The following is a 69,274-nucleotide window of genomic DNA, read 5'->3' on the forward strand; positions in this document are numbered from 1 at the left end:
TTCATTTTGACAACAACTGGTTTCTGGTACCAGTTTGTTGTACCGATTCTCTTGTGCTTTCCTCGTATCAGTACTGAACCATACCGTACCAGTACCAGTCATTACAATGTCTTCGGGAGGAGAAATCCAAGAGAACAGGCGGGAGATTATAGCGTGTTTGGACAGGAGGCGGGAGGTTTTGGCTCTGCCAAAACTCAACAAATTAAAGAGAGAGAGAGGAAGAAGGGTACAATGGTCATTACAATATTAATTAATATTGTAAAATATATTTTAATGATTAAAAAATATTATTTAATTATATTTGGAGATATTTGATATATAATAGAGTTAGATTGGACAAATATGTGAGTTTGTATAATTTTTAAGGATAAATACGTAATTATAGATTTTAGAGGGATAAATACGTAATATTGAAACTTTTGAGGGATATACATGAAATTCCAAAATGAGAAAGTTATGGATATTTGTCCCTAGCATGTGTTCGGCACCTCTATTTTTTTCTAATTAAATTTCCAAATAATTCTCAAGCAGTTCCTTTTTTTCCTTCTAATAGCACTGTTTTTATAGAAAAAAACAAATGAGGTCAGAGATCCGTTTTTTCTTCCCAATTGATGCAGCTGCTGTGAAAATCAATAAATTTGGTTTCTCCTTTGCATAATTAAGTTATTTCATCATAAATATTAATATCAAATTGAATTTAGTTAATAGTTTAAAATTTTAAATGCTTCTTGACTTGTCTGTAGCACTTTAAAAAATAAAATATATATTATTTAAAAATTATTAATATCTTTTTTTACTTGCTTATAAATAATTTCTTATTTTATTTGTACCCATTTTCTTATTTTATTTAATTATAAAATATTTATATATTTAAAAATAATAATTAATAAGTAATGTTACGTTATGTTATGTTATTATTTAATTACATTATTAATTAATTATTTAATACAAATAATTGTATTATATCAATCATTTTATAAAGAAAAATAAGATCTCTACAACTAATTATACAGTACAACCAAACACCTATTTCAGCATATTTCAATAATCAACACCGTGCATATTAATACTACTAGATTTCTACTTTTTTAAAAAATAGATTTTCAACCCCGTCAAATTTCATCTCGTGTAATTTTATGACAAACGAACACTCTGATTAATGCACATGAGAAAAAAACGAACACACTCTGATTAATGCACATGGGAAAAAAATGGAATCATTGGTACCAACTGGGTATTTTTTTTTTTTTTGGCAACTTTTGGTACCAGCTGGATTGCAGAGATTGATTGACTGATTGGTACTATTCAATTCACATGGACGAATTAAAAACGTTAAAACAAATAGTCCTTAATCACATGAGTCCGAATCTGCTGTAATCTCGAAAGGAATTACAGGGCCCTGAAATTCCAATATCAACCGTTTAAATATTTTCTGCACAGATTTCGAAAAAAAGTAAATTTTCATGCACAAATCTCGAAAAAGACCAACGGTTCGGATTGGAATTACAAGGTCCTGTAATTCCCCAAGAATTACAGCAGATTTATTTTCTAATCACATGGGTTACCAGTAAGGATGAAAACGGTATAGATAATATTCGATTTATATTCGAAAAATTAAATGTGGATATTCAATATATTAATATCCCGTGTGGATATAAATACTGATATAATGTTATATTTTAATTATCTATATTTGAATATTAAATATATATTATGAAAACAAATTTATAGTGAAAGAGAAAAATTATATATTTTTTTTAAAAAATACTAAAAATATTACATTCAGCAAATTTTAGAACACAAATAAATCTCTTTAGCAAAACGTTGAAAATCTATATAATGAAAATAGCATTACAAGCCGGAGTAGAACTAGAGTGTTCTTAAGCTTACAAATTAAGTCTTTTGATAAGCTTAACTCTAAATCTATTAAATTAATTTCAAATGATGAATTCAAACCGTTAAAATCCATTTACTCACGAATGATGTGTTTATAATTTTATATGTGAAATTTATAAATTTTGAAATTAATTTAATATAAAATCAAGCAGTAAAAATACAATGAAAAATGTACATATTAAAATTAACTAATTATACACCTAATTTTTTTTGTTTTTTGTTGTTGTTTGGCTTTATACTAAATTAATTCGAAATTTTATAAATTTGTGTAAACACATCACTGTGAAGTAGATCAGTTTCAACGATTTGAATTTATTATTTAAAGTTAATTCGAATAAATTTTAACTTAAACAATTTTAGAGTTATGTTCAGCAAACCTTTTGATAAGCTTAAAGAACACCCTAGTTCTACTCTGAGGGGTTCTATATATGTAGAGGACCACAAAAGCGTTGTATTGTTTTAGAAACTTCTTTGTCTTAATCACAACAAACATGTTTTATTTGAATGATGAAAGAAGCATGAAAAGTAAAATAAATGAGTGAAACATCAAATCGGGTTTAATTAGGGTTTATGTTTTTTAAGACATTAATCATCTAATTTTATATAACAACAACTTGTAACTTTTTAAATAAATAAAATCGCCAACAAACATTACATATGAAAAAAGGGATTCAGTTGTCGACGGGAGGTTCAAACTTCACACTAGGCTACAATATATCTGACTTTCCAATATAAAAATGGATGCACAAATCACATGACATTTTAAATTTCAACGTTAACCCATACCCATATTAGATTATTAGTAGACACATCTGTCGACGCTGTTCACATGTGTCAAATTTATTTATGTCAAGTGTGAATAATTAATGTATAAAAGTATATCATTTTAGCTGTAAGTGTTAATATTAAACTTATTTGAATCAATTTTACATGTGACGTAGGGTAGGAGTGTTTCTTTTCCGGTTCGGTTCGAACTAAATAAAAAAATTTAGTTATAAATTTTTAGTTATATATATTTGCATGCATAGATATAAATCAAACGGAGAGTCGGAGACCGAACTTTTGTTCAGTTTGGTTCTCTAAAGAGATGGTTTATGCAATTCAACCGAGTAAAACCGGTTAAGAATCGGTTTTTTCATAAAAAAACCGCTAAAACATTCAGTTAAAAAACTCGGATTTTATCTACTTTTATTCATTTGGTGTTTGATTAGTTTGATTCAGAAGGGCTTCACTTAATTAGATCCCCACGCTCGTTTGATTTCTTCAACCTCTACGCCATGGTTTGATTCAGAATGGCTTCTTTGCCGTGTTATTAAAATCGGACTGAATTGAAAAATTGGTCCAAAATAAATCGGATCGGGACCTCTTTTTGGTTTGGTGCGTTTAGAAGATCGTTTGTGCTATTGAACTAATAAAAACCGGTTTATTGGACCGGTTTATGAAAAAGATGGTTACCAGGTTCTCCAAAAAATATCGATTTTTTATGCTTTTTCCTGCATTAAATGAGAGATAAAGATAGAGAATGGTTATTTGCTACTACCTAGGCTCTAGATCCTGAACTTGTGAAGGGAAAATTTTCATTTGTAGAAATTAAGAAAAAGGAAGAGAGAAAAACAAATAGAGTAGATTGTATTTTACATTGGTAGAAAGATCGGTAGGAATTCTACCGATTCAAACTTAGTTTTTTTTTAATTTGATACATAGATAGAGATAATTCCTATATTAGCTTTCTGGTAAAATGTAAAAAGTTTTTTAAAAAAATAGATGAAATATTTCTATTATATATAGATTTTAAGATTTGTTATCTCAAAATACTTTTTGATAATTATTATATGAGGACTACGTCAAATGCACTCAAATGTACCCTATCTTTCAAAAAAAAAATTTCCGTTTTCAAAGTCCGAAGAGTCAATCCGAACCCTTAGATGCAATCTACATATTAAGATGTGCTTGGAGACCAAATTTTACATTTTTTGGAATTTTTTTACTATTTATTAAGCCACTTTGAAAATCACTGATTTTACATTTTCTGGACCATTGGATCAGTGATTTTCAAAGTGGCTTAATAAATAGTAAAAAAATTTCAAAAAATGTAAAATTTGGTCTCCAAGCACATCTTAATATGTAGATCGCATCTAACGGTTCAGATTGACTATTCAGACTTTGAAAACAGAGAAAAAGGATAGGGTGCATTTGGGTGCACAAAAATTTGGGTGCATTTGAACCCTCCTCTTATTATATATATTCTTCCACCTTATTGTTAATAAAATTAGTATTTTCATTTTAGTTAGATGGTAAATTTAATCTTATATTATAAATTTATATTATAGAATTGGATATGAATGTGTGAAAGTTCATAAATAGTATATGAATATATTATTATTTTATAACAATTTTCTTATTTCATACATATATATGTGAGTATTTAAATAAACTCGTAATTAAATGGTTGAATCATCAGTTTAAAACTGTTGATCCAAAGCTTTATCAGTTTGATATCCAGTCTGATTTTGATAACATTACTTCTTTGTTCTACTGGTTTAATTCATTCCTTGTTCAATCGATTCGTTTTAATGCTCGTCATCTTGTTTGTGCCCGTTGTTCGATTGGAGAGGGGATTTTGAGGTATTTTGATGGGTATTTACGGTTAATTGGATTGGATTGGATTGATTATTTTAGGTTAGAGCATCTCCATCTCAAAAAATGTTTAGAAATTGAAATTAGCCACTCTGAATTTCATAATTAAGAAATTCATAATTTCTAAATCAATCCATTTCAGAAATTATTTGTGAATTGCAATTAAGAGAGAGAGAGAGCGCTACAGATACGGAAAGAAAGAATTTCAACCAATTAATTAGTCAACGTGTCATTAAAAAATATTTTCTTTTAAAACAAGCTTGTTAATTTAAAAACTATGGTACATTCTAGTAATTATATTAGTAATTAACACATTAAATTAGCAATCTAAAAGAAATCACCATCGTAGATACTCTTACATCAACCTTAACACCAACTTCATATTATAATTTTTTGCGGTTACTACTTGGATTGAATAGGTTATTTGAGGTTCCTAAAATAATTATTAGTATATAAGAACCAATCTTTGGTCTTTGATCTAGTGGCTAAGGTATATGATTTCTATGTGAGAGATTATGGATTTGAAATTCAAATGAAAATTTTTTTTTTTGTTGTAATAATAATAGTATAAAATAGTTGGGTGATTTTAACATGTAACCTTTACTTAAAAAAAATTATGAGTAGTATATGCAACACGTGAGTAGTACATGAAACACGTGGAACGGGTGGTTCAGCGTGGATCCTTGCAGGCTTCAAATTAAGTCGGATCGATACTTGTACATTCATCATGACGAGCATTTTTCTGTCCGGTTCGTTAACATCGGAATATTTCGGAGAATAAGACACTATCGTCTTTTTAATACATTGAATGATGTGAATTTTAATAAGGGCCTGTTCGGCGGTAATACCAATTTTTACTGTTCATGTGTGAAAAAGAAAATTCAGTCTGATTGAAATTTTTTTTTCCCACGTGAACAGTAAAAGTCAGTTCAAAATATGACCAATTCTGTGCCTATACCCATCCCTAACAGTGTGCCGAACAGGCCCTAAAGTTTTCATTCACGGGTCGCTTTTAATTATGTCATTGTGTCGACGCTGTCTTCTCAAATTATTGATTGTTCTTCCGTCCTTGCTCTTTTTTGTCTTCTAATCAATTGATTAAACCAGTGTTGTATTGTATGTGTTTGTCGGACGAACATGGTACCATCAAGTGATTAATCGGAAACAATTGAGAATAATCAATCATAGTCAGGAAATAATTAGCCAATTAGTCGGAAAAATCTGTGACGGTTTTGTTGCCACCAATGACCAATTGACCGATTAATCAGTCTAAACGACCGTATTTTAAAACACTGAATTAGATTAAGAGGAAGGTTCCTCCAATATAATTGAAATTAAGAGGCAGTAACAACTTCTAATATGATTATATTGAATATATTAGAGTTACTTCAAAACAAGTAATAAATTTTTCATTTGCTACAGGGATTCCATTCATTTTAATTTGGTTGGACTGCTTTAATTAATTGATAATGGCAGACTGGCAGTCTAGAGCTGTCAATGGGTACGGTAAGAATCGGATGAAAGTATTTTTATTCCCGTATCCGTTACAAATTGTTCTTACCTGCGCTACTAATATTTGCTACCAATTATCTTAGTCATACCCTACTCTTATCTTTTATGATTGTCGGATAACAAAAAAGTAACAGATAATAACGGATAATACTAATATAATAATTATTTTTATTATTTATTAAATAAAATATTAAAACATATATATTCATTTCACATATGTATAATTCTTTATTGAATTTTTTTTTTCTAATAATCCTAAGAAGTAAACCAATTAAAATACTCTTTTCATTAATGTTTATTAATATATATAATATATATAACTTCTTTTTCTATAATTATCTGATCGGGTAATTTGTATGAAATAGACTTTATCCATACCCTTACCCGTTTAGATAACAAAAAAAACTTTATCTGTACATGTACCCGATAAATTTACAAAAAAAAAAAAAAAATTTTATCCGTACATATTTTATCGGATACGGTATAAGTAGAGTAAACAAATAAAAGAATGTCATTGACACCCCTAATGGCACCATCGTGCCAACATAATTACGAAATTCACAATCTGATATCTTAATACAACCGAATGTCTATTGCTTGTATGGCACTAATACACGAGGCCAAGAGACAAGAGTCCAACGAATAGGATAGTATCCGTGAGGGTAAACGTGCTTTTGGTATTGTCACGGTTACTCCTACCGGTAATATCGACACGCTCAGAAATAACACTTTTTTTGTCAATATACCTTCAGCAATAATATTTTTTTACCTTGCAAATATTGTTCATATTGTTCCATTCTTGTAGTGATAGAAGCAACTGGCCTTTACCAAGCACAAAATTTTACTGTATGATTTGATTATATGTAACTTCGTTGAAACTATGCAAATCATGACGGATGAGTACAATTAGGAAGAGTTTATACTCAATTTTGTTTTGTGAACTCAATTTAAAATAACAATTGCAGACTAAATGACGAGTGTAGATCACTAATTTTTTATTTGCTTGAAGAGCCATGTGTTTATATTTAAAAAAAAAAAAAATCATGTTAGGTATCAAGATGTTGAATATTGAAATATTTCGACATATTTATTCTTCAAAAATCTTGGAACTCTTTGATAAGCAAATCAACCTTGAAAAAACTATAAACTGCAAATATGAATACGTGGCTCTTTATGTAATTCGAAACTTATGCTTTAAATTCATGACATGAAGCATAAATCCAATGATTTTGTAAATCCGAACTTCTTTATGGGAAATTCAATAGGCAAATTGCCAATATTAAATTATTAAAAGCCAGAAATAGATGGTTAAATTGAATAAATGGAAATAAACTCAAATCTCAAAAATTTACTACTTGTCACTCTTACCTTTGCACCTGCGATTATTCTATTAAAGATGGTAAAATGAAAAAAGAAAAAAAAAGAAAAAAGAAAGAGGCAAAACTGCTAGAAAATAAATCATGAAGGAAATGTTATGGCATGAGGATAAGAATTCATTTAGCCCAATATCAATTAGTTGGTGGTTCATACGGATTCACCTTTGACCCAATTAGGCCGAAGTTCTCTGGCGGCCAGACCTATAAAAAAAAAAAAAAGGCAAAAGATAAATCAATAAATAAATTTCATAAAATAAAAATATATAAAGCAATTAATAAAATAAGAACGTGATAAATTTTGAAAAACTACAAGTTGGTAAATAGGTTCATGCAAAGCCCTTAAGAGCCTCTGAGCATTGCATACTGCATACAAAGCTTAAAGAAAGGAGATTTTTTTTTTTTTTTTACTTTTGAATGGACAAAAAACCTAAACATCCTTTTATAAGCATCAGGACTACATGATTCACAGGCAACACAGGTATTAGAACCTTAGAAATGTCAACAAATATGTAATCAAGAGTGAACTACAGCAAAGTTGAGCAACAGCAGCACATAAAAATATTAATAATGATTAAAAAAAAATATACTCACTCGGCAAAAGATTGTGCCTTCGACAAGGCCCTGAGGAACAGGTCCAAAGTTTCTTGAATCATTAGAAGAATGGATGTAATCTCCCTGTACCCAAATATGCCCTTTCGGCACCTTATAGAAAAAAAAGCAGTTTAGAAAACAGTATTTCAGACCTAGCTTTTTGGAACTAGAGAACATCAGTAACAAATTGACACGAACCTGGTTGTAATTAGTTCATATCAAAACCAGATATGCAGATCAGAAAGGTGTGGTATAAGATGACAGAATATATCAGGAGAGTAATTTTAAACACTGCAAGCTGTCAGACCAGAAATTTAGTTTGCCTAATAAGACCCGGTGAAATTCAAATTCAACAGCATTATTCATAGGCAGAGTATTGTACCATAACAGTACGATTGATAAGGCCCATCAGTAACAAATTGGCACGAACCTGATTGTACTTGGTAAATACCAAAACCATATATGCAGATCAGAAAGGTGTGGTATAAGATGGCAGGGTATATCAGGAGAGTAATTTTAAACACTGCAATCTATTAGACCAGAAATTCAATTTGCCTAATAAAACCCAGTGAAATCCAAGTTCAACAACATTATTCATAAGCAGAGAGTTGTACCATAACAGTCTTAGTTGTGTCGCTATTGGCAGGGTCAACCAGATAGGTGGCCATTTCTCCCTCGACCCCTAAAACCCTTTTCACAATGTGTTTTCTAGGGTTTTCTGGTGAGCGCATCAGCACCACATCTCCATTATTGAGTTGGCCCCACCACGTAGGAACCTTGTTCACTGCAAGTACGTCTCCTGTCAGGTTAAATGTCGGCAACATGCTGGGACCCATCGGCTGACCACATTTAGACAACTATATGTCAAGAGCAATAGTCCATAGAATATATATTTCACATGAAATCTATTTTTTTTTTATTTGATATTACATACCTGTCATTCACCTTTATTATAATAGTTAATTTGTAATACATTATAATGTTTACTTATAACCTTGTTTTTTCCAGTATGTTTCTCTGTAAGCATTATACATTTTGTCACCCAGCATAAAAAAATCAGGTCCAGTTCCTTGGGATTTCTGAAGTCAAATAAAGTTTTCTTGAGGTTCCAATGTAAGATCTCTAAGGATCTGGCCTTATCAGTCGAGTTTGGCCCACCTAGATCCGACCAAGTGTCAACCCCTTCAATATTTAATTTTATTTAAATATTTATTTATTTTCACCTATAGAAGAAAGCATAAAGCTTCACATTTTTATTAAATAATTTCTCTTGGAGTTTTGCCATTTTAAAAGGAAGTCCACCCTTGTTGTTTAATAATTGAAATCAATAGAAAATAAGTTTAGTCACTAAGTCATGGTAATATTTACTGAATTGAATTGATCATTTAATTCCAATCATAAGGTCTTCAAGTCTGTAACCAAAAATGAATCAATGCGCATCTTTGTAACTGGGTTGAAACAGTACTGATACATATATAGTCACACAACTATAGTTTATGTGAATGATATGGTTATGATATATACAGGAAGAGATGTGAGATCCAAAACAAGTACAGTACACATATGGGTCACGTCAGTGAATACTGACTAATTCACTGGTAAAATTGTACTGGTAAATGTCATTTTCTAATTCACAGCAATATCATTTGACAAGGCATTCAGTGATATACAATTACATATTTACAAGTTTCTCATTTAGATTTTTCTTAGACTGCAAGAAATCTGGTAAAACAGCTGTTGCAACATCTGAATTTTTCTTTTTAATTCAATTCATGTTCATGTAGGGTACTATCCGAGTGGTATATCTATTTACACAAACAGCATGCATACGGAATCTGTTCAATCTCCATCCGAAATAACAGTACACAAATACTGATACAGTATCATTACAATCCAATCCACACTCGACTTCGTTCCTATCCTAGACGAGACCCGACCTGAATCATTGTGGGAGGGAGGGAGAGAGAGAGAAGCGTACGATAATAAAATCCACGAGGTAAGAGCGGATGACTTGGAAGGCGCAAAGACTTTTCACGACGAAGGAGAAATTGGAGTAGGTTGCCGCCGCCGAGCTCCGCCACGGCAGCTCAGCCAGCCTCCTCCCTAGCGACCCCATTGTCTCGTCCCCCGCCGACTCACGCTCTCAGTATCCGAGCCGCCTCTTATCCTAAACCTTTTCGACTCCGAGATGTACTGCACGTCGAATCAGATAAACCCTTTTTTGGTCTTCCCAAATTATCCCAATTGGGGAAGACGACTGTTAAAGCACAAATAATCCCCGATCTCAAACAAGTTTTCTTCTCAAATGTATCATTCCTATCAGAAAATATCACGGAATTCATAGAGCCGTCACTCGTCAGAGTGCGTATCCTCTGAGATATCTCAAATTTTGCGTGACCGACGTGTCCGGTGCCTATTCGGGGGTGACGTGGGGGGCGGTATTATTGGAACTTTGAGATTCGCGCTGAAGGTATTGCAACAGTTGATATTTTCCCAAAAGTCACGCAAAATATGAGATATCTCAGAGGATGCGAATTCCACTCGTTAGCGGCAGGAATTCATATCCTCCCCGGTACCGTAAAAGGGAATTTTGGAATTAGTAGATCCGAACCGTTCATTTGACATAGCATGACTCTCAAAGCAGATGAGATAAATCACAAACCGTAAATTTTCAGAGACGGTTCGATGGGTTCTGTGCTGGAGAGGATCTTCATCCCATTTAACCCTTTCTCCAATTGCAGAGGCCCATGGGCCATGGATCGAATTTGACTAGGGTTGGGCTTTTGTGAGCCCTTGTACAGTTCTACATTCTAACAGGTGTTAGGGTTAAAATTTGAGCAGAACTAGGGTGCTCTTAAGCTCACCAAAGTTTTAGTGAGTTTAACTCTAAAACTCATCAAATCGATTTTAAATGACGAATTCGAACCGTTAAAACCCGCCTACCTTACGTGTGATGCATCTACATGTGAAATTTTTAAACATTCGAATTAATTTACTGTGAAGTCAAGCGGTCAAAATTAGAAGGTTAATAAATTAATTTTAGTGCATTCATTTTTTGAACATTTTTTTACCACTTGACTTTACACTAAATTAATTCGAATGTTTAAAAATTTCACATGAAGATGCATTTCAACGGTTCGGATTCGTCATTTGAAATCGATTTGATGAGTTTTAGAGTTAAGCTTACCAAAACTTTAGTGAGCTTAAGAGCACCCTAGTTTTACTCTTAAAATTTATGGGGTTGTTTGGCAACAAATGATTAAGAGTGAAGGATTAAGAGCTTAAGAAGCACTAAGGAACCGATGTTCGGTTGTCTTAATCCATAGATTTTGCTAAGCTTAAGGAAGGGGTATGAGTGCCTTAAAGTCCGGGCAGATGATTAAGATCCGGGTAAAAGGAAGCTAAAGGAGGTATTCTTAATCCGAGCTAAAGAACCGGTGTTCGGTAGGATTAAGCAGCTAAGGAAGCTAAAGTAAGCGGATTAAGCCTTAAGGAGGCTTAATCGCCGAACAGCTCCTATATATTCAGATCTCGCACCATATGTCATGTTGTAGAGCATAATATTTTGTAAATATATGAAAATCCTAGTACCAATTTGCAAACTCCGTTTGCATAAAACAGGTCAGACTGGTTCTCAGATCTAGCCGCAATAGCATTTTATTGCGATTCTAACACAAAAACCATCATGATATGGGATCGGGGAAGGAAGGACTAGCGGCGCCGCCATCGTGGGCTGACGATGGGGCAGAATACTCACCGGCGATAACAGTCGTCCCGTTCGATCCTCCAGTTCCTCTCCTGCGGGGCCCGGTGGCAGTGGACCCCACTGACGATCCCTCAACGGGCCCGTTTGTTCTTGCTTTCCCAAACAAGAACAGCTGGAGTTCCGCTTATGGAGCTGCTCAGTCTAAAATCAGGGAGCAGTGTGAGGTCTCTCTCTTTCGCTCTCCTTTTTCTCTTCCCCTGTTTAACTTCTCAAGCACACATCTTTTCCATTGTCGGAAGACCTGTAATAGACAAGCAACAGTATCACATCTAGATCAGACTCAAGAGCACAAAAACACAACAGAAGTTAGTTAGGCTGGTTGTTAGGAATTAGAGTTTGTTATACTGTTATAGAGAATTGTTAGCCTATCTTACAGCACAATCTAACTACAAACAACCTCATAACAGTATAACAAACTCTAATTCGTAACAACCAGCTTAACTAACTTTTGTTGTCTTTTATGCTCTTGAGTCCGATCTAGATGTGATACTGTTGCTTGTCTATTAACCTGAAAAAATGTCATGTGTTAATTCAATTTGAGGTTTTATTTATCAATGGCATTTTGTTTTGCAACTGGCCGAGCTGGATGGCTCAAGTACTGCCATTTAGTAAAGTTTATCAGTTGCATAAATTTAAGAGGGCAAAACAACCAGCTCTTCGCTACTTAGTTTTAGTAGACAAGATTGACAATTGCCCCACATCGTAAGCTTCAGCTTTCTTATTGTTTTGTATGCAAGAATATTATTGTATCTTAATTCTGTTGATGTCATATTGTGATCTCACATGGTATCAGACTGGTATTGTTGAACTATTTTGCGTAGCCAGTACTGTATTTGGCTTTGTTATATCGGAAAAAAATTCAAAAAATAATATCATTTAATTTACTTTTTTGCCCATGCTAATCCTCTCTTCACAGGCTGGTGCTCGAGTCGGTTGCTCAATATCTGCCTCCAACAAATGCAAACCCCCATGGTGGAGAGGCCTTTTTCAATCTGAACCGTTAGATCTGCGTGATAGAGAAGAGTGCGAGGAGAGAGAGATGATGGCTTGTCTCGCCTTATCTAAAGAGGCTTGTATCAAGTTCTCAAAGGATAAGTGCCTTGTTCCATTTCTGGATGCTAGGATTGTTAAGTCAGGTTTGTTGGATAACTCTGATTTTGTATTTTGGGACCCGAAAAGAGATGGCGAGTTGTTTGGTTGTAAAATTAAAGACGACGAAGTGTGTTTGAAGAACATTAGGGGGGATTTTGAAGGGAGTTATTATAGGGGAAGTGCTTTTCTGGATACTAATTTTGAAAATGTAGATAGAACTCGTTTCGCCTGATTTATTAATATGATATTAAAACATGTAACATAAGTTCCTCCTTTTTTCATGCAAATATCCTTATTTTTCAAGAAAAAAAGAAAAGAAACAGTTTTGACTGGTTTGCAATTTTTTTTTTTTCTTTTTTTTGGAATCTGCTGAGGTGAATCTGCAACCAACATAACTGAAAGCTTGAATTTGAGCAATGCTTGCTAAGTGGTGTGCCTCGACATTTGGTTTACAATGCCATGTCGGAGTGCTGCTTGAATTGACTATTGTTATTATGTTGCATAACTGTCAGCTATTGTAGTTACGAGCTATTCATTGTAGCGATGATTGTGGTCTGCTATAGCACTTGTAGATGTACATATTCTTATGGGCATATTTACAATCTAACGTATTTAAGAGCCGAAAAGACTACAACATAAGTCTATCTGAATTGATATCACTAAGGTAACAGAATATTTATGTTTAGATACAGACTGTCCGATTAGAATGTGTATGAAAATTAAAGGGAACTTGTGCATTCCACCTTTGACTGGATTGGTTTGGATTCTTATTGGACGGTCCAGATCAAAACAGAAATATTATGGTACCTCAGAGAATTTTACTCAATATATATCTAACTTACTAAAACAGTGTGCATGATTTATATAAACCCCCACCCTCTCTCTCACGGAGTCTCGGTCCCTCTCCCTTTCTATTAGACTATGTAATACTTTTCTTGATCTAGATTTTCAATTAAGACTTGCAACATCTCTTGATGTCAAGTTAAAAGTGCATACATGTTAGATCACAACCAATACAATAACCTATAATATACATGATACCATAAATAAGTAGTAGAAATCACCTAGAAACTGTATTGGAAAAAAAATTGGACTTCTGAAATCAGTACCAGCCCAAAATCAGACCAGAAGGACTGAATTAATAATCTGTCAGATATCTTTATTCATGGCATCCCTAATGAATTGCTTTCAATTAAATTAATAATTGTATCTATCTATGGGCCTCCAGCCCACAATGCCATCATTGTTACATCATGGAGTATTGCAGCTTGTAATTATTTAATAATAAACAAAATAGGGAAAAAGGGGAAGGTGTGTCATGCCATCAGTAGTCCCTCTGTGTACAAAAGCATGAATGATCAAGTGAAATATATATAAAAAGCCAAACCATATGTATTAAAAATCTTCATTCTGTAGTTGCTCAAGTATCCCTTGTTATTGTTTCTTATTCAAAACAATACTAACTTCTTTCAGTTCATAATAAGAAGAGAATAGTTACATTTGATTCATTTTTACATTTTTAACTACACATCATTAATTACTATGTTTTGTTGTGAATATAGCTTCACTATGAGAAATTGGTGAGAACTAAAAGAAATAGGTTATACATGTTTATATCATTATCTGGCAGAGTAATATGAAGAATTAATGTGAAAGCCCAAACAGTGGTACCGATGGCTGGCAATGGCACACTAGTGGTACAACACCAATATACGCACCTCAATCAAAATAACACCATTTTAAGCTCTCTTTTGATACCCTCTCCGTAACTTCCACTTTGTTCAATTTCTAGTAGTAGAATGACCGATGTTGATGCTATTTTATAGGAAAGACACTCGGTCATGATCGAATTGAGACACACGATTCTCCGACCTCCGAATTGGGATGCCCCTTTTGAAATAATGTGCGATGCAAGTGACTATGCCATAAGAGCCTTATTAGGGCAGTGGATCGAGAAATAAACCGCACGTGATCTACTATGCATTTGGATGAAGCGCAGCTGAACTACACCATGACTGAGAAGGACTTCCTAGCAGTGATTTTTGCCATCAACAAATTTTGATAAGATCGAATTAAGATACAACATCATCAAGACTCAAGAGCGTATGAAAACAGTACGCTGACAAGTCACAGTCATCTTCTTCCAACCATTCAATGTTTTCCCTTGTAGCTACGCTCTTGACCAATGGCTTTCAGTTTTTTTAGTCTCTTCAGCCTTGATCCCGTACAACAATTTATAAAATAAATGTCTTACTCTCAAAAAAACCAATTTATAATTGTCAGAACCAAGTATTGCTCATAGTGTACAACAATCCATATTATTGTTATTTGAGTTTTTAGAGTTTCAAATATATATGCAAAATATAGCTTGTGACAAAAGTTGAGTAGCTTTAACTTTTAAACTATGTTAAGGAGGTGGTGTTCCGCAGCAAAATTTAAGAAAATAAATGTTTTGTTGTCTTAATTAGGAGTTTCAAATGCTTAAGTCATGTAAAATGATAGTTTACAAATACGAGCAAGCCTAAAAAGATAGACAAAAGAAAGTTCAAGAAAACGGTTTTAAATTTTGCAAAGAAATATGTGTTTGTTTGACAATTTTAAAACTCCTTAGTTCTCAAGAAGCTCTAGACACACTTAAGTGAATCCACATACACCAAGCCTTAGTAAGCTTAACTTCAAAATTTCGGTTGAATCTATTGAATCTTGTACTTCTCAACTGATATGTTTTCATGTAAAATATTTAAAATTAAAAATTAATTTAGTATAAAATCAAACGGTAAAAAAAAAAAAAAAAGATTTATAAATTAATTTTAATATATTTATTTTCATCATTTCATATCTTTTAACCTCATACTAAAATAATTCACGAATATATAATATAATATGTAAAGTAGATTAATTTCAACGGCTTCGAATCTTAATTTGAAATCAAATTGGTTAGGTTTTCAAGGTTACTCTCACTTAGCTCTACATGATCTTAGGAACACCTTAATTCCACTCGAATTATGGAGCACTAAATAAATTATGGTAACCCACATAAAATCAACATCTTATAGAAAGAAAAAAAGAAGAAGAGAGAATTAATCTAGAAATTAGTATTACCATTAAGTTAAAAAATTTGCTAGTGCACGCCTACATGTCAATATTGGGATGCTTCCTCTCGTTTTCCCTCTGAGACATTTTTTCTGCTCTATTTTCCTAATTTACCTCTACGCTCTATAAATTAAGCACAGTGGCAAGGAAATAGTTTTTGTTCAAATGTGGTTATTATTACAAGGAAAACAACCACACGATTTATTATTTATCAAATAAGAGCTCTTCAATTGTTGCGCATTTTCTGATGCCTTTTGCAATTGTTGCAAGTGTTGCAACAGAGCCGAAGCTCTCCACCCCTCGGCCTTCCTATGCACGTTAGCCATTCGTTTCATCAGTTTCTCTTCCAAACTTGATCTCATTTTCTGTATCTTAACCTGACAAATATTTTATATCTATTATTAATTTCTGACAATACAATAGTCAAATATAATTTATGACATAATTCTGGAATCACATCCATCTTGTGATTTTGGTATATTGCAATATGTTTACATAATTAAAACTAGCCACTATGACACAAAAATTGGATTTTTTTTTTTTAAATAGAATCAAATTTAAATATTTTAAACTGAACTTGATTTTTATGAAAAACAGTTCCACCGATTCTGTGGATCGGTGGAGGCAGCTACTATGCTTGAATCAGTGAAGCTGTTTTTCATAAAACAAAATTCAGTGTGCTTGTTTCGTTGAAATATTAAAATTTGATTCTATTTAAAAAAAAAATCCCCAGAAATTGTAAAAGATATGTAAAGCTATAATGGAATACTTTCAAAGTATTTTGTTTTTAAATCACTCGAATATTGTGATACTTAAGCATGGTGTGAGTGTTTAATATGCAGTGCATTGGAGGGAAAACCACATTAGGTTATTGGCATGAGTTTCAAACACGCATGCCATACCAATACTTCTTTCCCAATTTCAAGATAGAAGTTCAAAAAGAAAATGCTTTATCTATAAAAGATAATCTTATTAAGCTCATTTCTCAAGGAATAGCACATGGCTTAGAGAATAACAATTCCAACTCATGGCTTCGGAACAGGGTATAATGTAGATTAAGGATGCCAAGCATATAACATATTAGAAAAGTTGAAATTTTAGCACAATATCAAGACAAGCCCACCGAACTCCTCATAACCATTTTTTTTAACCAGTATGGTCAAATGGAAATCAGCTTTTCAGAAGGCGTGCATGTATAAAAATAAGATTTTAATATTTGAAAGTTAGAACTACTGTCGGTACATAAAAATATATATGTTCTAGGGCTCGAGGCTAGGTGCGTTTGGGTGACACAAGAATAGCGCTAACCCAGGAATAGTTGTTATTCCTAGCGAGCTATTCTCAACACAACACGTTTGGGTGAAAAAAAACACTATTCTCAACAAAGGAATAGCTCGGATTAGCTGCTATTCCGCTATTCCTTAGAAATGTCGGGTTAGCTGCTATTCCGAACTCAGGAATAGCTATTATTCCGAGCTCAGGAATAGCTGCTATTCCAAGCTATTCTTTGTTTCATCCGAACTCAGGAATAGCTACTATTAGTAGTTTGGAAAAAAAAAATTACTTCTGTTGTTTCATTTCTTTCGATATTGATATGTTACACCAAAATCACAAGTCAGAGGATTTTGATTGTGCAATGGACCAAGAGAGAAAAGGCTTTTATTTGAACTAATGCAATGGATTTGTGCAATTTTTACCTCAAAGCTAAAAAATAATAAATAGGAAATTGAGCGTTGTACCTCGAGTTTTCTAGACTGTGCCTCAGCTTTAGCGCTCTCTAAGTTTACCCAGGCCTGAATCTTTGCCTCTTCTCTTTGAAACCTAATCAATTAAAAGAAAACACACAAAAGATCCACCTCAATTCAAATAAATATAAAATTAGGTCAAAAATTCAATGTACTAGATACTAGTTGAAGTAATTTACGCATAGTATTACATTAAGCCACTAAACTAAATGTCATCGGAGATTGGACAGACGGTCCTTTCAAGCTCACATTTTGATATATAAACATTTCAAATTATTTTCCCAATATCAAATTTCAATCTTGCTGAATTTTAGCCAAGCCAAATCTCCTATATGGGTAAAGATTTTTGACAGAACAGTTATTTATTCATGCAGTGCACGAGTCATAGGAAGAGCAGTTATTGCTCTATTGTTTGTGTGCTGCATGAATTAAAAACTGCTCTGTCAAAATCTTCACCCCTCCCATACCTGTTGACATTATAGTACCAGCTAAGACTGGTAAAGTGAGAACCTGTTCCTACCAGTACATGATCCCTATAGTAATTCCAAACACAGGCAGACACACAAATGCGCACAAAACTAAAGGAAAAAAAAAATTATATATTGTTTCTGACCTAATACAACTCTTAGATTTCTCCTCTTCTTCCCACACACAACCCGTTGACTCAATTACGCTTTTATTCTCACAACTCATTTCAAAGTGTCTTAGGCTCTTTGAAACCTCCTCTTCTTCCTCTTCTTTTGAGGTCCAATTCAGATCAAATTTGACAAAGTCAAAATCCTTCAAATCAGGAGCACTGACAAGGCTGGGATTGCATGGATCCAACGGCCCAGATCGGCCTTCTGGTGTGTTGTACCTGACTGGTGATGTGCTTATGATTGGAGTCGGGCATCGGGATGTTTTTGAGCTGACAAGTGGGGTCGTCTCAGTGCCAACATCTCTTCTGTTGAGTTCTTTGCTCGGTACAATTTGAAAGTTATTAAAGAGAAATTCTCCTTTTGCGAGCTTGGTCGACTGCAAATTGGAAGGCAGTTCCTCGGTGCTTTCTGTAAATTTATCTGTATGGAATGAAGGTTGATTTATATAATTTACTAGGAGGGTTCTTTTGCTTAATTTTGCTCTGGGTTGGTAATTTTGCTTAATGAGAGCATTTCAAGAAAATCTTACAATTAAAAAAACAAATTATATACACAAAAATGTACTGAAGAAAAGGAGCAGAAAAAAGTGTGTTTAAACATAAGAAAATTGTAGGAGAAAATAATAAGGATTTTCAGATAGAAAATGGAATAAAGAAACAAAAAATTGAGAATTTCAATTGAACTACAATTCCAAACTCAATAACCGAAAACTTATTAACAAGGTATGGAAGTTGAAAATAAAATGAAATTAAGAAACAAAACAATTCAACTTTGTAAAAAATTTACCCTTTAAGAAAACTTCTCCAGAGGCACCACTGCCAACTCTCATAGGCTTTTCAACAAGCACCTTATCTGAACCCAAAAAGCTCCCACCTTTCTTCTCCAATCCACCATTTAACCTAGAAATCCTCAATGTCTCTTGCGTTTTAACCCCATGTAAGGGTGAATCATGGCAAGAGCCAGTACCAACAAGCCATTTCTCAGCATCTTCCCATTTCGAAGGCACACTCTTTCTGTACAAATGGTTGGGGCTAAAGCTGAAGAACAAAGGCCTTCCTGGCGTGGTGGGCCCCTCAGTTCTCTTATATGAGCCTTCTTCGCTCCTCATTTGAGCTGAGGTGGAAGCCATGGGAAGAGACTTGACAAAGCCAAATGGGTCTTGCTTAGTTTCTTCTGTTGAGTTCTGTTTGTGGAAATGGTTAGAGGTGGAGAATTTAATGCAAAATAGAGAGCTTGGTTGAGTGAGTAGTTTAATTTACCCTTTTGCTAGTAGAAAGGAAAAAAGTTGACGACTTGGCCTCCATTAGAGTGCAATTGAAATACCTTTGACCTTGCCTTTTCTAAGCTCAGTTCATAACAAATTCGTGATCTTTAGTTTGTCTTTCTAGGTTGAACGCACAATTGGGTCAAAGCCCCTCTCTCTCTCTCGACAAGAAACGCCTCTTCACGTAGGTACACTTTTTGAATGGCGATCCCTCTCTCTCTCTCTCTCTCTCTCTCTCTCTCTCTCTCTCTCTCTCGAAAAGAAATCTTTTACTGTCCTTTTTACTGAGTAGAATTTAATGGAAGCAGGAGGTAGAAAGCTCTTGGCTTTTGGTTTTTGAGATTTCTCTCTGTGGAAAAGAGGTTTAGCGTTCTCTCTCTCCATATATACATAACAGATATGAACACAAAAGTATCAGAAATATACTCAAAAAAAAAAAAAGTATCAGAATTCACATCCCCTCAGATTACCGGACCGAGTGCAATTGAAATCAGACGGTCCAAAATTGTTCAATTTAATTTGGCATGAATCTCAAAGCAAAAATAATACTGTCCCTCCTGTCATTCGGAGCAAGGACCAGCTAAGATTAAATCTGGGCCGTCCGTTTCAATTGTTTTGAGTCAGGTACCTGGGAGGTAACTTACTAATTTAAGTAAAACCTGACAAAGAGACGTAGTAGGGTTTAATAATTATAGAGCACCTAAACTAATTCTAGGCTTCTAGCTGTCCCTTCAATATAGGCCTTTAATATATTTTTTTTTTTCTCTCTGGGGAGAGAAGTACGTAAAGAATCCTCTGAGGCTGGTACGCATTTTTGTCGGGGTCTACCAAGAATCCGACATGTGGGACCCACACCACTGTTACTCTGACAAGTCTCAAGATCTATACAATACTTTGAGCATTGGCAAATGGCAACATTGCGCTCATATCTGGAGAAGCCTAATTGGATCTCAAATATTTGTCAGGCTTAGACACGTGCCTTCGCGTAGCTTTGACTGCCTTTAGTGGCGCGAATCCGTATCCTCTGAGATAGCTAAATTTTTACTTTAGATCCAGACCGTCCGAATAAATCCGCGCGAAATATTAAAGAATCCCGTGCATACAAGCGGGGCCCGGATTGGGTCGGGTTCTGATCGGACGGTTCAGAGTTAAACTCAAATTTATGTTTTTTTTTCTTTTAGTTCAGAACCCGTAGGTGTTTAGATATAATGATTAGTCTTTTAGAGTCCCAACTTCAAATCATTATCAAAATTTATGTCAACTCAGCGGTTCCGGACCCGGTGGAGCCCCCTTACTTTTTATTTTTTTAGGAGTGCTTCCTTTTTTTTCCATGAAGGACATGTACAAGTGAATTTAAGTTTATCTGAATTTCAATAAATTACGTAATTATTAAATATATACCTTGCTTGATGTTTATAAAATACTATTGATCAGTTCGGATTAATTGTTTAAATATAATTTAACAAGAGCAACAATATTAAAATAAAAAGATATTTAACATATACGCTGCATCAAAACAAATGGTGTAGAAATCCTGATCCCAGCAACAAATTGCAAACTAATCAATCACAAGTTCTCAGGTGATTTATCAAATTAAAATCAGATGCTATTTTCCTAATCACTAGCCGAGAGATGGGTCCACCTACTATTAGTTTTACTTTTATGATCTGACGACTGAGAATTCGTATCCTCTGCATTAACTCAAAAGGGAATCTTTTGAGTTAATGAATCCTGACTGTACGATCTATTTTAAGATTCGTGCAAAGTAGAACCGCACTAATATTAAAGGGCCCCATATCGTAAGCAGGGGCCGGATTGACTCCGTTTAAAATCAGACGGTTGATATTTATTAACTCAAAAGATTCCTTTTTGAGTTAACGCAGAGGATACGCATTCGACGACTGACGCAGCACGCCTTTTAAGTGAACTCATATCACCTGAGTTAACGAAAATTTGGTTTTAGATCTGGGCCGTCTGATCTACTATGGCACGAATATTGAAGACCCGCCGTGTATTCCACGTCGGTCGAATTCTGATCGTACGGTTCAGATATAAACTTAAATATTTTGTTACCTCAGAGAATGCAGACTCCTTTGGAATTTGGACCATCATTTCAACCGACAAGAACACGCTGCTCACGTGGGGTCCATCATGCAGTCTATGCTGGAACGAACGATTTTTACTGTTGACTTCGATGCAGCGTGACGGTACAACCTGACAAATAAATAATTTGTGTAGTTCAGTCCTGAGGTTGCATGGATACGGGTACGAGTATCGTATCAGATACGATACGGATACGGCGATACGTATACTATATATATTATTTTTATTATATTAATTATATTATTAATTAAGCACCTGTACTGTACAAATTAAAAATAAAAATATTCAGGTTAATCTAAGTAGATATTAAGTATATTAGCTATCAAAAATGAAGTGATCCAGTGGTCAGGGATTATAACTTTCACACTTCATATTGCTATAAAATTGTTGGATTCTGCAGAACCCGCATATCCCGCCGTATCCATATATTGAAGCGAGCGCGGTTCACACTTCATGTCGCTATAAAATTGTTGGATTCTGCAGAACCCGCATATCCTGCCATATCCATATATCGAAGTGAGCGCATGCGTATCGGAGCGAGTCCAACGCCACCTAAGCTGATACGCATATCAGATACATATCGTGGCCGTATTAGTCGTGTATCCGTGTCCGATACGTATCCGACACAAGTGCGGTGTCCATATAGAAGTATCGGTGTAACATAGTTTTAGTGGGATTAAAAATTCTTGATTCGAAAATAATTTGAAATTATTTAGTATCAGAAAAAAGAAACTCCAAAAAAAAAAAAAAAATTCATTTTATTTGCGAATAATTTGTGATTCGCATTTTATTCTACGTTTTTTTACATTTTATTTGGTGTTCGGTTCATAAATGTTAAAAAAAGAAATTATACGTGAATTATTTGAGATTTATGTTACTATTTGTCGAACTGATGGATCCATCCTACTTTGCTAAATGACTCACTACACAGAGCATCCATAGTTATGGTGACACACGGGACACCACCATTTAATGAACGGCTAAATCATGTAAAGCAGAACCAGAATTAGAGAACTCACGTCAGCAAAACTAGAATTTATAGACTAAATTAAGGAAATAAATCTGCTGCGATTCCACATCCATTCCTTCATTTGCTTTAAAATTCGTGCAGAAAAAATAACTGCTTTCAAAATTCTAAAATTCCAAAAAAATAAATGATTTGGTATAAATGAAATCACAGCAGATTTATTTGCCTAAATTAATGGATCAACCATCTTTTATTTTTGTATTAATTAATTTGGTATAAATGAAACTTTGAAGATCAACTTAATTTCTGTTTTCAAAACACTTGCAAATCACACCTGCATCTCTTTTACAGTAGTTTCCCAGAGAGCTGTCATTTTCCTGGGATTTCTAAGAAAAAAGAAGTGCAATTTTTGGTTTACAACAACAGTTTAAATTACTGAAAAATGAATTAGTTTTAGCAAATGATAAAGCACCACATTAAGGTGTCATCCGCCAGCTAAATTAGGTTGATTGTCAACTTCAGACCCGTACAATGCAGCGATCCATGCATGGAATTAGAAGCCATTTGGCAACTTCATTCAATTTTTGGTTTACAGAAAAGTACAAGATATCATATGGAATGGAACCACCAGAAATAGGAAAAAAAGGCTATTATCTTTTCAAACAGATTGGTTCTACCTGGAAAAATCAAGAAAAAATTATGCAAAGCAGAACGACTTAATTTTACGCTTGTGTATTAATCTTTTCATTTGATGCACTAATATAGTCGACAATTTTATTTTACTTCTTAATATTTGATATTAATTGGGTGATTTTCAAGCTTTCAAGCCACAATTTTTGTGGCCTGATCCACAAACTATATATTTCCAGATGCAACATAGCATACATGATATTTGTGTATTTTCAAAGGAGAATTCACACTGTAAGAAAGCCTAAAATTCAAGTGCATTACAATAGAAAAGGAGAAAAATACATCAAGATGCAACTGCTGGTTAGGATACCTAACAGAAAACAACAAATAATATTAAGTACATTTTCTTTAGTGTTTTCTTTTCTTCATCTTGTTTAATCCTTTACATCAGTGACGCCTTCAGGAGAAATCTGGAACCTAGCTTCGGCTTCAGCAAGGCATGGAGAGCTTATCACTTTACAAATCCTCTCTTCAGCTCTTCCTTTGCGTAGTGCGAGCCTAATAAATACAGTTCAGATTTAACAAAAAAAATCTGAGTCCTTTTCATTTCCTTTTTCTTTTTCCTAGTTTGGTAGGTGTCAAAAAAAGTTTTTAAAAAAAAGGACACAAGAAAGTTCTTACATGGAACATTTTCTGTTAAAATACTTTTATAAAATATCAAATCACCTTGTTGTTGAAGCATGTGCCATGATATTTCCACCAATAGGCTTGACTTGGGGCCCCGCAAACATGGCCGATCCATCCACTTGCGAAACCACTTGATTTGTGATAACCACAGCCACTCCAAACTACATAATGAATCACTATTTAATCAACATTATTAGAAATCAAATCAACAGTAACAACTGGGTCTGATGAATCCTTCAGTTAGGGACCAGACATAATGCTAAAGTGGCAGTTATCCATCACTGTCAATTAAATTATGGTAGTACCAGTATTAGACCTGACCAAAACCATACCTCATCGGCCAACTTCTGGAGACTTCTAAGGAACTTTGCAAGGTGCATTTGCCTTGCTGAAAGTTCTCCCCTTCCTGAAAAATCTGTTCGGTACAAAGCAGTAGCACTGTCTACTATCATAAGAGCAAACCTGGGGAAGAAAAGGCATCTGATGAATAAGTAACAACTCATAAAAAAAGAATTAAAATGAGTCACTTTGCTTTTCCGTACCGGGTCTCTACCATCATGGAAGCTGCCTCAAGTAACAATCTAGATTGATGGTCGGTGTTATAAGCCCTAGCATAGGCTACATTCTCTAACACATCAGCACCATTCAATCCAAATCTGTCCATGTTAACATATAATTAGCTTTTATTCAGAGGATAATTCATAGTTGAGTGTATGCTTTTGTTAAGGATTCTGTTAAATAGATATAGTACTACTTTTTGAACGACGAATGATCTGAACTAAAATCGAGCACAACAAACTATAAATTTGGTACTAAATTTGCACAAGATAAATACAAGGTGCACTGTGTTACAGGGTAGAAATTTAAGGGGCAAGTTAGTCAATATGTGCTAGACTTAACATTGGTTATAGTCATCAATTGTTATGTGTGACCATCAAAAAGACAGTTTAGTAGTAACCACGAGAAATGCGGACGGATTCTTGCAAGTACTGTGATATAGTAAGCATAATTTATTTAAAACACCCGTACAAATGAAATTTTTGTAATAGTAATATCCAAATCAGAAGTACCTATCAGCAATTTGTAATAATCTTTGTGGCCTAAATGTTCCTTCTGCATCTATGTAGAGTGCTTTTCCTTCACCTCCTCCTTGATCTAATGGCAGCTGGAATAAAAATTAAGCACCGCATTTATAAGGAGGAATCATGAAAAAATATGTATTGACGACTGAGAATTACAATAGTAATAAACTCGTACCTGACAGGTAACACACAGAGTATGGCACAGCTGGGTCTTGCCAGATCTGAACTCGCCATATAATTCAGTAATTGAACCAGTCTCTATCCCTCCTGCAAAATTACAAGAGGTACAAGGTTTGAAAAAAGTTCTTAATGTGTTTTTTGCAAATAACATCCTTTGTTTCACTAAATTGTACCATTTTTTGTATTTGCAACTAAATCCTTAATTTTAAATGGTGATTTGAGGTTAAAAGACAACTGGTAGAACCAGTATTAAGTCAAGCAAGGTCATCAAATTGCCCATGAACTTTTCTCATTAAACACATGACAGCTTCAATAGCAGTTCAGTCCAACTATGAGCTCACTAACCGACCTTTCGGAATGGGAAAAAAAAACACAAAAATGCTAGATAATGCTAAAAGCAAAATTGTCAAAAGTTTCAGGAAATGTTGGGTTTAGTCAATACACCTTAATTCTTACAACTAACAATCTCTAGATCACATGCATATAATACCTTCTAGTATTTTGTCAAGCTCTCTTGATCCAGATGTAATTTGAATGATCTCAAGCCTCTGTGCATGAAGCTGACTTGCACTGGTAAACCCCAAGGGCACCAGCTTAGAAGCTGCAAAGAAAGAAAAATTCAGCTAGAACTAATTCCAAAGGTGGTTAAAGAAAATGATTAAATGCAGTGACCAAAATCAAGAATGCTTAATTTCTTAATCAATTACAATATAGTTATCCTTTTTTTAGATTTCTTAGTGTCAATTTTACATCTAATTGCAATTCTGGGGTAAAATTGTAACATCAAAATGAGCTTGTACAGGCTAATACTCTAGCAGTCAATTCTTGTACCAGTATCTACATGGTATTACAAACCTGCTTCAATTATCTTGTCGACCTTTGCATCACTAATCCCTTTTATTTGTAAAAGTTCCTTCCTTGGAGAGTATGCCACCGCCTCCACTGTGCATAGACCCGCATCCTTGAGCTTTTTCACATCAACTGCAGCAATTCCAGAAGTCTTGACAATATGATAAGAAGAGAATTAGTAAAGCAAACCCAAAATTAAAGTTCAGAAGACAAATAAAAGAAATGGAGGAAAAATTATATAAAATGAATGACCAGAATAGCTAAAAGCTACAAAACAATTGGGGTGTTGAGTACTTAAGAAAAGTGCAATAAATAAAATAGTAGAGGAAAAAACCCTGGATAGTGCAGAATACGTGCAATCTTGGTCACAATATAGCAAGATGGACACAAATTTTCAGTTCTTGGTTAAGAATGAAGTACTAGAAAATCTATCTAACAGTTTAAGCAAGTGAAATGTGTTCTAAAGGCAAGAAATATTACAGAAAGTTGAATTCAACTAGTAAATGGGTGATTCGTAAATGAAATGCTCAATCAAGGTAAGTATTGAAAAAACTTTGTTAGGTTTAGTTAACACTCCTTAACTATTTGCCCAAGATTGACCGAATCAAGAGAGATTGGCACAAACCCATTTCAAATCAAATAACAAAGAGCCAAATCATACACAAAATCATCGATCTTTGGTTCATACCACAATCTCGCATTAGGGTTTCAAGTTTAATTTTCGGGTGTTTGTACCTGAAGCTGCTCAACTGGGATAGGGCCTTGTTGCACGTCGTCAATTTCCTCTTGCTCCGTCACCCCTTTTTGTTGCCTCTGCTGCTGTCCCGCCATGGCTGCCATAGTAGAGAGAGAAGTAGAGATAGAAAGGGGAAGAGGAATGGAGGGGACTGGAGAGGGGAGAACTTTTCAAAAGAACAAAAAGGCGCTAAAATGGAAATTATCAGGGCTGTAAGCTCTGAGCCTCTTTTATGGGGAGCAATGGGAGGCTTCTTACCTAAGCCACTTCCCCAGGTGGGACTGGGATGTGGGCCGGGCTTATTGAGGTACGAATCTAATTGGGCTTTTAGTCTTGCCTTGCTTATTGAGGTACGAATCTAATTGGGCTTTTAGTCTTGCCTTCCTTCTTAACTATTTTGGGCTTTACTGTATCTAATGGATCCGGCCCAAATTGAACCGCATGAAAACCCAACTCCTTTCGTCTTGCCTTGCTTCTCAAGCAGAAGAAAGAGCAAAAGCAGAGCAGCCGATCCCTTAACTCTTACCCTCTCTCTCTCTCTCTCTCTCTCTCTCTCTCTCTACCTCGCGATCGTTCAAACTCGTACTTTCTGAAGATGTTTCTCACCAGGTACTGAGATTCGTGAATTTCCTTTTTCTCTTAGTTCGATCTAGATGCATTCCATCACTTCCTTAATCTGATTTGTGCATTTTCGCTCTAATTTTTGTCACTCTCGTTGGTTTGAAGGACGGAGTATGACAGAGGTGTCAACACTTTCTCACCCGAAGGGAGGCTTTTTCAGGTCGAGTACGCCATTGAGGCCATTAAGGTACCAAATTCGACCTTTTTTTAGTTTATTCGGGTCAAATTTTGAGCTGCTACTTTGGGTTTTGTCAGAAACATTGCATCTTTAGTTTCAGAAATCTTGTTTTTTCAATTGTTGATTTGCCTACTGTATCAGCTGGGTTCAACTGCAATTGGATTGAAGACTAAGGAGGGAGTAGTGCTAGCAGTTGAGAAGCGCGTAACCTCACCCCTTTTGGTACTTGAAAGACCTTTGTTTAATTATATTATACTGATTATTGGAATTGTAAATCATAGGATCCATTCAAGCTTGGAACTTGCCCTTATAATTTTGCGTGGAATATCCAAATTTTGTTTTTTAGTGCTTGTATCTTCAAACAACCAATTTTATCTCGAAAGTAACAAATGAAAGTAAAATGAAGAGTTCTTTCATTAAGTCAGATTTGATTTTTTTTTTTTTAAGCATCCAAGTTTAACCATTTAGGCATGTATTTTTGGTTTTCTAATTAGATGTTTGTCAATTATGTTTGAAGTTTTGTTTGCCCTTACAGTACGAAAGTAAAATGGGTAGAATGGTTTCGGAGATTTTTTTTTCCATATCTGTGTACTTCTTAAATCCTGTGGGCATGTTACCTTTTTCATAAGGTACAATATGACAATATGCAATTGCATTGTTTAATACATATAGGAGCCAAGTAGCGTGGAGAAAATAATGGAGATCGACGAGCACATAGGCTGTGCCATGAGTGGCCTCATAGCCGATGCTAGAACCCTTGTTGAACATGCTCGTGTTGAAACCCAGGTCTATTTTTTATTTCTTCTGTTTGACATATTCTATGTAGTTGCTTCTTTTATACCAATTCACTAGGTTTAACAATTTCGTTGGGAGATCTCAACAGGCTTGGTCAGGTTGGGGTTCTCCCATGCCAGTACTTGGCCCTCAATAGTTGATGGTACATGCTGGTTAGGTCAGAATTGAAACTAGCATTTTTTTTAATGTTACCCGGATATAACTTGACTCGATTTCATTTTGTTTTGGAAAATAAGTTAAAAGGGAGCATCAGAAATACCTATTGATTAATATGTTGATCTCAGTTGCATCAGTTAGTGCTGTATGGGCCAGTACCATTTCACCTGCAATGTTCCTCTCTAGGGTTAAGGGCTTTTCGTGCCAGTGTGGTCTATGGTTTGGATAACTATAGGTTAGAATATTAAATCATTCAAAATTTTCATGAAATTGTCTCTAGTCAGAAGAATAATTAGTTAATGATCCATGCACAAATCAGGGAGATTCTATTCTATTTGACCATTGTAATGTGAACAAAATGTTTAAGATAAACTGTACTCATGCAAACCTCATTTTTAATCAGAATCATAGGTTTTCGTATGGTGAGCCAATGACAGTGGAGTCCAGTACACAAGCTATTTGCGATCTTGCTCTTCGCTTTGGTGAAGGAGAAGAAGAGACCATGGTGAGAATAGTTTTTTTTTGGGGGGGCGGCGGGGACTTTGCAACTACAGGCTCTCTTTTATTATCTGAAAAAGATTTTCTATTTAATTGAATTTTGCAATTATTCCTTACTGCTGGTTGATATCATGTATTTGGAGGCTAATATATGGATTTAATTTAAAAGAAATGAGCATGCACTTCTTAAATTGACCTTTTTGAGCTTAGTTTTAAGTACTTTTGCAAATGATGAAAAGGGAGTCGTTTATGCAATTTCTTTTCAAGAGGTTTTGCAAGATCCTTTTACAGCATTTTTGTTTGCTTTAGTTAAGTTCAATAAACCCAAGTACTAATATGTCACCTAGTACCAAGCCAAACTGATGTGGACTTGTGAATTTAATCTTTCTTCTTACGCTATCAGTCTTTTCTGTATATATTAAGTTGGTGCCAGATTCAACCCTTTTAATCTCAAATAAAGAAATTCAGTAGAATTTTTTGAAATATTTAGAAGTCGGAACTATACTAATTTTCTAACTAGCTAGTTGACATTGTTTGTAGTCACGTCCATTTGGAGTTTCTCTTCTCATTGCGGGTCATGATGAGCATGGGCCCAGCTTGTAAGTATCCAACCACATTTTGCTTACTTTAAATTAATATCTACTCAGATACATCTTTTATGTCTGTCAAGACATAAAAAAACCTTCTCCTTTCTTCTACAGCTACAAGTTTTGTTTGCTGTAATTTTTGTGTTCCTACTACTGAAGCAGCAAAACAAAAAAAGAATTTGCCTTGTTTTTTTTGTCTAAGTCTGTACTCGTAGATTGTCTTGATTTTGGTGTATGGCACCGGTTTGCTTTTATGATTTTTTGCTGTCAGTCAATGCCAAAGAAGCTTAAGGCTGTTTGACCACCAAAAGGCATTTATTTGTGAATATTCATTTGCTTGTTGCTGTTTTTTCTTAGGTACTATACGGATCCATCTGGTACCTTCTGGCAATGCGAGGCAAAAGCAATCGGCTCTGGATCTGAAGGGGCTGATACCTCTCTCCAAGAGCTGTTCAATAAGGTACTGTTAAATCACCTTAACTTGATTACTCATTTTCTTACTCTTTCCTTTTTCTGGTACATTCCAATTTTATTCTCTAATTGATGGGGGCAGTTTAGGTATTAATTGAAAAATATCTTTTCCTTTTGGCCCAGGACCTGACCCTTCAAGAGGCAGAAACCATAGCTCTCTCCATTCTCAAGCAAGTCATGGAGGAAAAGGTAAACCTATGTCATGTTCTACATTTTTATTGAACTTTTGTTTAATCTGAAGCTTCTATTCTTTTTAATCATCTTTTTCTGTTTTTTCTGTTTCATCAGGTGACCCCTAACAATGTTGATATTGCAAAGGTTGCACCGACATACCATCTCTACTCTCCTGCTGAGGTTGAGGCTGTTATTGCTCGGCTATAATCATTTATTGGCATGTCATATCTTATTACTCTGTTTGTCAGCTATGGTACAAAGACAGCTTAGATGGGGTTTTTGCTTTATTTTGTTATGAACTGTGGTTTGTAGCTGGATCTGTTGCCTTTTATTACTACATGTTTTTGTGAGTAGATTAAGATGATCTTCGACTTAGTTTTTGAAATGTTGAAATATTATTCGCTTGATCTGAGACTGAGAGAACTAAGGTTCAGAATATTTAGCACTTCATGAGTGGAAATCGTATCTGTGCTGGAGAATGCTGAATTGTTCCTGGCCTTGAATTCGTACCATCAAATATTCTTTAGCTACTTAATAGCTTGACAGTCTGGTTTTCTTGTTTATCAGCGAATCTGAATGCGAATCTGAAAGTTTTCTACCCCCAAAAATACTGATCATGAATTTTATCTAACGGTTTAGATTTTTTGTATGTCGAGTTCCTCTTGGCACAGTGTTGTTTTCCTTCCTTTCCTCTCTGATCTCCTCGCTTCTGGAGCGGGTGAACATCACGGGTAGCTCCGATAATGAAGGGTTTCTTCCCGTCTCTGGAACACACCCTAAGCTGTACACAGTTGGAGAACAGTGGTGGCATTAAGTTTTGGAGTATTGCTAGGATCGCACAAACTGTGTCGTCTGTGTGACAAGTCATGATCCCTGTGCCTGAGCATGATGAACGATTAGGATTTTTCTTGACAGGGATCTCTGACTGTGGATGATTGTTTCCTTCTTACTAGGATTTTCATAAATGCATATCCTCTGCATTAACTCAAAAGGTATTATAAAACAAAACAAAATAAAACTGGGGAGATGCTAAATTTTATTTCTATATTATATCTCCATATTAGTGTTATCTTTCAACCACTTACAAAAACCTATATTTATAGGCTAAAGAAAGCAAATAAAAAATCATACAATTAATATGAGAGTTAATACAGAAATTAAATCTAATAGAAAGTGAATGAGGTGGAGAAGGTGAAATATCTACTGTTATTATTTCATAACAAAAGGGAATTTTTTTGAGTTAATGAATCTCAACCGTCTAGTTTTAAACATAGTCAATCCAATTTCTATCTAAAGCATAGGGGCTTTTTAGTATTAGTGCGGATATAGTTCACACAAATTTTAAAATAGATCGGATAGTTGAGAGTAATTCACTCAAAAGATTTCCTTTTAAGTTGATGCAGAGGATACGAATTCTTGGGTCAGTTTAGTTAAAATCAAATTAAAATTTAGTTTGTTTAATTGAACTAACTAAATTAAATTTGTCAATCGAATAACAACCAAATTCAGAATAATCAAAATAAATTTCAGTTTTTTTATTGAATTCAAATAAAAAAAGATTAAATTTAAAAGATCAAAGCTCAATATATATATTTAATAATTATAGAAATAAATGTAAATTATATATATGTTAATATTACAGTATTACACACATTATTCTATTTCATACAAAATATGTTGATAGTCTAAATATCAAATCAAAACTTTTTTTTTATTTTTAGTCCGAAAAAATAAACAGTAAAAGAGAAAAAAAAAAAAAAAAAAAAAAAAAAAACGAACCATTGATCACATTAAAACATAAATTTTAACCATATAGCTCGGTCCCTTCGATCTTTTATGTTTTAAATGATCTAAATCGAATCCAATATAAAAAATAAAAGTAATAAAAAATCCAACTCAACTAATCCATTTAAATTGAAAAACCAAACTATCTGATTCAAACTTCTTCAGTTCAATTAGGGCTGCTAATGAGCGGGTTTTGGTTCATACTCAGTCCAGATCAGAAGTTATATGATAATTGTTTAGTTCAATTTAATACAGTTCGTTCAATTGTGTTCAATTATAAAGCCCTGTTCATTACCACCTTATATAATAGTTTCATTTAATACATAAAAGCAAAGAAAATCTATGAAAAAATATTCTCAAATAAAAGCAATCTCCAAAACAAAAATATTCTCAAATAAAGAAAATCTATGAGATGCTCTTCCGAGATGGCAAAGCAAGCATGACAGTAGATTCTTGTACAACATAATTTGCAAACATACATAAATTCAAACTTAAGCATCCAACTTTGAAGCATAATTAATCAATTTTACCTAAAAATTAGACAACTTAGCATCAAATTTAATTTTTTTAAAAGCATCAACTTAGCACCAAAACAAAATTAAAGCACTAAATCACTAGGGGCAGGTTGTACCTGAAACATTAAAAAGCACTATATCAAATAAGATTCAAGGGGTTCATTATCAAGATCATAGTACCCAGTCATACAAGATGTTACCAGTAAAATACACAGAATTGAAAATCAATTAATCAAATAAACCGAACCAATAAACATCCCTATTTACCAAAGTTCGACAGAGGATGGCGCAGGCGTTGGGATTTTTTTTTTTTTTTTTTTGAAAACAGAATCAATTTTAATTATTTTAATAGAATAAGTACTATTGAGTTGATTTTCATAAAAAACAGCTTCATCGATTCTAGAGATCGGTGAAGAAAGTAATAAGTAGAAATGACCAACGCAGATTCTTTAGAACGAAATTTAAATTTTTTTTCCACCGATCTCTACAATTGATGAAGCTATTTTTTATAAAAATTAAATAAATAGTGCTTGTTTTTATTAAAATAATTAAAATTAATTCTATTTTTTTTTTTAAATCCAGGTGTTGTGTGACAAGACCCACTCCTTTTTTTTGCTCTTCCTTTTAAGTCCTTTTAATTTGCACCTTAGCCCTCAAGTTTATGAGTAAACCCTTATTTACAGGTTTTTTTTTTTTTTTTTCTGATTCTTGCAAAATTTATAATATTTTGTATTTACCCTTTCGAAAACTAGAAACATCATACACTATTATTCAACTTAATAAAAATAAAATCAAACTCAGCCATAGAAGAAAAGCTTAAAATAACCTCTTAATAAATAATTATTTGTCAATACCATTAATATTTTTTAAATCAATTAAAAATAATTGAATATAAGAAAATAAATTTATTTATACATTTGTTAGGCATATAAATTGGCCTACATTTCATTATATATAATTGGGGGGGGGGGGGGGGATTCATTATACCCCTCAAAAACTTCAAATTATGTGTTTCTCCCTCTAAACTTTAAAATTATGAATTTCCCCATCTAACTTTCAAAACCAACCAATTTATCCATTTTATTGTCTTTATATTAGAACTCATTTTAAATTTATAAAATACCTATTTATCTTTTATTGAAAGCATAAAAATTTGTAGTTTGTTTAAAAAAATATTGCTCTTATATTTGATTGTTTTTCAAGGGCAAATAATTTGTGAGTTTGGAAGTTTAGAGGAAAAAAAATACGTATCTTGATGTTTTTGAGGGGTATACGTGAAATCTCCCATAATTTTGAAGTTTTTGAGGGGTATACGTGAAATCTTCCATAATTTTGAAGTTTTTGAGGGGTATACGTGAAATCCCCCCATAAATTTTTCACCGTACTTTGGTTTTCCAAGAGTAGGATATCTAATTTCCAAAACCGGAAGGGCATATGTGAAATTAATTTGTGTAGTTTCAACAAAATTCCTCCACTTCTTTCTGTTTTTTTGGACAGAGAACAGCGAAGACAATGGCGTCTTCGATTTACCGTGGCTTCTTCCTCTTCGTTTTCCTCTTCTCATTTGATGCCGCGATTTCTTCTTCGCACGGGGCGGAGCTCGGAAGTGCTCGCGTTGTTTTCCAGGTCACTCAGATCTATCTTACTTTGCGAGTTTTTTTGTTTAGCACTCGAGGCCAATTGTCTCAATTAACAGTCAAATTGCAAAATTTAAGGAAACTGTATAATTTTTTTTTAACAATGCTAAATATTTGCTTAGTAACACAATCTAAGCTTGAAATGGTAGAAGAAATCGAAGGAGCAACGATGAATGATTAGTCAAATCTCTCTTGAGGACCTTCTTAATTGTTTGTCACCCTTTGCTTCAGAAATATTGATTATGTTTTGTATGCTTGGGTACTGTTTATGATTACATTATTGCAGATTTCTCTATCTATCTCCAGGATCTCATTTACTTTATTTTATAATACATTGTTTCTCAAAATTCAAAATGTACTTATGTTTATTTGAAAATGATGCACAGACAAATTATGGCGATATTGAGTTTGGATTCTTCCCAAATGTTGCACCGAAAACTGTTGAGCATATCTTCAAGCTTGTTCGGCTCGGTGGTTATAACACTAATCACTTCTTCAGGGTATTGTCAAACTCACATTTTGTATCTATTTGCTTATGCTTTTAAAAAGAGACCAAGCATTGATTCTTGTTCTACGAAAGATATTCCCACTGAGAGTATTGTCAATGGCTCGTATTTGAATTTCGAAGCACTCAAAGGGAATCTTGAAAACAAATAATTCACCACACAAAAGTAAGAACTATACTTCTAGTAAGATATACTTTCTCGTGCACTCCTCCATTGCTTCTCTCACTCTTTATGTCCTCTTAAGTGAGGTTTATAAATTTGAAAGATAAATGATTGCCAAGTTTTCAGTGCATTAAGCCATTTAGCGACAATAGGTTCTTTTGAGTTTTTTGTGGGAGCACAGGAAGCTTTTCTTACTCATAGTTTTAGTTGATTGTGTATTGGCGTGTCAGAAAGAGGCTAGTTAACTTCACTAATGGAATGGTCAATATATCACACTGAATTATTGACAGTCAAATTACACAACTAAACTGGATCAAGTAGGCAATACTTGTATGTTTGATCAAAAGAGGTCTATAAAAGAAAAAGAAAAATTTGCGAATAACCCATAGAATTCTGAACTTTCACTTAAATTGAGGAGGATTAAATAGATGTGATTGTAGATTGACAAAGGATTTGTTGCTCAAGTGGCTGACGTAATGGGAGGTAGAACAGCTCCTATGAATCTAGAACAAAGGCTGGAGGCTGAGAAAACTGTAGTAGGTGAATTCAGCAATGTCAAGCACGTCAGAGGAATTCTCTCTATGGGAAGGTAAAGTTAAAATTGGTAAATCATGCCTTGTTTGCCCCCTTTTGTACTTCAAAATACCATAATTGAGCATTGAAGGCTTGTATGAGATCAGCACTTAGGTAGCTTAAACAATAAGGGCTTGCAAATTGGTTTTTGGCCTGTCTATCTAGGATTCTGGCCCAGAACCTTTTCTGAAAATACACATACACAAACAAATAAAACAAGAAAAAAGGGAGAATATTTAATTCATTATTCAGGGTTTGGCTCATTTGCAATTGCAATTTAGGCTCAAAATTAAGGCCAATTTTGTTTTTAAGGCCTTCATTACTGGGTCAAAATGCTAACTCACGGCACTCGGCTTGAATATTAAACTAGGGAAAAGACTGCACAGCAGGGTACCCTGCTTTTCTATTTAGCACAGTGTGCATACTGCTATTGCTGAATTTGAGCGAGAAAGTATCCTTTAGAGGATGAACATAGTATTCCAAGCTTGAAGTACTAGGTTTCTAATTTTTTTTCTTTGTGCTTTTCCTATATTCAAACCAGTTTGTTAATATAAGTTTTTTTGTTGATGCTCTCTCTTTTTAGGTACTCAGATCCAGACAGTGCTGCCTCTTCATTCTCTATCCTTCTAGGTGATGCACCTCACCTTGATGGTCAGGTACTCACCTTATTAACTATTAAGTATCATATTTAAAGTTTGAACAACAGATTAGGCTTATGAAGTTTGTTGTATACAAAATTCTTTTCAGTATGCCATTTTTGGAAAAGTTACAAAAGGTGACGAGACTTTAAAAAAGCTAGAGCAGCTTCCCACTCGTACTGAAGGCATTTTTGTTATGGTATGAATTATCCTAGCTTACCAGTAAAGGTCCTGTATTTGTAAGATATCAACATGCACCAGTCTTATGTACTGTTGCCACTACTGGATTGGGAAAATACTTACTTTTTGGCTCAAACTAATACTTGAATCCTTTGTAACAAATGAGAAAATCTTTGGAAAGGACCAAGAATATTGGTTGTCTCGATAAATAGTAACCATCTATGCTGGTTCAAAAAAAGGTTCTGTTTATACTGGTTTAGAAGTGGGGCATAAATTAATTTAATCCTTTATTGTTGTTGTTCCAGCCAACCGAACGCATCACTATTCATTCAACATATCACTATGGTAAGTGATATTTATTACTTTTGGTGAAAATCATATGTTGATATCCTTATGTTTTCTTTCATTTTTGTGCTTATTTCTCGGCAGAAAATGAAATAAAATTGTATTTTCTTCTTACCTTTGATGATCCGTGTTAACATAACTACAGATGAATTACTGATTTTGCCCCTGAACGTAGCACTTGGTTAAATTATGCCCTTAAACTTTATATGAATTCAACTCCACCCTAAACTCCCACACCTTTCTCAACTGGCAAAAGAAGTTTTTAGTTTTGTCAGTAGCATGAACTTTGGTACATTTGGCCCTCTCTTAATTTATAAATTTATTAATTAACAGTTCAAAAGTCGTTTAAATGAGCTCTATCTATAGACTATAGCAATGTCACCTTCATCACAAAAAAATCCATTATCACAATATTAATTGAATTATGGCTGTTTGATTAAAGAATCTAATTGAACCAGCAACTGGTCTTGGCACTGATTGAATGAAAAAAACTTACGGTCGCCTAATTGAACCAAGTGCAACAATGTAACGATTCTTCTCATTAATAAATGAAATAACTCTGCCAAGTTCTTCTAGACACCAAGGTAGATAGTTGTGAGAGAGAGAAGGATATCCTAAGGAGAAGGCTTTCTGAATCAGCAAGAGAAATCGAAAAATGGGTCAGATGATTTCGTTTTTTTTTTATAGTAACTTTTTTTTTTTAGTGTATGACATACTATACCTAGAGTTGTGTTTTGAAATTAACACCAAACTGTTCTCTTGATTGTGTCAGAGTACCTAGCTTACAGGTTGTCCTACATAAATGAACAATTTGCCTGGGCTATTTAAACATAACATGTCACTTTCTATCAGAGTGTCAAGCAACAGCTATTTGCTTGTACTAAAAAGGTGATGGGTCCCAGTTATGATTCAAAATGATTGTTATAACTTATAATTGCAAATAAAGTAAAAAAATTGGTGTACTTTGCGAAACAAATGACATACCAGTGGTCGGGGAAAGTCAGGTCAGCTGAAATAATTCAGCACCGACTTGTTTAAGGTTGAATGATGTCATAATTCTAAGGCAGGTTATTTGAGTTTGTGTATAGGTGTGTCCCTTTGTGTTGGATTAATTTTCGGCAACCCCAAATGACAATATTTGTTAGCAGCAATTATACTATTAAACTGTCTAATTTGAATTTGTCTGTGTTAAAATTTTCAGAGGATTAACTGCCTTCCATGACATTTAAAGGTACGTAAAATTGATTTTGATTGTTTGTAAAAACTAGAAGAATACAAATTAGGCTTTTTTATGGTCTTTGTCCTTCTCTATTATTTTTTGTAATAGTTTGATTTTGTGTAAGCTTGTGGCTAGCGTGATTTGTTTTTGCTTAAAAGTGTGCAAACTTCTTGTAGATTGTCATTCACAATTATTAATAAAACCTGTTGTTGTACATTACTCAGTACATAGCTAGAATGTCTAGTATGTTATAGGGGTAATTTTCTGTATTCCCCTCCAGAGTTATAAACATCACTCAGACCCTTGCAAAATAAGAAATTTCAGATTTTGCTGCATATAACAGAAAAAGTAAATCCAATATGCTTTCTTTTTCCCAATTACTAAAAATGGCCCTCATTACATCTATCATGGGTAAGAAAGGATTGGTGGAAGGGAAATAATCTGTGTTTGTACAGATATAAGGTATCTTACTCATAATGCAGGGGCCTGTGTTATTTTAGGTCCAGGGTGAGAACAAAACCTTTCCTTTACTGCATGTTATTAAATGTTCCACACATTTTTCTTAGGGTAATGTAAAGTCGGTGGCATGGTTTCAAAATTTGGTTCAATGCAAAGCCTCAGGTTCTTCCATTGTTTAACAAGAACGAAATCCAAAAAAAATATATAAATAAGGGGACAAAATGATGCTATGCTATCAAATCATGGCACTTAAATCTTAAGGTGGCAAAGATAATTTATTATCAAATAATGCACCTCATGTGATTTCTGACACTCTAGTTGATGTAGTATCTATCTGCTCTAGTTCTCCTTCTCCATTAAGGTTATGCATGTGATACGTTATTTAGTTTGTACATAAAATCTCCTTGGACCATTTTTAATAGTATCATGCCATGTGATTGTGTTGATGTTATTCTGTTTTACCTTTTGTTTTTACCTTAATGATGGAAGTGATAATGCTTCCAAGCATATCATCTGATGTAACTCTTTTCTATCAGGTTGTATATATGCACTTGCATCTTTGTTCATGTATTTGAGAGTGTTGAGATAAAATATTTAGTTTGTTTATTAGGTCGCTAACTATGTTTTACTGCAAGTGACGATAGGTATAAAAATCTACATTTCTAGAATTTTGCAACCAAAATTATTGGTCTAAAATGCAAGGTTCTAATTTTAAAAGCAACATGATTATTTCCAAAGCAGTGTTGTAGAAATCTTTTTTACTGTAATAGTAATTAAACTGGTGGTCACTTTTGTCAATTGCTTCTAGTCAGTTGACCATAGAATCAACTCGACAATAGAAATCATCATATATAAATTCTAAATTCTGAAGTCTAACATTTTAGACATTTTGGATTTGATTTATATGATACATATGATATCCAAGTAAAATGATGTATTTTGCGCATTTTTTTTTTTTTTTTTGTATCATTTGCATTTTTCAGTGGTCAGTATCTAACTATATATGATGGATTAGCAATGGTACTAATTCATAAAAAAAAATACTATTTTACATAACAATCTTTCCAAAAACATTTTTTTTTTTTATATATTTTAAAATTTTGACTTGGTACTTGTGAATTCCATTTTTGAGTGATCCCACCAAAGTTTGAATCAGCGTCCTTGCAAAAAGGTAGGGAAAGGCTGCCTAGAAATTCTCTTCCCCAGACCCCCACAATGTGTGGGAGCTTTCGGCACTGGGCATGGCCTTTTAGTGATCCCACCAAAGGGTGTTGATGAAACCCATTTATCTGAGTTGGCTCATATTTGACAAGGTGAGAATTTTGGGCAAGTTTTTTTTTGTTTACTTATTAGGCAAGGATATGGGTAAATATGTATATATCATTTTATTACTTTATTCAATTAGTTTGCTAATTTTTAACTAGTAGGATAGAGGTGAAGCTAATTCTTTCCAATCCAAGTATACCTGCTTTATGCTGTACCAGTTGACAGCCTCAAGCCCTCCTGTGTCAATATGAGCATCTTTTTTATTTTTATTTTTAAAATTTCTTCAAGAATCTTTTGTGAAACTAAACTGGATTGTAGAGAGAATTTAAGTAACAAAGGCTGCTTTGTTGGTTCTGAATCTTGTACCCTGATCTGATTTATTTAATCTTCTCTCTGCTGTGATTGGTTGGCTGCTAAGAAATTTTAATTCAAAATACCTCTGTATCTGAATATGTGGTTGTGGTGATCACATGTTTGTTTACAAGGTTCCAAATGGGAAATTTGACCATGTTTTTTTTCCACTTGTGAATCTGTTAGAAATTCTCTTTCTTTACCTCTTTTTGATCTTTTTTTTTTCTTGGGGAGCGCACTCTGGGAGGTCAATGGTTAATAGGTTTGTTTTTCAGTTGCTATTGTTAGAAAAATGAGGATTTGTTCTGGTATTTTTCATCCCATATATATAGCATGAGAAGACCAGAGCAGTGGTTTATTAAGGAGGTTGAAATTTTTGTGGATACTTAAAATTGGACAATAGCATTTTTAGTTGAAAGAAGAAGATTAAACAGTAATTCGTTTGTTATGGAATTACACGGGATGGATTTGATGGGGACGGGAATTCACTATTAAAAAAGTGGGAACCCATGGTTATGAGTATGTAAGGGATTGATTATGGGAATATGCTCAAATTGGTGTTTGGTTGTACCGTGGGATTAGTTGTGAAAAATCTTAGTTTATTTCTAAAATGATGATTAATAGTATACAATTAATTTTATTTACAAAATTATTAATAATATAATTAAATAAAATAAGAAAATGGATACAAATAAATTAAGGAAATATTTATAAAAATAAAACTAACATATTAAGATTTTAAAGTAATATATATTTAATTTTGTTTACATACTACGGACAAGACACAAAGTGTTTAAAATGTTAAATTATTAGCTAAATCCAATTTAATATTAATAATTATGATAAAATATCTTAATTATGCTAAGAAGTAACTAATTTTATTGATTGTGATAAGCTGTGATACTTGGGAAGAAAAAAAAATGAGGTTTGATTGAATTTGTTTTTTCCCATGAGAATAGTGTCATTAGAAGAGAAAAAATAAATCTGTTGGTGCCGTTCGGCAAGGGTCTCCTTAAGCTTTCTTAAGGCTAAAGGAGCCTCTTTTAGCTTCCTTAGTCGCTTAATCTTGCCAAACACCGGTTCCTTAGCTTGGATTAAGATAACCTCCTCTCTTTAGCTATCTTAATCCTTTGCCCATTTCTTTAGCTTACTGAACAACCCCTCATTAGCGCGGATTATTATTTAATCCACCATGTGTTGCTGAAGAGCTCCCTTGGGATTGAATTGGGAACTCAAATAGAAAAATACCATACTGCTGAACGCATATGGGGACAAAAACTCATACTTCACTTCTTTTCCTATCAAAACCCAAGCAACCGAACGGGGCCTGGACGCCTGGTACGTGAGACTTGGCATTTGGAGAAAATAAGGGAGAACACGACGCAAGCTTTAGACACACAAGTACGCAAAAAGGCTGTAGGAGCAAATGTGAACGTGAGAGACAAAATGTTAATTATTTGTGAGTAGTGCCACCAAAAGAAACAAAAAAAAACCAAAAAGAAAAAAGAGTATTCAAAACAGTGCCAATATTTGTGAGTAGTACCATATTTTAACATCTTTTATTGATTGGTCCAGAGGTATAAGAGAGCAGATAGTACGCTTTTGCATGTGATGATGGAAATTAATATGCTTCAAAAAGGACAAATTACAGAGAGAAAAAAAAAAAATGAACATATTAGTCAATATCTAAACACTGCAGGTCATTAATGTGATGGAAATGCTAAACAGAGAATGGGATCTTCAGTTGAAACTGAGCATTTGTTTCATTTTCATAAATCTTTCAGGACCACCTTTTTTAAATAATTTTTTTGGGAAGGTTAGGAGCTGTAGTTTTCCAAAACAGTGTACACCCAGATTAAAATTGTTTAATTAATTAAAAAAAAAAAATTGGGGGGGAAGGTTTGGAGCTTTTGTTTCCCAAAACAGTGTAAAATTGAATACAGATAACAGAAAGAAAGCAATGCTGGAGGTGCAGCACATGGACATGTTGTTGCATTGTTGGGTTTAAGTTGAAATTCTAAACCAGGGACAGTATTGTTCTTTGAGAAGTGACAAGTGGACACCGTATCTGTACTCCTTATTCAGGGGTGGAACTAGAAAAGTTTGATAGAGGGGCTAAAACTTAAAATGCACAAATTGTGGTTGGTGAAAATTGAATCCAAGTTCTCCACCAATACAAAATAAGTTGTAATCACTAAACTACAAGTAGATGTGTAATATTTATGAGAGGGGCTTAATACTTTTTGGAAAGAGAAATGATGAAATAATCTGTATTGAATTTTTCTGATTTTACAATCTATTCTCAAGGCCTTTTATAGACTGAGAATTATATGCTGAATGATATAGCCGTTGGCTACTTTCCTAACGTACAATATTCTAGATTTGTCTAACCTCAGAAAATTATGCTAGGTACTAAATTAAGCTTGACAGCTAATTCAAGATGCTAGTTTAATTTCCTTCCTAAATGGTCAATGATGATTTTATGAGACCTAAACTCTATTTCTCAACACTCCCTCTCAAGTTGGGTTCGAATAAATTTATAGAACCCAACTTGTACAATATATTTTGAAACATCTCTTTATCTAATGCTTTGGTGAAAATGTCAGCTAATTGATCCTGACTTCTCACAAACGGAGTTTCGATTTCTCCAGCTTGAACCTTTTCTCGTATGAAGTGACAATCCACCTCAATATGTTTAGTTCTTTCATGAAATACTGGATTTGAAGCAATGTGCCTGACGGCTTGATTATCGCAATACATTTGCATTAGCCATTCACATGGAATCTTCATATCACATAACAATTGCTTGAGCCATACTAGCTCACTAGCTGTTGATGCCATTGCTCTGTATTCTGCCTCCGCACTTGACCTTGCAACTACGTTCTGCTTCTTACTTTTCCATGTCATGAGATTCTCGCCTACAAATGTGCAGTATCCTGTGGTTGATTTTCAATCAAAGTTCCCAGCCCAATCTGCATCAGAGTAAGCGAGAATATTGTTAGTATTGTTTTTCTTCATCCATATCCCTTGTCCAGGAGATCCCTTTAGATACCTAATAATTCGGTTCACTACATCTAGATGAGTGGTTCTTGGTTCATGCATGAATTGGCTTACAGTATCAACTGCAAAAGCTATGTCTGGTCTAGTAACAGTTAAATAAATTAACTTACCAACCAATCTTTGGTACTCTCCTATATCCTTTAAAGGTTCACCACTTTCTAGTTCGAGTTTATTATTGGTATCCATAGGGGTATTAGCAGGTTTTATACCAAGTTTACCTGTCTCCTTTAAAAGGTCAAGGGTATATTTTCTTTGAGAAAGCAACAAACCTTTGTCAGAATGAGCAATTTCAATGCCTAGAAAGTACTTTAGTATTCCTAGGTCTTTGATGTCAAACTTTTCTTTTAGGTTTCTTTTGACATTATCAATTTCTATATTGTTATTTCCAGTGACAATTATATCATCTACATAAACTAGAACAATTGTAGTTGAAGTGTTTGTGTGTTTAATGAACATAGATGAGTCAGCAGAGCATTTTGTAAAATTGTGAAGTAAAAGAGAGTGGCTAAGTTTGGCATACCCTGCACGAGGAGATTGCTTCAGAGTGTACAAGTTCAAATACTTTTGAGGTTTTATTGGTAGATAATGAAAATGGTAGTCTAGTTTGTTTTGAAAAATGACAAATCTCACAATGACTTGAATTTAAATTTGAAAAAGAAAATAACTTATTTAATATTTTATCAGAGGGATGACCAATCCTCCAATGCCATAATTCAGTTTGTTGTACATTATTATTAGCAACAGAAGCTTTATTCGAAAAATCTAAAATCTAAATACTATTTTCTAATCTTCCTTCACCAATCGTCATCCTTGTTGTTTTGTCTTGAAATATCACAGCTTGAGATGAGAAAATCACATCACAATTTAAATCCTTTGTAATCCTACTAACAGACATGAGATTAGAATTAAATGTTGGTAAATGTAAAACATTTGGAAATTTTGTTCCACATAAATTAATTGTTCCTATATTTTTAATAGGTACTTGGTCACCATTTGCAACAATTACATTTTCTGGGTCTTTTATTTTTTTGTACATTTTCTAAAATTTCAATATTAACTGTCATGTGGTCAGTTGCACCAGAATCAATGATCCAATTTTTGCATGAATTTTGGTGCAAATCATATTTAAATTGACATGCAATACCTGTGTAAATACCTGTTATTCCAAGCTTATTTGTGATCTGGGCCACAATATTATCGAGTTAGGCTTGAGAGAGAAGTGGGCCTGCTGCTTGAGAGGAGACATATGTGGATTCGGACCCAGGCAAAAATGCGGACCCGAATGGCATTGAGGCAGACCCGATTGGCTGTTGAACCAAGTTCGCCCTTTTCTTCTCCGTCGCCCCTTTCTTCTCCCCTTCATTTGCTCTGTTATTGCCTCCCTTGCGAGCTCCGCCACCTCTTTCTCCCTTCCTCTTAGGGCGGAGATGCGGGTAGAGGAACCAACATTGGTCTCTCCCGTGTCCTTCCTTTTTGCAATTTTCACACTTTTCAGTGTTGTTGGCTCCCTATGCCTCCCCCTTAAAACTAGGGTTTCGGTTATTGACAAGGAAGACTTGGTTTTCGGTGCTTGGTTCACTGTTCATACCTTTTCTTCTCGACTCCTCTCTTTGCACTGTGGCTACAATACTCGAAAGAGAGGGGAGCTCGGGTGCCATGAGAATCTGAGCCCGAATTGGTTCAAAACTAGTGTCTAGACCAGCTAAATAGATGTAGATACGCTTGAAGGATTTCATGATGTGGCAAGACGATAAATTCAAAAATTTTGACCCTCTTACAAGCATCTACGGATCTACTTTATTAGGTTAATTCTATTAAAACAATTCAAATGTATACAAATGGATATCTACTCATTCATTCATCACAAATCTATTTACTAAAGGTGATTTGGATATACCTCTACCAAATGTCAATTTGGTAAATAGAGAGAAGTCGAATTCTCTTCTAGATCTCTTGGATACCTTCGTTTGTTGAAACGGTCTCCTAGTGCTCACCTTGAGCTAAACAAGGATTAGAAAGACCTTGCTAGAGGTCTTAATCTAATCTAAGCTTAGAACCTAGTTAATAACCCTTCATTTTCTTCCAATAATTCTTCATTAGAAAAACTAATAATATGAGAGGAAGAGGGAGCAGCGGCTAGGAGGGAGAGGAAGAGAAAGAAATAATTTTTCAGAAAATTACTTGCTTGCTTACCTAGTGAATACCTTCTTTACCTCTCCTTATATACAAATATACTAGGGTTTCCATTGTGTAAGCTTTCTAGTATAATTCTCCTTATTAACATAGCCAACCCTAGCCACTACTACAGTACATGCTACAGTGCCAGCCTCAACTCATATTAATTTTGGGTTTTAATAAACTTATGTTTTGCACATTATTATATTTATGTGTCATGTATATTATACTATATAATATGCACCATATTATACCAAATAATAGACATGCACACTTCTCATAAATTTATCTTCGTTCTAAGCAGACATGATATTTATTTATCACATGTATATTATTTCATATCATATGAAATAATATACATCATATAAATAAAATATCATTCTTGTTTCTTGTTCAGTTGGTGTGACCTATATAGAGGATCTGTGTTATGTTGACAATGGCATAAAATATTTTATTACCATAAACTATAAGCGGTATTATAGTTATACATTATAGTTACCCAAATAACATAGATGTAAAGTATCCTTTTTTACAATACATGATCCTTTAAAGTAACGTTACGAATAACATTACTTGTGTCCATTCCTTGCCACATGATATTATGAATAATATACAAAGTCGGACTGTGTCATCTTTGTATTATATTCGTTTCTTGGTCTCTTAAGTAAATTATAAATATATAACTGCACTTCAGTTATATTACATGCATTATAATTCTACTTTACCAAGGGGCCCATAAAATATCATCACTCATTATAAATGAGGGGCAATGATACTATTGACATATAACTTTCTCCCGCACAAGTTATATATAAGGAACTAATATTTTTATCACCACTTATGATAAGCAGCTTTTAATACTAATTATATTATATATTTCTCATATGAAAAAGAAATACATCTCATGTGAAAAAAGAAATACATCTCATATCTTAGAATTCCGAGACACAATGAAAATATTAATGACACTAACATAGCCCATATAATATTTTCATTTGTTAGGTCTGTTCAATATATGAAACCTTTCATATACTCATGTCATTAAACGATAAGCCTTTATCAACATTCATAGAACTACAATGTACTTTAATCAACATGACAAACTTATCATGGTATATTAGTGTTCCATGCTAATAACCAAGTTTGTGAATATTTTAGAGATTTATGTTTGTCATCATATAGAGTTCTATGGTTTAAGACCAAGAGCATCTTCTTGAACACTTCTATAGATAAACATAAATTTCATGGAACAAAATGCATGTAGCATCCAATTCATAAACATAACATGTAAAAGTGATCAACATAAGATAACTTTTAGAACACATATCTAACAATGCTCAAATTCTACCCTATCTTGAAAAATTTTGGGATCACAAGTTGGTGGAAGGTAAACAGATAACTCATCCCATTTTTTCTTCAAATTCCCATGGTACTCAGTATTTGGTCTAATTTGTTGTTTTATTTGAGCAATTTCTAGCTTGATCTGAAAAATGTGTGCAAAATTTTGTTGGTGCCCAAACATTTCTTTAACTGAATCCCACATCTCTTTGGCAGTTTCACAAAGCAAAAAATTCCACTTATGCTTGGTTCCATGGAATTCAGGAGCCAAGAGCAGACAATATCATTGTTCATTTGCCACTGTTCTAATGCTTGAGGATCAACCTCACCTTCTTTTGGGGGTTCTGGTTTTTTTATCTTGTCATTGATATAGCCTATCTTACCTCTGCCGTTGAGAGTCAGTGATACCGATCTTGCCCAGGACAGATAGTTGTTGTCGTTGAGTAGAGTGGCCATGAGCCTCAGGTTTGGATTAGCGTTGCCATTGAGCGACTGTTGACCACCTGTTGTTGCTTCTGCCATTCTTGTTTCGACTTTGTCTGTTGTTGTTGCTTCTGTCATTAGGGTTTTGTGATTTTTGTTCTCAGGTCCTTTAGACCTAATCTGATACCATAATACTTTTTGGAAAGAGAAATAATGAAATAATCTGTATTGAATTTTTCTGATTTTACAATCTATTCTCAAGGCCTTTTATAGACTGAGAATTATATGCTGAATGATATAGCCGTTGGCTACTTTTCTAACGTACAATATTCTAGATTTGCCTAACCTCAGAAAATTATGCTAGGTACTAAATTAAGCTTGACAGCTAATTCAAGATGCTAGTCTATTTTCCTTCCTAAATGGTCAATGATGATTTTCTGAGACCTAAACTCTATTTCTCAACAGGACTAGCTCTATATAAAATGTTTCAAAAAAATAAAATTCAATTAAATCTTAATATACATAACTAAAATTTTAAAATCATAGGGGTGGCTTAGCCATCTTTTGAATGGCTTTAGATCCGCCCTCGTCCTTATTTGTACCTCGTATGTATTTATACTTTTTTTTAGAAGTATTTATGCTTAATGTAAAAATGTTTATGCTTTATATTACTAGAATTATGAACTTTAAAATTTATATTTTACTTATTCAACAAAATCTTTAACTTAAATTTTCTTATAATAATTCAGAAATTGATAAATACTTTGTACACTGGGTATAAACACTGTAGAATTCAGATATAAATTACTTGTGTGATAGTATAAACACTTCTGGAATACCAACCAAGATCTTTTTCCTAAATGTTTGCAAACTTTGGGAAGAAAATTAAGATTGAGCTTCAATAGGGACTGAAATGTAACCAAATTTGATGGATTGAAAAAATGTTTAATTGCCTAAAAATTATGATGGGTAAGCTCCCATGGATTCCTAATTGAACCTTAGCATCTGTTCTCCTCATATTTTTATTCAACTTCTGTTTAGTTTGATTGAAATTCACAATATATAATAATGAAATTTTTGGTTCAATGTTGTGGTACTATTTCAGTTCGAAATAGGAATGTAACAGTATGGACTATGGAGATCTAATTTGAAAATCCTTGACCCCTAATTTGTTCACATATTTGGCTAAGTAATACATACTATTTGTTTTCTTTTTCTTTACTATTTTAAACAACATAGATACATTATACATATCTCTCCTCCTCCCCCCGAGAAAAAAAAATACCCATTTTCTAGTATATGTAGCACACTATATAAGGAGCACAAAACTTGACCATTTCTCTCTCACATTCTAACTCCTTGCTGGAAACACCTACAACCACAGCACAGAAACCTCTGTATCCACAGAAACTAATTAGCACCTAATTCACTGTTCTCTCTGTCTAAGTATTTATCTCCAAATTAATCTACACACATTGAGGAAAATGTCAAGTAGAAGGTCCCATTCAAGGCATTCCAATGCTTCAAGGATCACAGAGGAACAGATCGACGAGCTCGTGTCAAAGCTTCAGATGATGCTTCCCGATGCTCCGATTAGGCGTAATAGCAGGGTGAACTTTCTCACCTACTTAATTAATCTTCCATTATTTCTTAATACCAATTGTAATGCAATGTACTTTGTGTGAAACAGGGTACCTATGTACAGATAATGTGAAACAGGGTACCTATATATATATATATATAGAGAGAGAGAGAGAGAGAGAGAGAGAGAGAGAGAGTTGGGCTACGGTGCTTCGCGAAATAAAATGGGTGTTTTACACACTCATATTTTGCGATTTTAAAGTTCAAAATGTCGATCCGAACCGTTCAAGTTGATCTCCATATTAAAATGTCCTTGGAAACCACATTTTACATTTTTTTGGAATTTTTTTACTATTTCTTTAGAATTTTTGAAAATCGCTGTTTTTGATGGTCCAGAATTTTCTGAAAAACAACGATTTTCAAAAATTCTAAAGAAATAGTAAAAATTTCCAAAAAATGTAAAATTTTGTCTCTAAGCACATTTTAATATGGAGATCAACTTGAGCGATTCGGATCAACATTTTAAAATTTGAAATTGAAGATATAGACGTGAAGCAAAATACTCGCTTTACTTTGCAAAGTATCATAGCCCAACTCTATATATAGAGTATGAGTTTAATACCAATATTTTCCAAATTAACGAGGATGTTTTATGACAAAATCCAAAATAATGTACTATATTCAACTGATATTAGTTAGTCGATTCTTTTTTTACCAGAAACTGTACCCAGAAAGATATTTTTTGCTCATTCAAACAAATTAATTAATATGTAGGTGTCAGCAAAGAAAGTATTGCAAGAAACTTGTAGCTACATCAGGAGCCTACACCAAGAGGTCGATGATTTGAGCGAGAGGCTGTCAGAGCTGCTCGCCTCGACTGAAACAGATAGTGCTGAGGCTGCGATCATTCGTAGCTTACTCATGCAATAATATTTAGGAGTTCATATAAGCAAGAATTGTTTGATTTATATCAAACATATTTCCTTGATGAGTCTTCGTTTGCCTAGCTACTAAGGGAATCCAGATTTTCTTACATGGGTTTTCTGAGGATGAATATTTAGCTATTAGCACTCTTTTCTGCATCTGTGGTAGTTTAGTAAATTTCTTTTTGTCTGGTACGGTTAGTAAATTTTCTGGTACCGATTGAAAGCAAAAGTTTGCTTTGGTATGAGGGATTTGTCACTTTTGTGATCTATTAAGGGGTGATTTCTTTGACTTGGAAACATTGGAGTTGAGGATTACATTGTTTGATGTGTCAAGGGTATTTTAGTCTTTTTTGATGCAAGAGGGGAGAATTCCTAGAAGCTTTAACATTTTCTTTTCCTTCCTTTTAGGCGTGGATAAGGTAATTTGTTACAATCTCAAGGTTTTTCATCATCTAAAGCATTCACCAATTTTTTTCACATTTTTTAAGAAATAGATTTTCTACATAACCATTTGTACTTTATTGGAAGGGTAATAAAGTACTTTTTTTACAATTTAAAAATGGCAGACAAAAGGAGAAGAAAAAATAATATTGTTTTTCTTTTGCTGAAACCCTTCTTCACAAAATCTTTGCTTCTATGAAATTAAGTTGGGGGTGTGATAATTTATAATTCAAAACAAGAAATAATGTAAAATGATATTTAAATTTGGCATAAATTTCTTCGGGATGTTACTAAACTTTGTCCTCTGCGAATTAATTAGTTACTCAAGTTTAACTTGTTCATGTGTGGCTATAGAATTTTTCATTTGTCTCAATCAAATTACTTTGTTATTTTTTCCGTTTAAAATACTAATAAAATATAAAGCAAGATTCTAAACAACGATTATAGCGGCATAGCGGGGAAACCAAAAAAAAAACTATTGCGAATAGCGTAGCTATAACGGAAGCTATCATACATAGCGATTTTTTCCTTTCATATTTTATATTATATATTTCTACTAATTATCAACATAATCAATATTAGAGAATTAACGTAACAACTAAATGACAACTAATCTAAGTCTATATTTTTTATCAATTATGCAAATAAGAAGAAAAAAAAAGATTTAAAAAATAACGTTATTTAATAGTTTATACTTCATAGTATTATATATTATGAGCAGAACTAGGGTGCTCTTGAGCTCACCAAAGTTTTGGTGAGCTTAACTCTAAAACTCATTAAATCGATTTCAAATGACGAATCCAAACCGTTGAAACCCGTCTACCTTACGTGTGATGCATCTACATGTGAAATTTTTAAACATTCGAATTAATTTAGTATAAAGTCAAGCGGTCAAAAAACGTTCAAAAATGAATGCACTAAAATTAATTTATTAACCTTCTAATTTTGACCGCTTGACTTTTTAATTAATTTATTTCAAATGTTTAAAAATTTCACATGTAGATGCATCACACGTAAGGTAGGCGGGTTTCAACGGTTCGGATTCGTCATTTAAAATCGATTTAATGAGTTTTAGAGTTAAGCTCACCAAAACTTTGGTGAGCTTAAGAGCACCCTAGTTCTACTCATATATTATAATAGACAAAGAGCAATTAATTTTATAAGGTAAATGAAGTCAATATACATATTTAAATATTTTATATATTATAATAATAATCAAAATTAGCTTTTAAATTGAAACAAACGATAATAATTTTACAAATGAAGAGCAACAAAAATGAAGAATTAATATTTGAATATTTCTCGATATAGAATAATAGAATAAATCACAAATAAAAATAGAAGCATATAGTTTGGTTTAATATACTTATCGTAGAAGACCATGCACCATTAAAAATAAGAATAGAAGTACAAAAGCTCATATAAATTGCAAAAAAAAATCCATGTAGCATAGCGGGCCTCATATAGCGGTAATAACGGTTAGCTATTACAGCTCATATAGCGGTAATAACGGTCAGCTATTACAGCTATAGCGGTCGTAGTTGAGTTAGCACACTTTTATCTCATAGCTTAGCGAATGGTTCGGAAAAGCTATAGCGCCGCTATAGCTAGCTATTTAGAACACTGATATAAAGTGACATAGAGATGGATGAGAATATTCTATTAATATTTTGGATAGAAAAAATAACATAATGATTTGATTGGAACAACTGAAATTTTTAATTACTACATAAAAGCAAATTAAACTTGAGTAACTAAATTCGTAACAAAAAAATAAAATTTGGTGACTTGTGATGAAATTTAGAGTCCGAATCTGCTGTAATTCTGAAATTCTGATATCAACCGTTCAAAAATTTTGCATGCGCAGATCTCAGAAACATTCTCGAAAAGTAAGTTGTCAAGTACTTATGTCGAGAAAGAATTGAGATTACAGGGTCCTGTAATTCCCCGAGAATTACAGCAGATTTATTTTCCGAAATTTACGCTTACAAAATTTGTGAGGCTTGACCTAAACAATAATGTGAATAACATAGATTTGATAAATCAATCTTCTTGGTTCTCCAACCCTTTGCATGCCATGCCAATAACTGAAAAAAAAAGAAAAAAAAAAAAAAAGTGCACGTATGAAGTGAAAGATTTGCTGAAAACCTTGGACAAACTTGTATTGTTTTCATTGGCTAATTAGAAGGTTCGCATAAAATGAATGGTCCACCAAATATAACTTACCATAGAATCTCCTATTATAATAAGAGTATTTATAAAGTGCTTCCTTACTCCTGCTTTTGACCTAATCTATACAAACAAGTGGCACGTGGAAATAAGTGGTATCAACATGGATGCTCACAGTTAAAAAAAAAAAAAATCACATTGGTCATGAAAAATTGCTAATTTTTTTTTTTTTTATATTGCAGAAATTTTACTATTGGGGAATATATGAGGACATGTGAGCAGCATTGAAACATTTTCCTTTTAATAATTAATAACTTGAAAATTTTGTCTGGTCAGACAAGCTATGCATATGCATATGCTTAGTCATCGCCAACTCAGATGAAAGTTTAATTAAATAATGAATAATTATTTCAGCACATGTGCGTCACAGTACCCGTAGTGTACTCGCGCTATAGTATTCGTACTACAGTACCCGCACTTAGAGAAATAATGTATTATAGTCCCCACTAATTATATTGTGTCAACTAATTATTATTCTAAAAAGATATTATAGTCTTAACTAATTATTATTCTAAAATTTCAGCAGCACCCTTTCTCTATAATCCCCACTAATTATATGGTTCCCCTTTCAAAGTTCCGACACTAATTCCACATCAACATTTCTCTTACAAAAATAGTTGACCTTATAAAAATAAATATTTTAGTACATAGATATAAATACTTTCAATACTTAGATATTAATACTTTCAGTGTCATATGTAAAAAATACATAGATATTTATACCTTCGTAGATATAAAAATCGGACAAAAGGCAGTTGAAGGCTATGAGTGTCTTTCTAAAAGAAATGGAGAATACTTAGAAGATAAGATATTAGCACTTAAAAAAGTAAGATATTAATATTTTGACGCGTAACTTGTTATGATAATCTCTTTTCGAGTTCCCAAATCATTCCAGCGTTAACCTTCTTCTAACAAACATAGTTGACCTCATAGGTATAAATACTGCAGTGTATAAGTATAAATACTTTCAATACTTAAATATTAAATACTTTCAGTGTCATATGTAAAAATAGTTGCAAGTGTAGGTATAGATACTTGTACGGCGAGGTATAAATACTTGCTTGACGACGAGTATGAAAGTACATCATCATGGATCTCATTTGAAAGAGAAAATTGCATAGATATTAATACTTTAGGAAAAAAAATCAAATTGTTGAGTTTTTGCGGTTCCGTAGGAAGTTATATTTATGCATTTAATTTTCGGTGGTCCCCGGATATTGTAGCGCGAGTATTGTTATCTTCGTGCTTTAAGAATCCACGCAATAAATAATTGTTCACATCATAAGTATAAATACTTCCATACATAGGTATAAATACTTCCGTTCATAGGTATTAATATTTTAGGAAAAAAATTCGAATTGTGTAGTTTTTGCGATCTCCACAAGAAGTTATATTTTCACATTTAATTTTCGATGGGCCCCCCCTGCAGGTACTGTAACGCGAGTACTATTATTAGCTCCCTTAAATAATCCCTGGAGTTAATGTGATTATAATTATTAATGAAGAGAGCACCTTCCAAGCAATATACAGGTTATCATCTCTACAATTGCATGCATATATTCTACTTAATTTTGATCATACATTTCAACAATTTTAGATTTGTGAGAACTAAATCTACTACAGTTCATGATAAAAATTTTAAAATTAAATTTGGAGGTCATATCATCTGTGTGTGTAGAAGATTGTCGATTCAAAACTTATTGGAAATGATTTGAGAATCTTATTCGTTACGAAAATAATTTGAGAGCTTTAAATACAATATGAGACATGTATTTAGGAGCGGTGTCAGGCTTCTAAATATGAGGATTAAATGTGAATAGGAGTCAATTTCATAGTATTCATAGTATTTTACTCTAAAATATATAAAAAGTTCTGTATAAACATATTGATTTTGAAATAAAAATAATGGAAATTAATTGATCCCTATTCAATACCATGAAACATGTAGATTCTAAATAGAGATTATAGTGCTATAGCTTTTAAGGTTTGAAAAAGCTATACCGCAACCATAAAACAGATCCACCAGTATTGAATAGGGATCAATTAATTTCCATTATTTTTTATTTCAGCTAACTTCCATAAAAGCATTTTGACGATTGATACCACTTAGTGTAGCCATGAAATTTTTCAAATAATCAATTTTGTAAATAGAACCACCAGTATTTTTTTTTAATTTTTTTTTAACTAAGTGGTATCAATTGTCAAAATGCTTTTATGATACCATTTACTTGGACTATTTGACCATTGCTTCTCAACTCCACAAACAGCGACATATTATCATGCAATTTGATAAACCATTTCTTGGCCCTAGTTCATATATATTATAATTAATTAGCAACAGAAAGACATATATAAGTTACCAAAATTTGGAAATCACTTTGTTAAACAAATTAAAACCTCTTGCTAATTAAATTTTGGCACATAATTTTTTTCGTAATTTACAATTTTGGCATAAATAAATGTATTTAAAAAAGAGATGGGTTATGTTACATTGCAATGCATAGGTATTTTTGTGCATTGGACCATAAATCACCGATTCAAAGTTTAAATGACCGATCCAAACCGTTCATCTTGTTCTCCATATTAATATGTGCTTGGAAACCAAATTTTATATTTTTTGAAATTTTTTTACTATTTATTAAGCCACTTTGAAAATCGCTGATCCAACAGTAACAGTAAAATCAAAAGGCACCGTTGGATCAGCGATTTTCAAATTGGCTTAATAAATAGTAAAAAGATTTCAAAAAATATAAAATTTGGTCTCCAAGCACATATTAATATGGAGAACAAGATGAACGGTTTGGATCGGTCATTTAAACTTTGAATCGGTGATTTATAGTCCAATGCACAAAAATACCTATGCATTGCAATGTAACATAACCCATCTCTTTAAAAAAAAAAGATTACAAAACATTCCTATATAATTCCCAAATTCAAATCTCAAGCATTGTACCTCTCCTGCTTTTACTATATGACAGGAAGACACTAACAAAAGAATTGTTGATCTTCCCACAAGAAATGTTAATCAAGAATAAATTTACATGTCTTGTGCAAAAAATTTCAAACCACAAACAAAATAGTTTTATGTCTCCTAAGATTTTGTTTCAGCGACCTACACAGCAGAAAAGAAAGCGCATAAAACCTCCTATTGCCTGAAAAATCAAGAAAAAAAAAATTAACCTGATGGTTACAATTTTTAAAATAATATTACCGATTTTTTTATGGTGATCACATATTTTAAATTATTTTTTTAGGAAAAGTTATTTGGTAAATATGGATTTTATCTTGGCCATTCTAAAATTATGACCATCTCTTTACCCAATTTCAACAAGCCATGCTTCCTGTTATTACAAATTTATATTTTTCATGATTGCATGCTTAAAACTTCTCAAGATAAAACCTGATAAATTAGTTATACAATTGCCCCTATTTAATTTTTTTTAAAAGGATCATTTGAGATCATACCGGTGACTTGCGTGTTCGATTGTTAAGACGACGGCTATTGTCATTGTTGCTGAAGTGACGGTAATGTTCAGGACGTGTGATAGGTTTGCTCGACTCATCCACCAACTCTTCACCATTGCGAAAGCTAGTCCATGACAACAACTTCTTGCGGTACCTCCTAACAGATCGGGCCATCGCGAAGTGCCCCGAGTAGTCCCTCGTCATGAATACTCCCTTTCTTTTGCCCCACTCCCCGAATTTCGGTACTGACACTGACACATGAGAATTATCCTGAACATGATATCAATCTACTGTCATATATGTAATACTATAAATAAGGGTATAGTCAGAATTTTATCAGGAGTAGGCTAAAAAATTTTATTGGTACAACTAGCGGGTTGCAAATTGCTTTGAATTAATCAATTCTAAGTGTGGGCTTTCCAGAGATAGACAAAAAATTTCTCCTAAAGTAGACAACAACCCGATTATATCTATACTTAACTATCAAACTTCAGGTGTAGGCATGCTTATACTCTGATTCAATGTAGATCCGCCACTAACTACAAACATGTACAATATCATTATATCAAATTTTAAGACTTGAATGAGTGTGTAAACATGAGATTTTAGCTCTAAAATCTTGTTATAAACCTGAATCCAGTCTCCTTAATTGTACTACCTTTGTTTATCTAATGAAATTAAAAAAAACATAAAAAAAAAATGACAGCAGAGCAAGAAGGAAGAGAAATAAATAGAATGGAGAAAAATATTACTTGTGTCAAATTAGCCATGGCTTCTAAATCTTCTCCAAGCAGAGCAAGAAGGAAGAGGAAAAAGGAAGGAGGAAGAGAGAGAGAGGCTTTAATTTAGTCAGAAGCTAGGAGACTTGATTTAATATAGTTCTCTTTAATTCTAGATAGTCATATTTGTCAGCTTTATATTATGAACAATTATATTACTCCCCCCCATTCCATCCCCCCACCATCCCCCCACTCTATCTCTCTCCAAATTAGTTTGATCTCATTTCGATCTCGTTCGTATTTCTCACGATTTATGAAAAATTTTGCGAATCTAAAATCACGAACGTTTTCTACGTAATTTTCTCTTTCAAATGAGATCCATGATGACATACTTTCGGACAACTCGTTACAGAAGTATTTATCCCTCATCATGCAAGTATTTATATCTATACAGACATATGAAAATATTACTATCAATTATTATAAGTATTTATACTGACATATGAAAGTATTAATATCATGTATTATAAGTATTTATACTGACATATGAAAGTATTACTATCAATTATTATAAGTATTTATACTGACATATGAAAGTATTAATATCAATTATTATAAGTATTTATACTGACATATGAAAGTATTAATATCATGTATTATAAGTTTTTATACTGATATATGAAAGTATTAATATCATGTATTATAAGTATTATATGCAAAAAAATACTTTCAAGTATAGATATAAATACTTACACAATGAGGGATAAATACTTCTGTAACGACTTGCTCGAAAGTATGTCATCATGGATCTCATTTGAAAGAGAAAATTACGTAGAAAACGTTCGTGGTTTTAGATTCGCAAAATTTTTCATAGATTGTGAGAAATGTGGACGAGATTGAAATGAGATAAAAAAAACCCACCTCTAAAAACGTGCATGGTCCCCCATGTGATTTGAGATTCCCCCCACCCTCTATGAAAAAAATGTGCATGGTCCCTTAAATACTTTCGTACTTAGAGATAAATACTTTCGTTCTTAGAGATAAATACTTCTGTACGTAAGTATTAATACCTTATGAAAAAAAAAATGACAGCTGGAGTTTTTTGGCATTTTGTGCGGGGTTAATTGCGGGATGGGAGATGCGGGGTTAATTATCAGCCTCCTTATATTATTGATAATATATTCTCTATAATTGTTTTTCAACCTCATACTTTGTCTTTCTAGAAGGAAATGAATGCCGATGGACAAAATGGAAGCGTTCAATTTTTTTTTTTTTTTTGACTAATCATCTGGAAGCAAATATGTTAGCGTCTGAGAAACATAATTATTCTAACTTGAAAATCACGTTATAAAAAATAGGAGGATTAAAATATTTTTATTTTTTGTGTTTATTATGTCTTCATTTTTTAAATTTTAATAGCAAAAATTCTGAAATTTAATGTCAGAATAAAATTATTAAATATAATCTATATTATTTTCTCTACATATACATAAGATATTATCACTTTTTTATTTTAGTTTTATATAATCAATAAATTAAAAAATCAACATCTAAAATTTCTTGATATTAATTAAAATAAAATTAAAATATCCAATTTTGCAATCAAATAATATCGATTATATGTATCTAACGTCATGTAAATATTAAATTATTAGAAATCTAAAAATAGAAATACAACAGACACACAAATTAAAAGCACTTTAACCCTCTCTGACAAAAATCAAACTGAGATAAAAAAATGTCAACGCAAAACGATCTGAAACATAGGATCCCCTTTTCTGGGAAATTAAAGACAGCAAATTGCAGTATTGGGCCGGGCCTATTTTACATATAAAGCTTGTATTCTTATTGTTATTGGGCCTAGCATTTTAGGGAAGTATAGATGTTCAGCGCGAAGCCGCGAAGGCGAAGGTTCTAGGTGGCCCACTGGTCAGAATGTCAGATAGATACGCGGTCGAATACGCTCCGCATGACCTTTTCGCGAAGTACACGTGGCAGTCCATTAGTGGCTGTCAATCGTCGCACGGTGCATTAACCACCACAATCCCACCGCTAGATCTCCACCTTATCTACGCCACACTTCCTGTCATAAATTACCGTCTACCGAATATACCCCTAGCCATAATGAAATTTACGAATTATCCGCATTCTGTTTGGAATAATTCTTCTGCAAGTCTTTAAATTTTCGCATCTTGCACAGTTTGCACTAGTAATCAAATAACCGAGTTATCATAAAAGCCGAATTCACTGATATTAAAACTTAGACATTATAAAATACTTAGATTTTGCCGCCGAACAACCATCAAGGCTAGAGTAGGAAAAATGGTACGGTAGAGCCGGTTTTGTCACGGAACGGAACAGTTATGATACAGAACAATGCGGTACGTGTGTTGGTTACGTGCCGTGATTATTTTTTGAAAACTTGACACGACACGTTATGAGAAAAATCTAATCATAGCACAATACGACACATAGTCACACAAGTTACGTATAATTAGGATCATTAGATTTTGATTAAATAGTGAATCTTAAATAAACTAACATAAATTATGATCAAATAGTTCTGCGAGTCACGCGAGTCATATTTGGTCACGGCACATTTAGGTACGGCATGACTCTTTTGACATGACCATTTGCGTGTTATGATCATCTTTTGACATTTTAGTCACGACACATGAAAAATTAACTTGCTCACTACACACGGTTTAGCACAAGACCAAAATCACAGTATATTAGTCACGTCACGACACGACACAACAAGTTTTTTCCACTTGATTTTTCAAACAATGGTAATCTTGTAAATATAAGCAATCATGAGGTCATTACCCAATTTCCAATACACTTCACAGAACAAATAGAACACCCCAACTCTGAAAAGAGAAATAAAGATACACGATACAGTATACATATAAAAGTGCGTATTCCGTATACCATAAAAAAGAAAAGAAAATTATACAAAAATTCGCGATAAGAATTAGAACTCACCATTCATTCTTCCTTCCCGGGCTGAGCGCATTTTTTCTGTGGTCTCTCAGTTTCTTCTCTGAGAGACCTCACTAGAAGCTCTCCTTCCAAAATTGTAGCCATCTCGCCATGGATCTCGCTACCAAGCTCCAGTCTCCGTTCCTTCCTCGTCTCCGGCCCATCTCGATATCACCGCCTCAATCCCTCCGCCTCCACCTTTCTCATTCCAAAAGACCAAATTTCACCTTAAATCGAAGACGAAATTCTAGGGTTACTGCTAGACTTGCAGCAGAGACTGAGACCATATCCACTGAAGAAATCGAGTCTTTGCTGTCTAACGGCTTCATTGATGAATCTTCTAGAAGACAGAAAAAGAAGAAAACCAGTAGTGGCGCCTCCAGTATCACCTCTGGTGTTAAATTAGAGAACATCAGCAAGAGCTACAATGGAGTCCCTTTACTAAGGGATGTCACCTGGGAAGTGAAGAAGGGAGAGAAGGTAGGATTGGTCGGGGTTAATGGGGCGGGTAAGACAACCCAATTGCGAATAATCCTAGGACTTGAAGAACCCGATTCTGGAAATGTTATTAAAACGAAAGAGAACATGGAGATCGCAGCTTTGAGCCAAGAATTCGAAGTATGCGGCACAAATACTGTCAGACAAGAGTTTCTAAGCGCTTTCAAAGAGGAAATGGAGGTTCAAGAGAGATTAGAGAAGGTTCAAAAGGCATTAGAGAGTTCGGTACAGGATTTGGACCTAATGGGAAGATTATTGGATGAGTTGGATTTGTTGCAGAGACATGCTCAAGATGTGAATTTGGATGAGATTGAGGTTAAAGTTAAGAAACTGATGCCCGAGTTGGGGTTTTTGCCTGAAGACGCCGATCGACTGGTTTCTTCATTCAGTGGCGGGTGGCAAATGAGGATTTCTCTTGGGAAGATTCTTCTTCAGGTATGTTTACATGGTGTTTGATTTTATGCCTTGCTGCTTTGGGAAAGAATTAAGTCCAAGATATTTAGGATGATGAACTATGTCCGAGATATTTATCTTAGCTTAAACAGAGTGGCAAACTGAAATTTCTTTTACAATTGAGAGGATCTTTTGTCAAGATTTTTTGTTGTATTTGGGGTGAAGTATGTGGTTTGGTCAAGTTTCATTGAATTATAAGTGAATTGTGGAATATCACATCTTACAGGAGGAACTCTGTTGATGATGTTACTGAATTGATGTTTAGGGTATAGTGATTTTCGGGATATATTGATCCAATTGTGGTAATAATTTTTTCTGTACAAGCCACCATAATGCTGGAAAAAATTGAAACTTTCTTGAGATTTTCTGATTCACCATATCAAAATATTATTTAACAATTCATGAAGAAATCTCCTGGTAGCTGGTGCCAAAAGATAAAGTGAAGTGAAGCAGAAAGGTTTGTTGGGTCTGAAATTATCTTTTGTGAAACTTACAGGAGCCTGATCTACTACTACTTGATGAACCGACAAACCACATCGATTTAGACACGATCGAGTGGCTGGAGCAGTACCTGGTACAACAGGAGGTGCCTATGGTGATAATATCACACGATCGGGCGTTCCTGGATATACTGTGCACGAAGATCGTGGAGACGGACATGGGCATTTCGAGAACATTCAAAGGGAATTACTCAGAATACTTGCTTGCAAAGTCCATCTGGATTGAGACACAGAAGGCTGCATGGGAGAAGCAGCAGAAAGAGATAGAAAACACGAAGGATCTGATTCAAAGGCTGGGTGCGGGGGCTAACTCCGGCCGTGCTTCCAGTGAAGAAAAGGTAGTATCAGTTGTTTAGACATGGCATAACTTCTTTTTTCAATCAGAGTTGTGTAGATAAGGCTGTTGGTTTTCATAATTGCAACAAGAGCAAACTCCCTAGTTTATTGGGAAATTCAAAGTTAAGTACTGCAGTTAATTGATGTTTAACACCACTAATAGAATATATTAATCAGAAAGGATTAAACTATTCAAAGTTGAAATGTTTAAGTTCTGCAGTTAATGAAGTCAATGTTTTTTTTTTTCTTGTTTTTTCTCATAGTTTATTCTGTACAATTAACTATGTTTGTTAAAAAGATCAGCATGACAGTAGAATTTCATGATAGGATGAGAATTCAGAAGTTTTCTTTCCAAATAAAGAAGATGGGTTTATCTTGAAATTCTGCAGATTTGTTTACAAATATCCATATGTCAACTTGCTAAACAGTACTTCATACAGTATGGGGCATACAGGCCTATCTAACAGAATTTGTCATCTCCTTTGCAAAAAATAGAAATTGGAGAAGCTTCAGGATGAAGGAAAAGTGGAGAAACCTTTTCTGAGGAAACAAACAAAAATCAGATTTCCTGAGAAGGGCAGAAGTGGTAAAAACGTCATAACATTGAAGAACCTCGAATTTGGGTATGGAGAAAATAAGGTCAGGATTCCTTTTCCGTCCAACCATTTATCACAATAGTTCACAAAAGTACTGTGTTTATATTTTAGCACCATGGGTGTTGTATTGAGCATGTTCTTTTATTGAGATGTTTGTGCCAAAAAATAAATCATGGCCAAATGCAGGTACTTTCTTTGAACTGTTTTGTCATTTTTCCTTGTATACCATTTTTTGTTGGGTAAGTTCTCGATCATATATACTTGTATGCCTCTTTGAGCCATTGTACCTTCTCTTAACCTGGTTTGCTACTTGGGGTGTTTTTTTGATTGGGCGTTTTAATCAGCTCTCTAAAAACAAAAATGCTTAAGCTGATAGAGAAGTTTTTATTTATTTATTTATTTATTTTTATTTTATGTTTTTAACATTATCTAATTCATGGCAGTTGTTTGAGAAGACAAATCTTAAAATCGAGCGAGGTGAAAAGATTGCCATCATAGGGCCAAATGGTTGCGGGAAAAGCACACTGTTGAAACTTATAATTGGGTTGGAGAAGCCTCAAGGCGGTGAAATTTTACTTGGTGATTACAATGTTTACCCTAACTTCTTCGAGCAGAACCAGGTATGATGTACGATAACCTCTTTTCATTATAGCTCCTTTCTTAGTTAAAAGAAGAGGAAAAGAAAAGCCATGCTTCGTTGCTTAGCTTAAATATCTTTCAAGTAAACCTTTCAGATATTCTAACTGTAGCCGAACAATTAGCCTTTCTTGGAATTTTGTTTATTCTAAATTTCATGAAAACTCCCAGTATTTCATATAGGTGCCTCAGTATGATTTCACTTTGCCAGTAAATAAATTTTTTTTTCGAGGGAGGTAGGCTGTGCCTACTTGTAAATTATAATTTATATTTCTTCATTATCAGTGTGACATTTTTTTACTTAAGATATGCTATAGTATGCATTCCCTTTAGTTTCTTATCCTTTGCAATCGTTCATATGATATCCTTAATCTGATAATGATCTCAGTCTACAGTTTCTGAGTCTTTAAGCATACTCGTTTCAATTAAATTAGAAGATATTAACTAATAAAATAAATCTATGCATTCAAATCCAGGCTGAAGCGCTTGATCTGGAGAAGACAGTTATAGAAATAGTTGAAGAAGCAGCAGAGAATTGGAGGCTAGATGATATAAAAGGCCTTCTCGGTCGTTTGAACTTTAAGGCGGACATGCTTGATAGGAAAGTCGCTGTTTTAAGTGGCGGAGAAAAGGTAAATTTTGCTTAAAAATCTCTTTATGTCACCATATTTTTTTTGTTAAAATAGAAGATCCTTAGATGATTAGTATAAGCAACTTCTTCTAAATTTACTAGAAGCGCAGTTCAGTCTTTATACTCATTATGTAAAATTGTAGTCCAGTCCAGCATTTATACTCAGCTTTAAATTAAATAGAAGGCCTTACTAATATTTGCCCTTCAAATTTTTTCATGGCTTGAAACTTGGCATGTTCACTTAATGTCATGGCTGAAGGTTTTATTTGTTTGGTTTTCTGTTTATATTATCTATTGTTGTTATCAGTTTTTATATTTTACCTTTTTATTTACGTGAAGCACAGTACAGTCTTTATACTCATTATGTAAATTACAGTCCATTCCAGCATTTATACTTATCTTTTTATTAAATAGAAGGCCTTACAGTCCATTTCTGTTTGTTTTTTCTTCATTGCTTGCAACCTGGCATGTTCAGTAAATGTCATGGCTCAAGGATTTATATGTTTGTTTTTCTCTTTATTAATTTATATATTGTTTTTATTAGGCAAGACTTGCCTTTTGCAAATTCATGGTGAAGCCGTCAACTCTGTTGATTTTAGACGAGCCAACTAATCACTTGGATATACCTACTAAAGAGATGTTGGAGGTATGAGTTTCTCACACTCACATATTGTTTTTTACTGTCACTATGACACAATGTTGCATAAAGTTCTTATATGATGTTGCTTATTTGTGGTCACAGGAGGCGATATGCGAGTACCAGGGTACTGTCATTACTGTATCTCATGACCGTTATTTCATAAAGCAGATTGTGAATAGAGTAATTGAGGTTAAAGACAAAACTCTTCAGGATTATACTGGTGATTACAATGTAAGCCTTTCTCTTTTTTCTCATACACACACACACACACATCAACCACGGGATCTGATGAAATATTTTTTTTCTCATTATATTCAAGTGTTAAAACAAATATTTTAATAATCTCTCAATCATCACAATCCAAATTATAAGATTTGTTATTAGAAATGTGTGATTGATTATATTTAGCTGTCCAATATTGCCCTTAGTCATTCGATGGTCCAAATCAGTTTCATATTTTTTTTTTCAAAGGGGTGATGATGTATGGGAGCCAATCTCTTTTAATTTATTAGTGTGTTGCTTTATTTTCTAAAGATGATGTTTTTGTTTAAGATGATCTGGTAACAAAGTATTCCTTGGTTTTGCAAATTATGTATTTAGTATTATTTGGAGAAGAACTTGGAAGCAAGACAGAGGGATCTGGATCGAGAGGCTGAATTGGAGGACAAAGGCCCAAAAGTAAGGGCAAAATCCAAGATGTCAAAGGTGCTTTGGTTTTGGTTTATCTTTTCACTTTCTAGTTCAAACTCCTGATAACATAAAATAGGATATAGTGGTTGGTTCTGAGTTTACATGCTTTCAAAAATCACGCAGGCTGAGAAAGAGGCGAGAAAGAAGCAGAAACAACAGGCTTTTCAGAAGTCACAACAGAAGTCGAAAACCGCAAAGAACAAAGGGAGGTGGGGTTGATTTTACTTGGCCAAGCCAAAAGGCAGTTCAAGTGGTCCAGCCCTCAAGAGGCCATAAAACTTTGTAAATATTTACAGGATGACATCACTCTCAGCCATTCAACAGTGTGGTAACTATTTTGGTGGCAAAGTTTTTCATGGTTCTTTCCATGGGGTTGTGGTTTTATGATAGTCTCCTAGGCCCTTGAACTTCCATCTACTAATAGTAGAGAAAATAGATAATGTACCTTTAAATTAATATTTATTGGAGAGCTTACGAGTTTTTTTATCTTGTAAATACGCTCCTGGCATTTCCAATTTATAATTATAATTTTAAGGTATTTAATTTTTCGCTATTTTTGCTGGCTTCTCAATTTGAAGTTATCAGGGTTTTCTTAAAATTTAAATACGCGTCTTAGCTGTGAAAACCTGTGACTTTATTATAGTTGAAGATGTAATTGTCTCATTAATAAAAAAAAAGGTCCCGTTATGACCATCTGTCTGGAATATTTTACTTTCATATGTTTAAATTGACGATAAGGAAATCATGATGCAATTTACAAAATGTTTTTTGCTTCAAAACTAGCATAGAGCTTTCCAGCTTACATGTGCTAATACTTGCTGCCAAGGGAAACAGAGGTAATGCAAATAAACCAAGTATTTGTTTAATTCAGTTGCATAATAAATATAACTAAGTGGAAAAGGTGTCTCTCTCTTGCCCCTCAACCCCCCCCCCCCCCCCCCCCACACACACCCACTCCCATACCTACAAAACATAAATATATAAATAAAGAAAGAGAGAGTATTCTTGAAGCTCCATATCCTGCTGCATTCCTAATTAACTTCAGTTTGAACTATGAAGAAAAAAAATAAAAATAAAAATAATGTGGGCAACAAAAAGGAGTTGATGGGCTATAATTATATACATAGAATGCTTACTAATTCAAAAGGAAGGGAAGGGGAGGGGATGGAAGGACTAAGGAGAAGCATTACTCTCCAAGTTAATCGGAGGTAGAGATTGAGGGGAATTCTATACATTTTTGTGTTTTGATTCTCCTCAAAAATTTAAGTTTACGAAGTAAACTTATTTGGACAACCGGTCACTCCACCTCTCTCCTCTTCTGGAGCACATCCTAAATCGTATTTGTTAGTACAAAGCTGACAGGCACCCACACCTTCAAATAAAAATCCTTGTTCAGATCCTAATGCAGAAATTTGATTTTGAGTCTGTTATTAAAATCAGAACTTCCATTTGAAGTTATGCTTAATTACGTACACATGGTACACATTCAAGTTTTTTTTTTTTTTTTTTTTATATCTATCAAAGTCAACCATCTTAAATAATTTGGCACCCACAGGCCACACCATTGCTCTTTCTCAAATTTTCATTAGGTTGACTTTTGGAGGGAAAAAATGGTGTTCTGGGAAGGGCATGTAAGCGATGAATTAATGGGGACAATAGCACCAATAGCTCTGTATTGGCTCTATGGTGGTGCTTACATGCTAATGCCGCCGTTGAAGCGATATCGGTTGCATACTAAAAGAGAGGAAGATGAGAAGAACATTGTCGATATACCAACCGTTGTTAAAGGTGTTCTCTTCCAACAGCTCCTTCAGGCTGTAATCGCACAATTGTTGTTTATGGTCAGTATTAATATTACTATCTTCTTCTTCTTTCCTTTTTCTTTTCATTTTTCAATTATCAGATTTCTTAGAGTTCATTTTGTTCTGTCGATTATCGATTGTATTATTTTTTGTTAATCTGAGCTCGATATCCCGGCATTTCTTTCTTATTTTTTGGGTTGCAAAACAAATTGATGAGATTGTTAAATGGAAGTGGCAAATTAGGAGGCCATCTCTGTTTCTTGTGGGATCATATTTCAGATTTTTATTACCAGTTCAGCCTTTTAAACTTGTGATGGATTGTAGATTTGCATCTAACATAATCTATTTTTGTGTTCAGTTTTAATTGCTTTCAAACAATACTAATATCTGACAATTGGGTTGGTATACAAAGTTTTAGGTAGTTAACTCCGAATGAAAAAAAAAAATTAAAAGAAAATAATCAATGAGTGTTTATTAGATGGCCAAATTCTTTTGAAATGTGCTGAAAACTTGAAATATGAACAAGTCAACAGAAGAGTTCATCCATATAAGGCTTTCCTCCAGCATGGCTTCAATCTTTGTTTTGAACTTTGCCTTGATGAAAATTCTTTTCCTTTACTTGTGTAGGTAGTCTCTGGCTCAAAACAATCCGAGCCAATACGGCAACCTCCATTCTTTCTTCAACTCCTTCAGATCCTTATTGCCGTGTTTGTCATGGACACGTGGCAGTACTTTGTGCACCGCTATTTGCACACGAACACGTACCTATACCGCCACATCCACTCGTACCACCATCGCCTTGTTGTGCCATATGCAATTGGTGCTCTCTAAAACCACCCTCTGGAAGGCCAGTTGACACACTCGGTGGGGCCATCTCCTTTCTGGTCTCTGGCATGACGGCCCGCACAGGTGTGTATTTCTTTTGTCTATCAGTTATGAAAACTGTCGACGACCATTGTGGGCTCTGGCTGCCAGGAAAAAACATATTTCACATCTTTTTTGAGAATAATTGTGCTTACCGTGACATACATCATAGCTTAAGAGGATTGAAGTATAACTATGCACAGCCGTTTTTCTCCTTTTGGGACAAAATTATGGGGACCTATGTTCCTTACAAGTTGATAAGGAGGGAAGATGGAGGATTGGAATCGGTGCCGTTGAAAAAACTTGACTGAGCATTTGTAGATTCAAAAGGGACCTTTTAAATTGAAAAAAAGAAAGAAAGAAAGAATCAATTGTACTTTTTTTCCCTTGCAGAATATTAAAATTTTGTAAGTTATATTTTGTTTTTATTGTCAATAGCATTTAAACTATTTGTATTTGTCATGTTTTTTTATTCTTAATTATTGACACCAACTATTCACAAGTTCCATAAAAGACTGCTACCACAACCATCTTGAGTTGAACCTTCTCACCGGATACCAGTATCCGGTTACTAATATTACCAGCATATACCCTAATCCTTCAATCATTTGGAGCAAAACTCTTATTATTCCTGTATAAGCAACCAAATAATATTGTGATTCATAAAATGAGAAAAAGAAAAGCTGATGGAACAAAGAAATGCAAGATGTCGTGTGGACTCGTTGACTTTCTTCTCCAGTCATAATAAATCTAATTATATGAGAATAATTTTTACAAATTTTGAACCAGTTTAAGTACAACTTGAGGGAGAATAAAAGAGTCTCACAGATAAACTGGCTCAAAATTCTGATCAATTGATCTCTTGACCGCATCAAGCACCATTTGAGTCTTCCTCGAAGTATCAGCCCATTTCAAACTCGGCTCAGATTTCTTATCACATACCAATTTCACTTCCTTAACAAACTCCAACACCATAAGTGCCTCTTGCGGGAGCGGCGTCTCCACCACCACCTCCTCTGGCTTTTTCGTCCAGCTGATATGTAGTTCTGCAAAATGTGCCCCTGAAATAACCTCAAACAAGGCTACATCCTCGCGGTACGGAATGGTGAGATCTCTTACAAGAAGGGTGCCTTTGGATCCATGCACTGACAGATCCATGGAGACATGAGAGAGGAAGGAGCAATTTAGAGTGGCAACAAGGCCGTTGTCCCAGTAAAGAGAAGCGCCACAAGAGAGGATCACACCAGAGGAGTTGAGACTGAGGCAAGGGGAGGCTACAACAGTTCTAGGGAGATTGTAGTTGGTGGCCCAGAGGATGGAGCCGATACAATACCAGCCGAGATCACCGAGGGCTCCCAGGGAGTCGAGGTCAGGCTTCACACGGATGTCGTTTTGGAGAAATTCGGGTGTTGCCAGGAATGAACAGGAAGTATGAATCTGAGAAAGAAAGCAACAAGTTATTGTTTGTATGCTTGTGATCGAAGTGCAACTGAGGATTAAGATACTGGTACTAAATTTGACAGGTTTTGAGGTACAGCCAGTGGACAAGGTAGCAGAATTTGCTGCCTTGCAAAGTTTGTACATAAATATTACATGCATTGTGTAGAAATTTTACATCCAAAGGGATGAACTTGCAGTGATTTTATAAGGTCCATATATAATATATAAAAGTGTTAACAACCTATTTTATGTACTTCAAAAAGGAAAAAAACTTACTAAATCAGGAAATTACTGAACGAATTTAAAATTTATGATCAGCAAAATACTTTTATTAATTAATGCAATCGCTGGTGGCCTCTTAGGTAGAGGTGAAAACGGAGCAGATAGTGGTAAAACCATATCCATATCCTTTTTTTTTTCATTTTCCGGATACGGATACTGAGCGGATATCAGACGGACACGGATATGGGTCCGGATCAGATCGGTTATTTATTAAAATAATATTAAAAATATTAAAAAAATTAAAGTTCGTAATATTTATCTAATTATAATTATAATGGTAAATAACATAAATTTTTCATAATATATATTAAAATATATGATATATATCTACTATTCGAATACGGATAATTGAAATGTAAAACCATATCAGTATTCTTGTCCACACAAATATTCGAATATCGGATATCCACATCTAAGTTTTCGAATACGTATTATGGGTCAGATATTATCCATACCATTTTAATCCCTACTCTTAGGCTACTGACCTTCAAAAATAAAAATAAAACTAAATAAAACAAACATACTGACCAATCTGAGCTGTCCAATCCGATTGGGATCATCAATCAACCGGTGCATCTCAGCTGTCCGCGGGTGGTGCTGCCACATG

At 33.8% G+C, this 69,274-nt stretch overlaps 11 protein-coding genes across 16 annotated transcripts in view; 6 read left to right on the forward strand and 5 right to left on the reverse strand.

Annotated features, from left to right (window-relative positions):
- Positions 1-7,272: 7,272 nt before the first annotated feature.
- On the reverse strand, positions 7,273-10,280 carry LOC144566702 (mitochondrial ATP-independent inner membrane protease subunit 1a-like). Its single transcript, XM_078316727.1, has 4 exons — positions 9,991-10,280; positions 8,627-8,851; positions 8,013-8,123; positions 7,273-7,622 (listed from the first exon to the last, which is right to left on the reverse strand). The coding sequence occupies exons 1-4, from the start codon at positions 10,126-10,128 to the stop codon at positions 7,554-7,556; spliced, it is 543 nt and encodes a 180-aa protein (XP_078172853.1). The 5' UTR covers positions 10,129-10,280; the 3' UTR covers positions 7,273-7,553.
- Positions 10,281-11,636: 1,356 nt separating this feature from the next.
- On the forward strand, positions 11,637-13,135 carry LOC144566860 (uncharacterized). Its single transcript, XM_078316898.1, has 2 exons — positions 11,637-11,942; positions 12,695-13,135. Exons 1-2 carry the CDS (start codon positions 11,703-11,705, stop codon positions 13,100-13,102), a joined length of 648 nt encoding a protein of 215 aa, XP_078173024.1. The 5' UTR covers positions 11,637-11,702; the 3' UTR covers positions 13,103-13,135.
- Positions 13,136-16,063: 2,928 nt separating this feature from the next.
- LOC144566416 (uncharacterized) lies at positions 16,064-19,576 on the reverse strand. Its single transcript, XM_078316433.1, has 4 exons — positions 19,133-19,576; positions 18,322-18,766; positions 17,703-17,784; positions 16,064-16,340 (listed from the first exon to the last, which is right to left on the reverse strand). Exons 1-4 carry the CDS (start codon positions 19,473-19,475, stop codon positions 16,125-16,127), a joined length of 1,086 nt encoding a protein of 361 aa, XP_078172559.1. The 5' UTR covers positions 19,476-19,576; the 3' UTR covers positions 16,064-16,124.
- Positions 19,577-23,452: 3,876 nt separating this feature from the next.
- Positions 23,453-27,065, reverse strand: RAD51 (RAS associated with diabetes protein 51). Of its 2 annotated transcripts, XM_078315966.1 has the most exons (9): positions 26,844-27,065; positions 26,115-26,259; positions 25,750-25,860; positions 25,255-25,346; positions 25,068-25,162; positions 24,540-24,653; positions 24,330-24,459; positions 24,037-24,158; positions 23,453-23,868 (listed from the first exon to the last, which is right to left on the reverse strand). In XM_078315966.1, exons 1-9 carry the CDS (start codon positions 26,946-26,948, stop codon positions 23,745-23,747), a joined length of 1,038 nt encoding a protein of 345 aa, XP_078172092.1. In that variant the 5' UTR covers positions 26,949-27,065; the 3' UTR covers positions 23,453-23,744. The 2 variants fall into 2 exon arrangements, with proteins under 2 accessions (XP_078172092.1, XP_078172093.1); XM_078315967.1 differs by lacking the exon at positions 24,540-24,653 and having other exon boundaries at positions 23,601-23,868.
- A 226-nt stretch (positions 27,066-27,291) lies between these two features.
- Positions 27,292-30,677, forward strand: LOC144566096 (proteasome subunit alpha type-5). Its single transcript, XM_078315968.1, has 9 exons — positions 27,292-27,453; positions 27,571-27,652; positions 27,785-27,865; positions 28,316-28,429; positions 28,998-29,099; positions 29,633-29,691; positions 30,037-30,139; positions 30,274-30,339; positions 30,439-30,677. Exons 1-9 carry the CDS (start codon positions 27,440-27,442, stop codon positions 30,529-30,531), a joined length of 714 nt encoding a protein of 237 aa, XP_078172094.1. The 5' UTR covers positions 27,292-27,439; the 3' UTR covers positions 30,532-30,677.
- A 3,325-nt stretch (positions 30,678-34,002) lies between these two features.
- On the forward strand, positions 34,003-39,965 carry LOC144566097 (Cyclophilin-like peptidyl-prolyl cis-trans isomerase family protein). Of its 4 annotated transcripts, none has more exons than XM_078315972.1 (9): positions 34,063-34,250; positions 34,648-34,761; positions 35,370-35,518; positions 36,086-36,158; positions 36,250-36,339; positions 36,626-36,665; positions 37,242-37,324; positions 37,867-37,896; positions 39,768-39,965. In XM_078315972.1, the coding sequence occupies exons 1-8, from the start codon at positions 34,137-34,139 to the stop codon at positions 37,885-37,887; spliced, it is 684 nt and encodes a 227-aa protein (XP_078172098.1). In that variant the 5' UTR covers positions 34,063-34,136; the 3' UTR covers positions 37,888-37,896; positions 39,768-39,965. The 4 variants fall into 4 exon arrangements, with proteins under 4 accessions (XP_078172095.1, XP_078172098.1, XP_078172097.1 ...); XM_078315971.1 differs by having other exon boundaries at positions 39,771-39,965; XM_078315970.1 differs by lacking the exon at positions 39,768-39,965 and adding an exon at positions 38,451-38,803.
- An 8,327-nt stretch (positions 39,966-48,292) lies between these two features.
- Positions 48,293-49,914, forward strand: LOC144566521 (transcription factor ILI6-like). The gene is made up of 2 exons (XM_078316558.1): positions 48,293-48,566; positions 49,312-49,914. The coding sequence occupies exons 1-2, from the start codon at positions 48,441-48,443 to the stop codon at positions 49,465-49,467; spliced, it is 282 nt and encodes a 93-aa protein (XP_078172684.1). The 5' UTR covers positions 48,293-48,440; the 3' UTR covers positions 49,468-49,914.
- A 5,116-nt stretch (positions 49,915-55,030) lies between these two features.
- Positions 55,031-56,571, reverse strand: LOC144566759 (uncharacterized). The gene is made up of 3 exons (XM_078316781.1): positions 56,351-56,571; positions 55,599-55,868; positions 55,031-55,285 (listed from the first exon to the last, which is right to left on the reverse strand). The coding sequence occupies exons 1-3, from the start codon at positions 56,366-56,368 to the stop codon at positions 55,238-55,240; spliced, it is 336 nt and encodes a 111-aa protein (XP_078172907.1). The 5' UTR covers positions 56,369-56,571; the 3' UTR covers positions 55,031-55,237.
- A 2,646-nt stretch (positions 56,572-59,217) lies between these two features.
- Positions 59,218-64,832, forward strand: LOC144566093 (ABC transporter F family member 5-like). Its single transcript, XM_078315965.1, has 9 exons — positions 59,218-60,232; positions 60,747-61,088; positions 61,582-61,725; positions 62,126-62,302; positions 62,795-62,950; positions 63,494-63,595; positions 63,692-63,820; positions 64,190-64,294; positions 64,403-64,832. Exons 1-9 carry the CDS (start codon positions 59,411-59,413, stop codon positions 64,496-64,498), a joined length of 2,073 nt encoding a protein of 690 aa, XP_078172091.1. The 5' UTR covers positions 59,218-59,410; the 3' UTR covers positions 64,499-64,832.
- Positions 64,833-65,836: 1,004 nt separating this feature from the next.
- Positions 65,837-67,256, forward strand: LOC144566101 (very-long-chain aldehyde decarbonylase GL1-9-like). The gene is given in 3 exon segments (XM_078315978.1): positions 65,837-66,120; positions 66,709-66,928; positions 66,931-67,256. Coding segments are annotated over 3 exon segments (777 nt in total). The 5' UTR covers positions 65,837-65,889.
- LOC144566099 (putative oxidoreductase At4g09670) overlaps positions 67,043-69,274 on the reverse strand; it is a 2,712-nt gene continuing 480 nt past the window's right edge. Inside the window, exons 1-4 of one of the 2 annotated variants that reach the window (XR_013515117.1) lie at positions 69,196-69,274; positions 67,772-68,382; positions 67,435-67,576; positions 67,043-67,183 (exon numbers count right to left, since the gene is read on the reverse strand). The exon at positions 69,196-69,274 is cut by the window's right edge and continues 480 nt beyond it. Coding sequence is in view for 1 of the 2 variants with exons in the window: in XM_078315977.1 (XP_078172103.1) it covers positions 67,768-68,382; positions 69,196-69,274 (694 nt within the window). In the remaining variant the exon portion in view is untranslated. The other variant, XM_078315977.1, reaches the window with a different exon arrangement.

Source organism: Carex rostrata, chromosome 15, assembly GCF_964058835.1.
Source record: "Carex rostrata chromosome 15, lpCarRost1.2, whole genome shotgun sequence".
NCBI classification, from domain to species: Eukaryota; Viridiplantae; Streptophyta; class Magnoliopsida; order Poales; family Cyperaceae; genus Carex; species Carex rostrata.

Coding starts and splice junctions, on each gene's coding strand:
- LOC144566521 (XM_078316558.1), top strand. CDS start 48,441: ATGTCAAGTAGAAGGTCCCATTCAAGGCATTCCAATGCTTCAAGGATC. Junction 48,567..49,311: donor CGATTAGGCGTAATAGCAGG/GTGAACTTTCTC, acceptor ATTAATATGTAG/GTGTCAGCAAAGAAAGTATT.
- LOC144566097 (XM_078315969.1), top strand. CDS start 34,137: ATGGCGTCTTCGATTTACCGTGGCTTCTTCCTCTTCGTTTTCCTCTTC. Junction 34,251..34,647: donor GTGCTCGCGTTGTTTTCCAG/GTCACTCAGATC, acceptor AATGATGCACAG/ACAAATTATGGCGATATTGA. Junction 36,666..37,241: donor TCATTCAACATATCACTATG/GTAAGTGATATT, acceptor AAGTTCTTCTAG/ACACCAAGGTAGATAGTTGT.
- LOC144566759 (XM_078316781.1), bottom strand. Junction 55,286..55,598: donor ATCGAACACGCAAGTCACCG/GTATGATCTCAA, acceptor TTGATTTTTCAG/GCAATAGGAGGTTTTATGCG.
- LOC144566702 (XM_078316727.1), bottom strand. CDS start 10,128: ATGGGGTCGCTAGGGAGGAGGCTGGCTGAGCTGCCGTGGCGGAGCTCG. Junction 8,852..9,990: donor ACCTCGTGGATTTTATTATC/GTACGCTTCTCT, acceptor AAATGTGGTCAG/CCGATGGGTCCCAGCATGTT. Junction 7,623..8,012: donor AAGGCACAATCTTTTGCCGA/GTGAGTATATTT, acceptor TTTTTTTTATAG/GTCTGGCCGCCAGAGAACTT.
- LOC144566093 (XM_078315965.1), top strand. CDS start 59,411: ATGGATCTCGCTACCAAGCTCCAGTCTCCGTTCCTTCCTCGTCTCCGG. Junction 61,089..61,581: donor GTGCTTCCAGTGAAGAAAAG/GTAGTATCAGTT, acceptor TGCAAAAAATAG/AAATTGGAGAAGCTTCAGGA. Junction 62,303..62,794: donor ACTTCTTCGAGCAGAACCAG/GTATGATGTACG, acceptor ATTCAAATCCAG/GCTGAAGCGCTTGATCTGGA.
- LOC144566096 (XM_078315968.1), top strand. Junction 27,653..27,784: donor ACGCCATTGAGGCCATTAAG/GTACCAAATTCG, acceptor CTACTGTATCAG/CTGGGTTCAACTGCAATTGG. Junction 27,866..28,315: donor GCGTAACCTCACCCCTTTTG/GTACTTGAAAGA, acceptor TAATACATATAG/GAGCCAAGTAGCGTGGAGAA.
- RAD51 (XM_078315966.1), bottom strand. CDS start 26,948: ATGGCAGCCATGGCGGGACAGCAGCAGAGGCAACAAAAAGGGGTGACG. Junction 25,347..25,749: donor GCTTGACAAAATACTAGAAG/GTATTATATGCA, acceptor GTAATTTTGCAG/GAGGGATAGAGACTGGTTCA. Junction 24,460..24,539: donor TCCATGATGGTAGAGACCCG/GTACGGAAAAGC, acceptor TTTCTTCCCCAG/GTTTGCTCTTATGATAGTAG.
- LOC144566416 (XM_078316433.1), bottom strand. CDS start 19,475: ATGGCTTCCACCTCAGCTCAAATGAGGAGCGAAGAAGGCTCATATAAG. Junction 18,767..19,132: donor TGGAGAAGTTTTCTTAAAGG/GTAAATTTTTTA, acceptor CATTCCATACAG/ATAAATTTACAGAAAGCACC. Junction 16,341..17,702: donor CACAGTCTAGAAAACTCGAG/GTACAACGCTCA, acceptor AATATTTGTCAG/GTTAAGATACAGAAAATGAG.
- LOC144566860 (XM_078316898.1), top strand. CDS start 11,703: ATGGGATCGGGGAAGGAAGGACTAGCGGCGCCGCCATCGTGGGCTGAC. Junction 11,943..12,694: donor AAATCAGGGAGCAGTGTGAG/GTCTCTCTCTTT, acceptor CTCTCTTCACAG/GCTGGTGCTCGAGTCGGTTG.